This window comes from Bos indicus x Bos taurus, chromosome 15 (genome assembly GCF_003369695.1).
Source record: "Bos indicus x Bos taurus breed Angus x Brahman F1 hybrid chromosome 15, Bos_hybrid_MaternalHap_v2.0, whole genome shotgun sequence".
In the NCBI taxonomy this organism is placed as follows: Eukaryota; Metazoa; Chordata; class Mammalia; order Artiodactyla; family Bovidae; genus Bos; species Bos indicus x Bos taurus.
In genome coordinates, this window is record NC_040090.1 from 78,488,887 (window position 1) to 78,560,975 (window position 72,089).

Consider the following 72,089-nt stretch of genomic DNA (forward strand, 5'->3'; position numbering starts at 1 on the left):
AGCAATACAAGAGAAGACTCTACACATGGACATCAGCAGATGGTCAACATCGAAATCAGATTGATTACATTCTTTGCAGTCAAAGATGGAGAAGCTCTATACAGTCAGCAAAAACAAGACCAGGAGCTGACTATGGCTCAGATCATGAGCTCCTTATTACCAAATTCAGACTTAAATTGAAGAAAGTAGGGAAAACCACTAGACCATTCAGGTATGACCTAAATCAAATCCCTTATGATTATTCAGTGGAAGTGAGAAATAGATTTAAGGGCCTAGATGATAGATAGAGTGCCTGATGGGCTATGGAATGAGGTTCGTGACATTGTACGGGAGACAGGGATCAATAACATCCCCATGGAAAGGAAATGCAAAAAAGCAAAATGGCTGTCTGGGGAGGCCTTACAAATAGCTGTGAAAAGAAGAGAAGTGAAAAGCAAAGGAGTAAAGGAAAGATATAAGCATCTGAATGCAGAGTTCCAAAGAATAGCAAGAAGAGATAAGAAAGCCTTCCTCAGCGATCAATGCAAAGAAATAGAGGAAAACAACAGAAAGGGAAAGACTAGAGATCTCTTCAAGAAAATCAGAGATACCAAAGGAACACTTCATGCAAAGATGGGCTCGATAAAGGACAGAAATGGTATGGACCTAACAGAAGCAGAAGATATTAAGAAGAACTTACAAGTTCTTACAAGCAAGAATACACAGAAGAACTGTACAAAAAAGATCTTCATGACCCAGATAATCACGATGGTGTGATCACTGACCTAGAGCCAGACATCCTGGAATGTGAAGTCAAGTGGGCCTTAGAAACCATCACTATGAAGAAAGCTAGTGGAGGTAATGGAATTCCAGTTGAGCTATTTCAAATCCTGAAAGATGATGCTGTGAAAGTGCTGCACTCAATATGCCAGCAAATTTGGAAAACTCAGCAGTGGCCACAGGACTGGAAAAGGTCTGTTTTCATTCCAGTCCCAAAGAAAGGCAATGCCAAAGAATGCTCAAACTACTGCACAATTGCACTCATCTCACATGCTAGTAAAGTAATGCTCACAATTCTCCAAGTCAGGCTTCAGCAATACGTGAACCATGAACTTCCTGATGTTCAAGCTGGTTTTAGAAAAGGCAGAGGAACCAGAGATCAAATTGCCAACATCCGCTGGATCATGGAAAAAGCAAAAGAGTTCCAGAAAAGCATCTATTTCTGCTTTATTGACTATGCCAAAGCCTTTGACTGTGTGGATCACAATAAACTGTGGAAAATTCTCAAAGAGATGGGAATACCAGACCACCTGACCTGCCTCTTGAGAAATCTGTATGCATGTCAGGAAGCAACAGTTAGAACTGGACACGGAACAACAGAGTGGTTCCAAATAGGAAAAGGAGTACATCAAGGCTGTATATTGTCACCCTGCTTATTTAACTTATATGCAGAGTACATCATGAGAAACACTGGACTGGAAGAAGCACAAGCTGGAATCAAGATTGCCAGGAAAAATACCAATAACCTCAGATATGCAGATGATACCACCCTTATGGCAGAAAGTGAAGAGGAACTAAAAAGCCTCTTGATGAAAGTGAAAGAGGAGAGTGAAAAAGTTGGCTTAAAGCTCAACATTCAGAAAACGAAGATCATGGCATCTGGTCCCATCACTTCATGGGAAATGGATGGGGAAACAGTGGAAACAGTGTCAGACTTTATTTTTGGGGGCTCCAAAATCACTGCAGCCGGTGACTGCAGCCATGAAATTAAAAGATGCTTACTCCTTGAAAGGAAAGTTATGACCAACCTAGATAGCATATTCAAAAGCAGAGACATTACTTTGCCAACAAAGGTCCATCTAGTCAAGGCTATGGTTTTTTCCAGTGGTCAGGTATGGATGTGAGAGTTGGACTGTGAAGAAAGCAAAGCATGAAGAATTGATGCCTTTGAACTGTGGTGTTGGAGAAGACTCTTGAGAGTCCCTTGGACTGCAAGGAGATCCAACCAGTCCATTCTGAAGGAGATCAGCCCTGGGATTTCTCTGGAAGGAATGATGCTGAAGCTGAAGCTCCAGTACTTTGGCCACTTCATGCAAAGAGTTGACCCATTGGAAAAGACTGATGCTGGGAGGGATTGGGGGCAGGAGGAGAAGGGGACGACAGAGGATAAGATGGCTGGATAGCATCACTGACTCGATGGACGTGAGTCTGAGTGGACTCTGGGAGTTGGTGATGGACAGGGAGGCCTGGTGTGCTGCGATTCATGGGGTCACAAAGAGTTGGACACGACTGAGCGACTGAACTGAACTGAAGTTTTTGAGCCCAAGATAGTCACATATATTTATAGTCAAAATAATTTTTAACACTTCCTTACACCATTTTAGAATTTTTTCCAGGATTTCACACTGGGACATTAATATGACATCATACTGTTGCAATGGGACCTCTGCATAATGTTTAACTGTGTTTCTTTCATTTGGTACAGATTTGATGAAAATAGCTAGTCCATGGGGCAAAGTTTTCCCAGACTAATAGCTGATGACTTTCCTGGAGTTAAGCTGAAGATGGATGCTGTGTAACAGGCATTTGGTAAGAGGACACTCATTTCATTGCCAATGGGGACACTTCAGGGAATTTTATGGTGTCAAACTGAAGAGGAAACACAAAGCAATTTTCAAATAACTCAAGCTTACATCTTTTTATTCTAAACTCTTGAAAATTTTCACTTTCCAATTTATGCAAATTGGGGTTAAACTTTCTTCTTGAATAATTTCCAAGTCACTGTTTCATCCTGAGCCCTGCATGCGTGCTCAATCATGTCTGACTCTTTGTGACCTCATGACTATAGCCCACCAGTCTCCTCTGTCCATGGAATTTTCCAGGCAAGAATACTACAGTGGGTTACCATTTCCTCCTCCAGGGGATCTTTTCGACACAGTGATCAAACTGGCGTCGCCTGCATGTCCTGCACTGGCAAGCGCGTTCTTTACTGCTGTGCCACCTGGGAAGCCTCCACTGTTTCACACTTGCACATAAAATCAAAGGATACTTCCTCACATCATAGAATTTCAAGTCACTGTTTTGAATAAAAATGCAACGGAGTGTGAGCCAGGTCTGCCAGTGTCTGCTTGTCTGTCTCCTCCAGCGCCTCCTTGTTGTCCATGCTCTGCTATCCCAAGGAGAAGTGAGAAGAGTCTGCCTGGCTTTCTGCTGCAGGCTGCCATTGCCTATATTAAATATTATTTGTAAATAAATTACAGCCCTTCCCTACCCTCAAAAGAGACAAAAGTTGACTCCTGGTAATGAACAGATGAGAAAGCAAAAAGCATGCTTGCTTTTAAGGAATCTGGAGGGAGCTGCCAGGGCTTGACATCACAAGGCTCAGCCCATCGGGCTATTGGTCTTGTTACAGGATAACTTGGCCTTAACGTATGCAAAGCAATAAATGGACCTCTAGTGCATTTTATTGATGGCCTGTTTCTCTTGGGTCCAATTGCTTCCCAAATTGTGATTTAGTACCTCATGGGGGAAAATGGGATTGGATAGAAAGAGGAAAATGAGACAGGCAGTTCCTAAGCAGGTTGATAAGAAGTCTGGGGTCCCCGAGGAGGGGAAGGAGGAGGAGGAGGAGACTGTAGTCAAAGACAATTGAACAGACTTGGACTCCCACGGTAGGACAAGACCAACACTATGGTGAATTGAGATGGATGCTCAAAAAGAGGTGAGGAAGAGGTTTTAGTGATTCCTACCTCTGGTCAATATTGGTCCTGGAAATTAGAAGAGGTGTAACTGCACCTTCAGGAAGGCATCAAGTAGTTTTAGTGTTGGGAATTGAGGGAAGTTGGGGTTGTGAATAGATTGGCACTTGTCAATAGGATGGTGATAATGAGGCAGAAAAGAAAGGGAATACAACCTGAGTGAGCTCAGAAATGGCTAAGTGATGCCTTGAGATCCTATACAGGAAACCTAGATAAGTCCTTGAAGGTAAAAGGAGAAGAGGGCAGCAGAGGATGAGATGGTTAGATAGCATCACTCACTGCTCACAAGCATGACCAATGGTCGGGAATCTGAGCAAACTCTGAAAAATCGTGAAGGACAGGGAGGGAGGGAGGCCTGTGTGCTGTAGTCCACGGGGTCATAAAGAGTCAGACACAACTTAGCAACTGACCAACAACAGCAAAGACCCCCATCCCACAGAAACGGAAATAGTAAGGTGTGTTGTTTTAACCCAATAAGTTGGTAGTAACTTTAAAATCAGTAATACATATCTAATACAGTAAATGATCTTATGTACAGTCATAGATACATAACAATTATCCAGATAATTCAGGTCAAAAATCGTACTCAAGAAGCTCTGAAGGCAGCAATATCTCACCACTTTCTGGAGTTCCAAATCTGGCAATGATAGCCATGACATAGAGAGATGTGTGACTGTGTCAAGGGGGAGTTCAAAGGCAAAATTTTATAGTAGAAAAAATTGGCCGTTGATGCCCTCACTTTATTTGGGGAGTCTTTCTCTTTCTTTTTCTGCATCTTACCTTTTTATCCAGTCATAAAGTAGCATTATTACACAGCATTTGTAGCCATTAATGAAATAATAAATGATAACAATTCTGATGTGTTTGAATTATAAAATTTTTTTCTTGTTATTGGTAATTGTTAGGGTTCAAATGTTAAATACACTTGAAAGAGACAGAGTAGTTGTGGAATCAGAGCAAAAGACACACAGAGAAAAGAAAGCAGAGAGACAGAGGGACAGAGACAAAAGGGGAGACAGAGAGAAGGTAACAGGTGACATGGTGGCAGTAAGCGCAGGTGTGGGCAGGAAGGTGGGAACCACGCTGAAATGCAGGAAGATGACCTGGGTACGAACAGACCTAAGGCAGAGAAGGGTGTGCACTGATGAAGGGCAAAGGGAAGAAGGAAAAGGCCAAGGAGACATAATTAGGACTACATTAGGAAGTCACACTGGGGCAGGCCACACATGAAGCAACCTAGAAATCAGGGAGAGTAGCCTGGAAAGCAGTATTATCCCAAACCCTGACGTGAGATTGAGAACCTGTTGGGATCAACTTTGTGCCTCAAGGACCACAAGCAGAGAGTTCAAGTCGGTGACCTAAGAAGCAAGCCCTGACTGCTCTCTAAGCGTAAAAAGAGGCGCTTGCACAAAACAGTCTCCTGGAGACTGGCTGCACCGCCTCTGCTCCTTCGTTCACTGGCTAATCCACTCGTGTACAGGTGAGTGTGAGGGCTAAAGGGTAAAGCACACGGACATAGAGCTTTACAGACATGGCTCCACTCTTTCGGAGCTTACTTTCTCCAGAGGGAGGCGGAGACGTGAACAGTCTGTGTGATACGATCCCAAGTGCTTTGGCCATAGCAGGGAAGCACACGGGGCTGTCGGATCACCTAGAAGCTCCTTCCCAACCATAACACTGACAAGTCATGGGAAGCCACAAGTCATGAGAAGCCTTCTAGGGTTTTCGCCTAGGAGCAACCCCTAAGTGAAAAATCAAAGAGCAGGAATTTAGGAAGTGGGCAGGAGGTGGCCAAGGTAGGGAGAGAGGGCAGTATCAGAAGGTGTTTAGACCTTGTGGCCTAAGGCAGTGTTTCTCAAACCACCGATAGTGAAGGACCAGTTTCTTAAATTGCCAATAAATTATGGACTGGTACTTCATAAAATACAATAAAAAGGAATTACTAGCAAAATGGAATGACAGAGATTTTGAGTGCCCGATTTTTAGATCTGGCAGACATAAATCTCTCTGTCAAACTGCTAGAAAAGAGGCTCAAAGCACTTATTCCCTATACTTGTACTTATTTGGCATTCTTCAGATAAGTACATGGGGTCCATGGGATCTCAAAGAGTCAGACATGACTTAGCAATGGAACAAGAACAATAGTGTAGAATAGTAGCAAATCTTCCCTGGGCCAGCAGAGAGGACTCTCTGACTAGCACTGGCATGTAATATACTATACAAGCAAAGACTTGCATTAGAGAGAGGGGTAAACATCAAGGAACTCTGCTGCCTGAAGCACTTTCTGGGTGGTGCTGGCACTCAGACTACTGAAAGTCAGGTCTAAAATGCGCCTGACTGTACTGTAACAGTTGAATTCTCAACACTCCTAATTGTTAATGCCAAGGCTAATATTGTGGTGGAGATTCCAGCAACCAGAACGGGGTAATACGGAAAACCTGGGAGAGGAGATGGGGAAAGCTTCCCTTTCTGTCTGTTCTTCAAAGCAACTTATTTGCTGCCATGAAAGTCTTCCTATAATAAACTTTAGCTCAATTTGATTGACTTGGTTTAAAACACAAACAGGAAATGAAACAAACCACAAAACTCTTCCCACACTTTGCCCCCTCACTTCACAGCTACCTCCTTGCACTTTGGACTCAGCTCGGAGCTGCATCTCTGAGATGCTGCCTTTCTTCCCCCAGATGTGCTGTGTCATCCCGGCTGCTACAGAACACTTTCACTCTCTGTTACAAGTAATGCCTCAGATTTGTCCCGCAGCAGGCTACAACCTTGAATTATTTTCCACTCTAAATTGCTCAAGGGGTTTCCCAGGTAGCTAAGTAGTAAAGAATCCACCTGCCAATGCAAGAGACACAAGAGAAGCGGGTTCGATCCCCAAGTGGGGAAAATCCCCTGGAGTAGGAAATCCCAACAGAGGAGCCTGGCAGGCTCACAAAGAGCTGGGCGAACTCGCAAAGAGTTGAAGTGACCGAACACACACTCACGCTAAACTGTTCAAGGGCACAATTGTTGACATGAAGTAGGTGCTCAGTAAATGTTTGTTGAATGGATAAATAAATGGGTCACTAAGTCTTAGAAGGAAGTCGTGTTTGATGTTAGAATAAAGAAAGAGTAGGAGTTGTCAGGCCACCAGTTTGGAGACGAAGGGTGTTCTAAATGCAGAGAACCATATGGAGCAATGGTGTGGAGAGATTGGGTGACATGTCATGACCGGGGACTCCCAAAATGTTTGGTTAAAGTCAAGAAAATGTTAGGCACTTTTAATGTATATTTTGGAGAGAGGACTATGAAACATTCAACTTACAATTAGGATCATGAGATTTCAGTTAATATATATGACAGCTGAGTTAAATGCCTTCACAGAGTTCATGTCTAACTTTAACTTGTTTTCATGGTAAACTAATTAACCATGTTTTCATACTTCATTTACACATTTATTAGTTCAATAATCATTCAATCATGGCATCATTTCTAGTTTTGAAGCAAGCAAGATATAATTTTTTTTTTAAAGTACTCAGTCAGCTAAGAACACCAAATTATCCTGTACTACATGATGCATTTCTTCAGCAACTCAGCAGATGCTCACTATTTCAGTAAGTGAGCAGGGGATGGAATGACTTGGCCCCCTAAAGATTTAATCAAGGAAGATTTTCTGGTTATTTATTGCTACATAACAAAAAAAGGTCCAATGCTGTAAAGAGCAATATTGCATAGGAACCTGGAATGTCAGGTCCATGAATCAAGGCAAATTGGAAGTGGTCAAACAAAAGATGGCAAGAGTGAATGTCGACATTCTAGGAATCAGCGAACTGAAATGGACTGGAATGGGTGAATTTAACTCAGATGACCATTATATCTACTACTGCGGGCAGGAATCCCTCAGAAGAAATGGAGTAGCCATCATGGTCAACAAAAGAGTCCAAAATGCAGTACTTGGATGCAATCTCAAAAACGACAGAATGATCTCTGTTCGTTTCCAAGGCAAACCATTCAATATCACAGTAATCCAAGTCTATACGCCAACGAGTAACACTGAAGAAGCTGAAGCTGAACGGTTCTATGAAGACCTACAAGACCTTTTAGAACTAACACCCAAAAAAGATGTCCTTTTCATTATAGGGGACTGGAATGCAAAAGTAGGAAGTCAAGAAACACCTGGAGTAACAGGCAAATTTGGCCTTGGAATACAGAATGAAGCAGGGCAAAGACTAATAGAGTTTTGGCAATAAAATGCACTCATCATAGCAAACACCTTGTTCCAACAACACAAGAGAAGATTCTATACATGGACATCACCAGATGGTCAACACCGAAATCAGATTGATTATATTCTTTGCAGCCAAAGATGGGGAAGCTCTATACAGTCAGCAAAAACAAGACCAGGAGCTGACTGTGGCTCAGACCATGAACTCCTTGTTGCCAAATTCAGACTTAAATTGAAGAAAGTAGGGAAAACCACTAGACCATTCAGGTATGACCTAAATCAAATCCCTTATGATTATACAGTGGAAATGAGAAATAGATTTAAGGGCCTAGATGATAGATAGAGTGCCTGATGGGCTATGGAATGAGGTTCGTGACATTGTACGGGAGATAGGGATCAATAACATCCCCATGGAAAGGAAATGCAAAAAAGCAAAATGGCTGTCTGGGGAGGCCTTACAAATAGCTGTGAAAAGAAGAGAAGTGAAAAGCAAAGGAGAAAAGGAAAGATATAAACATCTGAATGCAGAGTTCCAAAGAATAGCAAGAAGAAATAAGAAAGCCTTCTTCAGCGATCAATGCAAAGAAATAGAGGAAAACAACAGAATGGGAAACACTAGAGATCTCTTCAAGAAAATCAGAGATACCAAAGGAACATTTCATGCAGAGATGGGCTCGATAAAGGACAGAAATGGTATGGACCTAACAGAAGCAGAAGACATTAAGAAGAGATGGCAAGAATACACAGAAGAACTGTAAAAAAAAGATCTTCACGACCCAGATAATCATGATGGTGTGATGACTGACCTAGAGCCAGACATCCTGGAATATGAACTCAAGTGGGCCTTAGAAAACATCACTATGAACAAAGCTAGTGGAGGTAATAGAATTCGAGTTGAGCTCTTCCAAATCCTGAAAGGTGATGCTGTGAAAGTGCTGCACTCAATATGCCAGCAAATTTGGAAAACTCAGCAGTGGCCACAGGACTGGAAAAGGTCTGTTTTCATTCCAGTCCCAAAGAAAGGCAATGCCAAAGAATGCTCAAACTACCACACAGTTGCACTCATCTCACACGCTAGTAAAGCAAAGCTCAAAATTCTCCAAGCCAGGCTTCAGCAATACGTGAACCGTGAACTTCCTGATGTTCAAGCTGGTTTTAGAAAAGGCAGATGAACCAGAGATCAAATTGCCAACATCTGCTGGATCATAGAAAAAGCAAGAGAGTTCCAGAAAAACATCTATTTCTGCTTTATTGACTATGCCAAAGCCTTTGACTGTGTGGATCACAATAAACTGTGGAAAATTCTCAAAGAGATGGGAATACCAGACCACCTGACCTGCCTCTTGAGAAACCTATATGCAGGTCAGGAAGCAACAGTTAGAACTGGACATGGAACAACAGACTGGAAAAAAAATAGGAAAAGGAGTACACAAGGCTGTATATTGTCACCCTGTTTATTTAACTTATATGCAGAATACATCATGAGAAATGCTGAACTGGAAGAAACACAAACTGGAATCAAGATTGCCGGGAGAAATATCAGTAACCTCAGATATGCAGATGACAACACCCTTATGGCAGAAAGTGAAGAGGAACTAAAGAGTCTCTTGATGAAGGTGGAAGAGGAGAGTGAAAAAGTTGGCTTAAGGCTCAACCTTCAGAAAACTAAGATAATGGCATCCGGTCCCATCACTTCATGGCAAATAGATGGGGAAACAATGGCTGACTTTATTTTTCTGGGTTCCAAAATCACTGCAGATGGTGATTGCAGCCATGAAATTGAAAGATGCTTACTCCTTGGAAGAAAGTTATGACCAACCTAGACAGCATATTAAAAAGCAGAGGCATTACTTTGTCAACAAAAGTCTGTCTAGCCAAGGCTATGGTTTTTCCAGTGGTCATGTATGGGTGTGAGAGTTGGACTATAAAGAAAGCTGAGCACCGAAGAATTGATGCTTTTGAACCGTGGTGTTGCAGAAGACTCTTGAAAGTCCCTTGGACTGCAAGGAGATCCAACCAGGCCATCCTAAAGGAAATCAGTCCTGGGTGTTCATTGGAAGGACTGATGTGAAGCTGAAACTCCAGTACTTTGGCCACCTCATGCAAAGAGCTGACTCATTTGAAAAGACCCTGATGCTGGGAAAGATTGTGGGCAGAAGGATAAGGGGATGAGAGAGGATGAGTTGGTTGGACATCATCGAGTCAATGCACATGGGCTTGGGTGGCCTCCGGGGGTTGGTGTTGGACCCAGAGGCCTGGGGTGCTGCAGCTCATGGGGTCGCTAAGAGTCAGACACCACTGAGTGACTAAACTGAACTGAACTGAGAACTTTCACTTCACTTTCCTTCAAAAGCAAAATACATATTCTTTTCAAGTGCACATGGAGTATTTTCCAGAATGGATCACATGCTAGGGCACACAACAAGTCTCAATAAGTTTACAAAGACTATAGTTTTGATAAAGCTTCTTTTCCACCCACAATGGTATGAAACTGGAAATCAACCCAAAGAGAAAAAACTGTAATTAAAAATAAAAAACATATGCATAAACAACCTGCTACTAAATAAGCAATGAGTTACTGAAAGAATCAAGAAATACTTAGAGACAAATGAAAATGGAGATGGAATGATTCAAAGTATATGAGCTGCAGATAAAGCAGATCTAACAGGGAAGTTTAGAATGATACCTGCCTAGAAAATTTCCCAGTGGTCCAGTGGTTAAGAGTCTGCCTTGAAATGCAGAGGATTTGATCCCTGGTTGGGAAACTAAGATCCTACATACGACAGTGCAACTAAGCCTACACACCACAACCACTGAGCCGCCTGCCCTGGAGCTTGTGTGCCACAGCCAGAGAGCCCATTTGCTGCCACTACTAATGCCCATGCACTCTGGAGCCTGTGCACTGCCACTTCTGAGCCTGCATGCCACAACTAGAGAGTCTATGCACCACAATGAAAAGATCCCAAAGATCCTGTGTGCTGCAAGTAAGACGTGAAGCAGCCAAATAAATAAATGCTTTTTTAAGTTAAAAAGTTAAAAAAAAGAATGATGCAAGCCTACATCAAGAAGCAAGAAAAATCTCACATAAACAATTTACTCTTACACTGACAGTAACTCCAAAAAGAAAAAACAAAATCCCAAGTTAGTAGGAGATAAAAAGAGCAGAGCATAAATAAATGAGAGATTAAAAAAAGAAGAAGAAGAAGAAGAAAGATCAATGAAACCAAGAGCTGGGTCTTTGAAAAGATAAAAGTGATAAAAAAGAAACTTTAGCCAGACTCATCAAAAAAAATTTTTGTTCAGTCACCAAGTTGTGTCTGACTCTTTGTGACCCCTTGGGACTCCAGGCTTCCCTGTCCCTCACCATCTCCCAGAGTTTGCCCAAGTCGGTGTCCATTGAATTGGTGATGCCATCCAACCATCTCATCCTCTGTCGGCTTCTTCTCCTTCTGCCTTCAATCTATCTCAGCATCAGGATCTTTTCCAATGAGTCAGCTGTTCACATCAGGTGGCCAAAGTGTTGGAGCTTCAGAATCAGTCCTTCCAAAGAGTACTCAGGGTTGATTTCTTTTAAGATTGATTGATTTGATCTTGCTCTCCAAGGGACTCTCCATCAAGAAAAATAGAGAGAGCTCAATAAGTAAAATCAGACATGAAAGAGGAGAATATGACACTACAGAAATACAAAGATTCATAAGAGATTAAAATGAATAATAATACACTGATGAAATGAATGACCTAAAAAAGTGAACAAATTAAAAAAACATACAATCTTCTAAGACTGAATCAGGAAGAAAAAGAAAATATGAAGAGACCAATTACCAGTAATGAAATCGAGTCAGTAGTACAAAGAAAATTCACAAAAAGCAAAAGTCCTGGACCAGATGGCTTCACAGGTGAACATTTAAAGTAATACCCATCCTTTTAAAACTCTGTGGGAGAGGGAGAGGGTGGGATGATTTGGGAGAATGGCATTGAAACATGTATAATATCATATATGAAATGAGTCGCCAGTCCAGGTTTGATGCACGATACTGGATGCTTGGGGCTGGTGCACTGGGATGACCCAGAGGGATGATACCAGGAGGGAGGAAGGAGGAGGGTTCAGGATGGGGAAAAAGTGTATACCTGTGGCGGATTCATGTTGGTATATGGCAAAACCAATACAATATTGTAAAGTTAAAAAATAAAAAAATAAAAAAAATAAAACTATTCCAAAAAATCAAAAAGGATGGAACACTTTCAAACTCATTCTACAGGGCCAGCATCATCCTGATACTGCTGCTGCTAAGTCGCTTCAGTCATGTCCGACTCTGTGCAACTCCATAGACGGCAGCCCACCAGGCTCCCTCGTCCCTGGGATTCTCCAAGCAAGAACACTGAAGTGGGTTGCCATTTCCTTCTCCAATGCATGAAAGTGAAAAGTGAAAGTGAAGTTGCTCAGTCATGTCCGACTCTTAGCGACCCCATGGACTGCAGCCTACCAGGCTCCTCCGCCCATGAGATTTTTCCAGGCAAGAGTACTGGAGTGGGGTGTCATTGACCATCCTGATACTAAAACCACGCAAAAAACCCACACAAAGACATTAGGGCCATATCACTAATGAACATAGAAGCAAAAATTCTCAAAAAAAAAAAAAATTAGCAAACCAAATTCAAAAGTACATTAAAAGGCTCATATACAGTGATCAAGTAGGATATATTCCAGGGATGCTAGGATGGCTTGTTATCCACAAATCCATCAATGTGTTGTGCTGGTAGCTTACAGTGAATGGTGTCAGATCATGGTCTCCAAAGGAGAAGAATTCTCTCTGGGACCAAAGATGCAGCCTCAGTCATTCAGAGCTGTGCATAGAAGAGATTTTATTCAAATGAAAGGATAGAGAAAAGCTTCCAGCAAAAGACACTTGGAGGGGGGTAGAAGAGTGCCCTCTCTCACTAATTTAGGAGGGGCATTGTGTACTTTTTCAGTTCAGTTCAGTTCAGTCACTCAGTCCTGTCCGACTCTTTGTGACCCCATGAATCGCAGCACACCAGGCCTCCCTGGCCACCATAAACTCCCAGAGTTCACTCAGACTCACGTCCATCAAGTCAGTGATGCTATCCAGCCATCTCATCCTCTGTCTTCCCCTTCTCCTCCTGCCCCCAATCCCTTCCAGCATCAGAGTCTTTTCTAATTAGTCATCTCTTGGCATGAGGTGGCCCAAGTACTGGAGTTTCAGCTTTAGCATCATTCTTTCTAAAGAACATCCAATAGCCTGGAAAAATGGAGACATACAATGCATAGAAGATGCAATTTAATTTTAGCCATGTAGTCATGCACAAAAAAGAAAAAAAAAAAAAAAAAAGAACATCCAAGACTGATCTTCAGAATGGACTGGTTGGATCTCCTTGCAGTCCAAGGGACTCTCAAGAGTCTTCTCCAACACCACAGTTCAAAAGCATCAATTCTTCGGTGCTCAGCTTTCTTCACAGTCCAATTCTCACATCCATACATGACCACAGGAAAAATCATAGCCTTGACTAGACAAACATTTGTTGGCAAAGTAATGTCTCTGCTTTTGAATATGCTATCTAGGTTGGTCATAACTTTCCTTCCAAGGAGTAAGCGTCTTTTAATTTCATGGCTGCTGTCACCGTCTGTAGTGATTTTGGAGCCCAGAAAAATAAAGTCTGACACTGTTTCCACTGTTTCCCCATCCCCATGAAGTGATGGGACCGGATGCCATGATCTTCGTTTTCTGAATGTTGAGCTTTAAGCCAACTTTTTCACTCTCCTCTTTCACTTTCATTAAGAAGCTTTTTAGTTCTTCTTCACATTCTGCCATAAGGGTGGTGTCATCTGCATATCTGAGGTTATTGATATTTCTCCCGGCAATCTTGATTCCAGCTTGTGCTTCTTCCATTCCAGCTTTTCTCATGATGTACACTGCATAGAAGTTAAATAAGCAGGGTGACAATATACAGCCTTGACGCCTTTTCCTATTTGGAACCAGTCTGTTGTTCCATGTCCAGATCTAACTGCTGCTTCCTGACCTGCATACAAATTTCTCAAGAGGCAGGTCAGGTGGTCTGGTATTCCCATCTCTTTCAGAATTTTCCACACACAGTCAAAGGCTTTGACATAGTCAATAAAGCAGAAATAGATGTTTTTCTGGAACTCTCTTGCTTTTTCGATGATCCAGCGGATGTTGGCAATTTGATCTCTGGTTCCTCTGCCCTTTCTAAAACCAGCTTGAACAACTGGAAGTTCACGGTTCATGTATTGCTGAAGCCTGGCTTGGAGAATTTTGAGCTTTGCTTTACTAGCGTGTGAGATGAGTGCAATTGTGCAATAGTTTGAGCATTCTTTGGCATTGCTTTTCTTTGTGATTGGAATAAAAACTGACCATTTCCAGTCCTGTGGCCACTGCTGAGTTTTCCAAATTTGCTGGCATATTGAGCGCAGCACTTTCACAGCATCATCTTTCAGGATTTGAAATAGCTCAACTGGAATTCCATCATCTCCACTAGCTTTGTTCGTAGTGATGGCTTCTAAGGCCCACTTGACTTCACATTCCAGGATGTCTGGCTCTAGGTCAGTGATCATACCATCATGATTACCTGGGTTGTGAAGATTTTTTTTGTACAGTTCTTCTGTGTATTCTTGCCATCTCTTCTTAATATCTTCTGCTTCTGTTAGGTCCATACCATTTCTGTCCTTTATCGAGCCCATCTTTGCATGAAATATTCCCTTGGTATCTCTAATGTTCTTGAAGAGATCTCTAGTCTTTCCCATTCTGTTGTTTTCCTCTATTTCTTTGCATTGATCGCTGAGGAAGGCTTTCTTATCTCTTCTTGCTATTCTTTGGAACTCTGCATTCATTGCTTATATCTTTCCTTTTCTCCTTTGCTTTTCGCTTCTCTTCTTTTCACAGCTGTTGTAAGGCCTCCCCAGACAGCCTTTTTCCTTTTTGCATTTCTTTTCCATGGGGATGGTCTTGATCCCTGTCTTCTGTACAATGTCATGAACCTCAGTCCATAGTTCATCAGGCACTCTATCTATCAGATCTAATACCTTAAATCTATTTCTCACCGTATAATCATAAGGGATTTGATTTAGGTCATACCTGAATGGTCTAGTGGTTTTCCCTACTTTCTTCAATTTAAGTCTGAATTTGGCAATAAGGAGTTCATGGTCTGAGCCACAGTCAGCTCCTTGTCTTGTTTTTGTTGACTGTATAGAGCTTCTCCATCTTTCATTGCAAAGAATATAATCAATCTGATTTCGGTGTTGACCCTCTGGTGTTGTCCATGTGTAGAGTCTTCTCTTGTGTTGTTGGAAGAGGGTGTTTGCTATGACCAGTGCATTTTCTTGGCAAAACTCTATTAGTCTTTGCCCTCCTTCATTCTGTATTCCAAGGCCAAATTTGCCTGTTCCTCCAGGTGTTTCTTGACTTCCTACTTTTGCATTCCAGTCCCCTATAATGAAAAGGACATCTTTTTTGAGAGTTAGTTCTAAAAGGTCTTGTAGGTCTTCATAGACCCATTCAACTTCAGCTTCTTCAGCATTACTGGTTTTGGCATAGACTTGGATTACTGTGATATTGAATGGTTTGCCTTGGAAATGAACAGAGATCATTCTGTCATTTTTGAGATTGCATCCAAGTACTGCATTTTGAACTCTTTTGTTGACCATGATGGCTACTCCATTTCTTCTAAGGGATTCCTGCCCACAGTAGTAGATATAATGGTCATCTGAGTTAAATTCACCCATTCCAGTCCATTTTAGTTTGCTGATTCCTAGAATGTTGACATTCACTCTTGCCATCTCTAGTTTGACCATTTCCAATTTGCCTTGATTCATGGACCTGACATTCCAGGTTCCTATGCAATATTACTCTTTACAGCATCGGACCTTGCTTCTATCACCAGTCATATCCACAGCTGGGTATTGTTTTTGCTTTGGCTCCATCCCTTCATTCTTTCTGGAGTTATTTCTCCACTGATCATCAGTAGCATTTTGACACCTACTGACCTGGGGAGTTCATCTTTCAGTATCCTATCATTTTGCCTTTTCATACTGTTCATGGGGTTCTCAAGGCAAGAATACTGAAGTGGTTTGCCATTCCCTTCTCCAGTGGACCACTTTCTGTCAGACCTGTCCACCATGACCCGCCCTTCTTGGGTGGCCCCACAGGCATGGCTTAGTTTCATTGAGTTAGACAAGGCTGTGGTCCTAGTGTGATGAGATTGACTAGTTTCTGTGAGTATGGGTGACTGCGACCGGTGCATTCAGCATGGGTGGCTGTGACTGGAGCATTTAGTGTGGGCAGCTACCCTACATCCAAGGTCAGGAGCAGAATCCAGGAGGACCCCATGCCGGAGAGGAGACGGCCAAGAGGAGTTTCCCCACATCTGAGGTCAGGGGCAGCAGCCGAGACAGCCAGGCTGTGATGGTGCAGAAACAGCTGAGAGGAGCTATCCCACGTCCGAGGTCCGGGCCGGCGGCTGGGAGGAGCTACCCCATGCCCGAGGTCAGGGACAGCAGCCTGGAGGAGCAACCCCACCTCCAAGAGGCAGTGGGTATGCGGGCACAGGAGAGCCTAGAGGAGCTATTCCACGTTTAAGGTCAGAAGGGGTGGCAGTGAGAAGATATCCCTTGTCCAAGGTAAGGAGCAGTGGCTGTGCTTTTGCTGGAGCAGCTCTGAAGAGATACCCCACGTCCAAGGTAAGAGAAACCCAAGTAAGACAGTAGGTGTTGCAAGTGGGCATCAGAGGGCAGACACACTGAAACCATACTCACAGAAAATTAGTCAATGCAATCACACTAGGACCACAGCCTTGTCTAACTCATGTACTTTTTAGTGGACTGCTAATCATAGATAAAAGAAACACCGCAAGGCTGTGAAAGTTATACCAGTCTCTTCTCCCACAATGTACATCTTGAGACAACATCAAAATAAGATTAACCAAGGAGAATGGTCTCTGAACAAGATGTCTCTAGGCAGGATATATTATATCCATATAATTAAGAGCGTAGACTTTTGAAGAAAAACAGGTTCCCACATAAGATATATTGTTTTGTCATGTAATCATTAGCTCTGGGCTTAAAGAAAGTGAGTGTTAGGCGAAAGATTGTTGACATAGAAACTCAGAGCTTAGGGAAAAAAGTCCTACATGACTAAGGTGAAGGAATGTAAAAAAACGTTTGCCTCTTTCTCCTCCTTGAAAGCCCAGGACTCCCTATCAACCTACCTAAGAATAACTCTCAATACCATATTGGGGCTTCCCTGATAGCTCAGTTGGTAAAGAATCTGCCTGCAATGCAGGAGACCCTGGTTTGATTCCTGGGTCAGGAAGATCCGCTGGAGAAGGATTACCCTACCCACTCCAGTATTCTTGGGCTTCCCTTGTGGTTCAGCTGGTTGGGAATCTGCGTGCAATGCAGGAGACCTGGGTTTGATCCCTGGGTTGGGAAGATCCCCTGGAGAAGGGAAAGGCTACCCACTCCAGTATTCTGGCCTGGTGAATTCCATGGACTGTATAGTCCATGGGGTTGCAAAGAGTCAGACATGACTGAGGGACTTTCACTTTCACCATATTAACAATCGAAGAATAAAAACAGACTGATAGATACAGGGTCCAAACAGGTGGTTGTCAGAGGGGAGGGGGGTGGGAAGGGGTGAAATACGTTAAGGAGATTAAGCGGTACAAATTTTCAGGTGTAAAATAAATAAGGTACAGGGATGTACTATGCAGCAGAAGGAATAGGGTCAGTAATATTGTAATAACTTTACAAGGAGACAGACGGCTAGACTTATGATGACCATTTCAAAATGAATGTAAATGTGAAATCACTGTATAGCACATTTGAAACTAACATAATATTGTACATCAACTATACTTAGTAAAAAAAAACAAAAACATTTTTCAGTGTATCTGAGTGAGTGAGTGAACTCACTCAGCCGTGTCCGACTCTTTGTGACCCCATGGACTGTAGCCCACCACACTCCTCCATCCATGGAATTTTCTAGATAAGAGTACTGGAGTGGGTTGCCATTTCCTTTTTCAGGGGATCTTCCCAACCCAGGGATTGAACCCAGATCTCCCGCATCACGGGCAGATGCTTTACTGTCTGAGCCACCAGGGAATCTATAGAAAGCGAGGGACATCTCCAAACTCTCAATCACTCCCACACAAGTCTGATGTGTAAGTAAATTCCTGCTTTAGCTAGAATTTGAGCTACACTGAGACCTGACTTTAGTCCTTTGCCTGAAAACAATGAGGGGTGAAGGAGACAATTTGGGAGGAGGACAGGAATTATCCTGTGAGATAGTGAGTCAGATACAGTCTTCGTGTATTCTCTATGCAAGGGTAGATTGTCCTCCTCTGTAAGGAGGGAGATTCTACTTCTACACATGTGGACTTACAGAGAAATTTAGGTGTTCAAGGTTTTCAGGTTTGTCTGCCCATTATTTCCAGCTAGAAAATGTCCAATTTTGCGATTAGGTCTGGGACTTATTTTCAGCATGGTCTACAATAGATGAGGAGTTTTTAAAATGTTGCCATTAATATCTGTGAGCTTTCACAAAGTGTCTTGAGATATTTGGCTTTTCTGAGCCTATTGCTTTCTTTAATAAATTCCTAGGGTAGTTAATCAACCCACTCTACATTTCTTACCTTCCTTCTCATACTGTTGAAATGTCATAGGCGCCTGATAATCCAGCACTGCACCATTCATCTTCATCTTTCCATAATCAGCCCCAGATGAAAGTCTTAGTAACTCTAATGCCACTACATACCATACACAAGTATCTTAATTTAGTATTCCTAGAAAGCAGAGCCCGGGACAAAAGTTTAAGGGTAACCCAGTGGGGCTGGATTGAGAGGCAAGGAGACCCAACCAGGGAAACCAGGAGAGACAATACACAGATGATCTCAACTGGACAAAGATAAGTGTTGCTTAATATGAGACTGTCTGAGGGGCTATGGGAAATATTTCTTAGAAGCATCCTTCTGAAGAAAGAAAGGGAGGTGTGTTTATTCATCCATTCCTCTCACACTGGTAAAATATTTGCCCCACAAACGATTAATCTTGTCAATTCTAGGTTGTATGTACATGAATTCCAAGTGAGTTCCATAGCAGAGATGGATGGAATAGCAACAGAAAAGGGCAAAAACCCTAGAGAAGGAAGCTAGAAACACCCTGCACAGGCCCAGCAAGAACCGCTGTTAGAAGCTGGTTTAGCACCTGAACAGAGCCAGCCACCACGGTTGTGGTGGAATAACAGAGATGAAGCCAGGGAAGAATCTGAAGAGTTTCTGACAATCTCTGTGACTCAGCAATTGTACTGTTTGGTGTCCAGTCAGCAGAAAAGCCTACATGTGTGCCACATTAGTTATAAAAGCCCGCAAATGGTAACAGGGCTTTCCTGGTGGTTTAGCGGTAACGAATCCACCTGCCAATGCAGGAGACACGGGTTGGGCAGATCCCCTGGAGAAGGAATGACAACACACTCCGGTATTTTCGCCTGGGAAATCTCACGGACAGAGGAGCCTGGTGAGCTACAGTCCACAGGGTCCCAAAGAGTCAGACACGACTTAGTGACTGAACAACAACAACAACAAATGGTAACAACCCAAAGTCAGTGGGTAAAGTGCAGAGTGATAATGTTCAACACAATAAGGCAGATGGAAAATATATACGCTTGAATCAATTTAGTTAAAAATGAGTGAGTTTAATCTAGGGTCTTAGCAGGTGGGGGCATGGTGGTTTCTTTGGGGGACAGAGAGTGTATAGAGAGTGCTCTTGGCACTGCCCGCGCTCCCCGTCGGCGCCCTGGTGGATACCGCAAGGGTCAGCTGCTACAGCTCCCAGTTGTCCCGGTTACTTTGCCGAGTGAGAGCGTCCTTCCTGGGAGCTACACCTGTCTCCCCAAACCAGGCCTCAACTGATAACGGTTGACACAACCGTTGTGTGTCAACGGGATGCAAAAGGCTAGTTCCTTTGCCTCAAGGTAGGACTAACGGTAATTCAGTTTTTGCTCCAGAGTTCCTTGCCCATGAGACCAAAGCAAGCTCTGTCTGAGATCGCGTTCTTCACCATTCTTTCGCTTTTTCCTGCTCTAAAGTGTTTTTTCCCCTCCTCCTGAGAGCACTCCTCCCCCACTGAAGGCACCAGAATCCCTGTTTCAGGCTCTTATTCCGGGGAACGAGCTAAGAGCGAGCTGAGCCGTGACAGGATTGTGTGCGGGATACACACTGTCTTGTGAGATGCCTCCTGCATCTTTGGTTAAGACATAAAACACTTGTTGGTTTGACTCACCATTTGAAATTAATATAGGATCCTACTCATCAATGGCCAAATGATGAATCCTTTAAACTGGCACTATTTGAAAGGGAGATTATTTTGAGAGTCCTCATATAAACAGCTGTCGTACCAGCACTTAGGGAGGATCAAATTGAAAGCAGGTGGCACCCCTGCAGCTGCAGATGGAGAGACATCCTTATCACCAGACACAGTACTCTCAGGGCTTAGAAGCCTGTATACTCAAACTCGCAACTTCGGTTCACTGCTCCGAACCAAACTCTCCTTAGATTCTTCACTAAATTTCTTTGTCTTCTCAATTCCTCACAAATTTATTGTTTCTTTATCTTAAAAAGCTGCCTGTTTGAGGTCTCATTTCTATGACACCTCCTTGTGCATGCATTAAGTTAAATGTCTTTTTCTTCTGTTAATCTGTCTAATGTCAACTTAATTATTAGTGCTGCCACAAGGGCTAAAGAAAGGTAAGGGAGACATTTCCCCTTACTTGACACTGGTCATGTTTTGTTTCTTGAGCTGGGTGAGGGTTCCATGGAGTTATTAACTTTGTGATAACACATCGATGGGAATATTTACATGTGCACTTTTCTGCAATTACGCTGTATTTCAATATGAGAGGGACCTAGCCAAAGGTAAGGTTATACTGCTCTCCAAATTGTTGACTTAGCTGCCTGCCTCAGAATCGTGAACACCTCAAAATATTCCCAAGACTCTCTGCGTACTTGGAAGTCTGTAAATATTCTGGAATTCTCCTATGTCTCAGTACTAAAGAATCCACCTGCAGTGCAGAGATGCAGGAGGCATGGGTTCAATCCTTGGGTTGGGAAGATCCCCTGAAGGAGAAAATGACAACCCACTCCAGAATTTTTGTCTGGAAAATCCCCTGGACAGAGAAGTCTGGTGGATTACAGTCCCCAGGGTTGCAAAGGGTGGGACACGACTGAGGAAGTGAGTATGCAAACACTGAGCACCCTCCGAGGTGTGCCTGCAGCTCACAGGGCTCAGAGGCTACCTACAGGACTCCTGTCTCCATTAACACCCTCCCAACTCAGGCATGAGAAACTGGACAGTGTTCCTCTGGGAGAGCTAGTTGTATGCTGGTGCTAAGTCCTAAGTCACTTCAGTCATATCCAACTCTGTGCGACCCCATAGACAGCAGCCCGCCAGGCTCCCCCGTCCCTGGGATTCTCCAGGCAAGAACACTGGAGTGGGTTGCCATTTCCTTCTCCAATGCATGAAAGTGAAAACTGAAAGTGAAGTCGCTCAGTCGTGTCCAACTCTTAGAGACCCAATGGACTGCAGCCTTCCAGGCTCCTCCATCCATGGGATTTTCCAGGCAAGAGTTCTGAAGTGGGGGGCCATTGCCTTCTCCGAGTTGTATAGCTTTAACAAAATCTAAAATCTTGGTAGCTTAGCACAATGAACGTTTATTTCTTAAGCAAAATCTACTGAGGTTTTGGGTGACTGTTCAGAGTGCTGGCCCAAGAATTCAGGCTTCTTCAACCTTGTGGAAATTCTCTCAAACTGTGCTTCTACAATGGCTTCCCCAGTGGCTTGGCAATAAAGAATCCTCCTGCAATGCAGGAGATGCAGGAGACACTGGCTTGATGTCTGGGTTGGGAAGATCCCTGGAGGAGGGAATGGCAACCCGCTCCAGTACTCTTGCCTGGAGAATCCCATGGACAGAGGAGCCTGGAGGGCTGCAGTCCATGGGGTCACAAAGAGTCGGACACTGACGACTGAGCACGCATCCCACAGCGCTGGAGAAGTTTCCACCGGCATCCGGGGTTTCCATCCGGAAGTGACAGTGGTCACGTCTGGGCACACTCTGCTGGCCAGGACTATCCAGGTGCCACTTCCCACTCCTCCCTTCCACAACTGAGGGGAACTGAACTGTGGAAAACATAACCCTTCCGTGTACTCAGAAGGAGAGAAGAGGACAGGCCTTGGAAAGCACTGCCATGCTGTCACTGAGCTTACCTAAAACCAAGTTTGGAACCCTTACGAGGGCATGGAAAATAGATCTCCCCCCTTCTGTATGATGTAAATTCCATGAGAAGGGAGAATATCTGAACTTTTCATCTACTCTCATTTCACACATGAATATATTGCATAGTTGTCTAATTCTTATTTCAAATTTGAAAATCTCTGAGTGACTTTAAAATCAGAAATAATAACATAACAAACATAATAGAAAGTTTTAGAAACAGTAGAGACAGGGATGGCTTTATTTCAAACGTAAAACACTTTATAACAAAGTTGTCCCTTGCGTATCAGGATGGTAGTGGTGGTTGCTGATACGTTCCTGAATTGTTTTCTATGGTGAAGGCTCACATCTCGTCTCTTTCTCTCTTGAGAGAAGACATCACGGAGAGTGTTTTCCACTGTCAATGTCAGAGTCTCATATTTTGCAGAAGAGTTTCTCTCGTTGTAAAACTGGCCCATATGAATCCATAAGCTATAAACCTGACCTCAGTTAGGCCTCATCTGTGGAACTAAATTACAGTAGTATATAGTATATAAAAATTACATTCTAAATCATAAAAAAATGCTGAATGAGGTATAAATAAGATTATACTTTAAAATAAGATTATACTTAATAACTTTATTTTATTTAAATATATGGCTCTTCATGGAGAAAGAGATGGCAACCCACTCCAGTATTCTTGGCTGGAGAATCCATGGACAAAGGAGCCTGGTGGGCGACAGTCCGTGGGGTCGCAAAGAGTCGGACACGACTGAGCGACTAACACGACACATGGCTCTTCAGGAAACACCTTCCACAGACTTGTACAACATACTTTTCTGTTTAACCTTGTAAACACTGGTCAATTTTTTCTGCAGTTGAACCAGCTATTAGCTTTTAGAAGAGTCAAAATTTTCTTAGTTTTGGGATCAAATTTGTATTGCCTTCTTCCATGGAAGAAATAGAAAAATCCTAGAAGTAAAACAAAGGAGACATTATATTACACAAATGATTGCTAGGTTTAACCTGAATTATTAAAAAATCCAAGTCATTTGTAAGAATAAATATTTTTGGTATTTTCTGTTCTAAATAACAATACTGATGATATTCTGTGGCAACAAAAGAGAGGAGTATATAAACTCACTTACCACCTTTCTGGAAAACAGCATCAACTTTGTTGCCAATTCCGGGAAAGTCTTCTGCTATCATTTTGGGATAACCTGCATCCATGGACTGTTTATATTCATCATACCTGGTCAAAAAAATGATTGGAATGTCAGAACTATTTGTTAAAGATATAGGAATTCATCAGCAAGAACGTAATAAAAGCTTTTTCACAGATTATGTATAAAATAGGAGGTGAGATGAGGTGAGTAGGATTCTGGGTGGACTAGAAAATTTAAAAGGTCCCTCTGAATTATAACATCTAGTTCTAATTTCTCCAGTGGGTGCCATTAATGTCGAATGCAGTGAAAGATAAGTTCCTGGTGGCTGCAGCAGTTCTATGAAGATGAATGCCCTTCTCTTCACATTATCTTTCTCAATTCAGGCTCACGTTCCTCCTGGATTTCTAGGACAGACATGATCATTACTGATCAATAGACTTTGCAACTAGACAAGCTACTGCCGTTCACAGCAAAGGCAGCCAGCCCAGGCAAGATGAGACCCGTGTCTTAAATGAGTCAGTCTAGCAACTTCCACGTAGAAAGGACAGGTGTCCTCCCGCGTTCTGCACCCAGCCTTTACCTCCAGCATTTGTTGGCAACAAAGAAATACGTTTTCCCAGTATCTTCCTCAGAAACAGCGGCATCGATGCTCTTCACCGTTCTCGGAAAGCCAAAGGATCTGTAGATGTCCCTGGGGTATCCGCGGAGCACATCCTGCCCCTTAACAGCCCAGTACTTGTTACCTGCCAATGAAGAATCTGGGATGAAAACCCTTGCCAAGGGCACCAGTAGACAGGAAGCAGATCTCCAGCTAAATGCTTACTCTCACGTGCGAGGGCAGTGTCCCCACTTCACATCAGAATCATTTACGGAGATTTTGTGTTTTTTTCTGAATACTGATGCTGGTATCCTACCCTAGACCAATTAAATTAGTATATTTAAGTTTTTTTTCCTGGATGATTCTAATCTGTAGCGAGCTTTGGGAATAACTGGTTTATGGAGCTGGGGACCTCCTTCCAAAGTTCAAACGACTAAAGAGTTCATCATGCCACCACAGAGATAGAAATCTTTGCTTCTCCAGGTTGCCCACAGGCTGCAGAAGTTCACCCCAAGGTATCCTAAAGGCCAGAGGGTTGTAATGACTCACAGTTTGTAATGACTTGCGACCCTGGGTAGAAATCATTACATCTAACTAGAAGACGGTTCCAAATCCTTAAATGTAGGCTGTGTCCAGATGCTGCATGTTTCACTCAGTAAGTGAAGTGAAAGCTGCTCAGTCGTGTCTGACTTTTTGTGACCCCATGGACTATAGTCCATGGAATTCTCCATGTCAGAATACTGGAGTGGGTAGCCTTTTCCTTCTCCAATACTTAGTAAACCCCAAGTCAAATAAAACTGGTCTTACATCTTGAAGCCAGCATTGTTCTTATTGCACAAATATTTTTATTGATCCCTCGGGGCGGGGGGGGCACTTTGAAACTTTGTGTATCTAAAATCCTATTTATTTTCATTATAAAAGAGCTAGAAAGCTCATTTCAAAGTTTATTGCCCATCTGAATTGTTTTCAGTTCTTTGCCTTGAGAGTATTACTGGGTCGGGTGTCTTCATGTTTGTCTATAACTATGCCAATCATATATTTGCAGAAAAACTGTCCCTTGGCATAGTGTTGTCAAAGTAAGGAGCTGATCGTTGGATTGGGGTTTTATTCTGATAGAATCAAAAAGTTTGCCTCATTCAATTCGTGGTAATTAGGACTTTTCACACTTTAAGTTCATACGAATTGCCTGGGAATCTTGGTAACATTCAAGACGGTCTGGAGTAGGATCTGACGACACCGGTAGACTTTGTGGGCCTTATGCTAAGTGAGATTCTGTGATTCTCACAGACCGGGGACAGCGTCAACGCCGCTGGTCTGCAAGGCATACTCTGATGGCAAGGTTGCAGAGCCCCCATCTGGCTGTCGTGAGGCAGCTTCTCCTTTCAGGAAAGCAACTGGCGGAAAACAGGCTCTAGGAAACCAAGCGACTCCAATGTTCCTCTCAGTTTTATTCCTGGACACCCCAGGGAGGTGGAGAGGATTTAAAATACATAGTTTGCACAGAACAGATCCTTTCATAAGTCCAGATTCACAAACAAGCCAGGAAATCTGTGTCTCAAATTTTTTCCCTTAGAAATGCACTCTGCAATTCTTAGCTAAGGGGACGGACTCCCGCTGACATGGTATGACTGCTCAGTTTGTCAAAGTCCATGGAAAGAAAGTCAGTAGTAATCTCATACATGAACCCCAAAGCAGAAGAAAACTTAATTGGTAAAAAGTGAAAGTGAAGTCGCTCAGTCATGTCTGACTCTGTGACCAAGTGGACTGTAGCCCACCAGGCTCCTCTGTCCATGGGATTTTCCAGGCAAGAATACTGGAGTGGGCTGCCATTCGCTTCTCCAGGGGATCTTCCCACCCAGGGATGGAACCTGGGTCTTCTGCATTGCAGGCAAATGCTTTACCCTCTGAGCCACCAGGGAAGCCCCAACTGGTAAAAACTGAGAGCTAATTGGACAGAGGAGCCCGGCAGACTACATTCCATGGGGTTGCAAGAGTCAGGCGTGACTTAGTGACTAAAGAACAACAAAAATTGAAAGTATTACCTTTGAAAAACCGGACCTCATCCCTGTCGGCAACCTCATAAGCGGCTTGAAGTCCATTTGGGAGTTGTGGCCAGAAAACAGAGATGAAATTGAGCTCCACTTCTGGGTACAAGGGATTTGTGCGCATGTAGAACCTAATTTGAAAAAAAAAGGTTTTGATCAAATACATAGCAAGTTCTGGTGTCATCCAGGCCCTTCTACGGCTGGCATTGGTGGCTTGTGGGTTAGTGTTTAACACGTGGCTCTCCAAAGTGGAGGTGGAGAGGAGTTCTGATCTGTAGCCTTTGCTTACTTGCTTGGTGGAAATACTCCAACCACTGCAGATTTCAAGAGATTTGAAGTGGTACCTCACTGTATAGTATTTCCCCCATACAGGCATAAGCCATCTCAGGAATATAAATAAATAGAAAAATATAGCAAAATAAATTGCAAAGGGATACAAAGGTACGGGGCCTTCCCTGGTGGCTCAGACGGTTGGCTCAGACAGTAAAGAATCTATCTGTAACGGCGGAGACCTGAGTTTGATCCCTAGGCTGGAAAGATCCCCTGGAGAAAGGAATGGCTCCCCACTCCAGTATTCTTGCCTGGAGAATTCCATGGACAGAGGAGCCTGGTAGGCTAAGGCTACAGTCCATGGGGTCACAGAGCTGGACACGACTGAGTATCTAACACACACGCACACACATACACACACACACACACACACACACATAAAAGGATGAGTTATAATTATTTTTAGTACCTTTGGTTTAAATATAATTTTAAATTGATATAATTAAACTTTTAATAATGCTGTTTAACAACCAGCTTGCAAAATTCTCCAATGGCACTGGCTAGAACACAACACTAGCATTCTGCATTTCGTACAAACTCTACCTACTTCATGTCCTACCTCACAGAAATCCTGTAAGAGATTACTTCCATCTCACGGATTAGAAACTGAGGTCAGGGGGGCAGAGGGAGGTGTCCAAGGCCATGCGACTGATAAGAGGCAAAGGGTAGTTTAAACCCTAGCCACTCCCTGTGTGCTCCTGTGACCCGCAGTTCCAAAGTTGGTTCTGCAGTCCCACGTGTGCCAAGTCACTTCCGTCGTGTCCGGCTCTGCCTATTATTTGTTAATGACAAAGTTGACTCCACGGTCCACAGGGACTGGGGTGAAGACAAAGCATGAACTGTTGTGTGGATCCGCAGGACAGACTCTGGACTTCCGATCCAGTGGCCTCTGCCTGCCTGTGAGACCTGGGGCAGGCCAGTCGCCGTCAGTTTCCTGCCGTCCGTGTCTCCACGACTTGGTGACATCTAGATGACCTCAGTGTCCTCTCAGGTCTTGTGGACCTTAGACTCGGCCCTGTTCTTCGGGGTCATCCCTCAAGTACTTGCTTTGATGAGCTGTCCTGAGGTACTGAGAGCTTTCCTTGAAAGCCGTATCTTTCCTAGCACTCCCCAGCACTGAGCCACCCCCTGCATGTATCCGTCCTTGTCTCTTAAACTCCAGATAGTAAAGCACAGGCTGGGAAGCAGGAGGAGCTGACTCTCCTGCCTTCTGGGGCAGCTATGACTGTGACCCAGGAGAACAGCACTCCAAGAGGAAAGCGGGGAGAAGCCAGCCTTCTAAAGCACCCCTACTTTCTATGCATGCTGGGCTGTGCCGTTCAGAAGACTGTTACTATTTTCCTGGTCCTTTAGGAGTCAGAACTGTATGCAGAGCAGCCCTACTCCTTGCACACAAGGGGACCCTAGACTTCTCGAGGTCTCATGCTGCCTAGGGAGCTCTGGGACCCTCCTCTGAGGACGGAAACTCACTGTGACCATCCATTCCCCACCCCCTGCCGGGATCTCATGAGCTTCTGGGGGTTCTCCCTGCGCCTACATGTCTTTGCCTCCTCCCAGGGTTGGGGGCACAGAGACTTGTTATGACCACAGGCTTTGGAAAGGCTGTCTTTTCCAAGATGACACTTCAAAGGGGTCTACACAACCCTCATCATCATGATAGTGCTGTGAAAAGGACCAATTTCTCCTAAAAAATTTCTGATGTACTTAACCATCCCAAAGAGTGACAAAAACGGGAAGAGGCCTGAAGCAGAGTTCAGAAGACCGATTACTGCTCTGCTGCCAGTGAACCTGGTACCCTGAGGATCTCTTTCCTTTTCTCTGCTTTGCTAAGTCATTTCAGTCATGTCTGACTCTGTGCGACCCCATAGACGGCAGCCCACCAGGCTCCCCTGTCCCTGGGATTCTCCAGGCAAGAACACTGGAGTGGGTTGCCATTTCCTTCTCCAATGCATGAAAGTCAAAAGTGAAAGGGAAGTCGCTCAGTCGTGTCCGACCCTCAGCGACCCCATGGACTGCAGCCTTCCAGGCTCCTCCATCCATAGGATTTTCCAGGCAAGAATACTGGAGTGGGGTGCCATTGCCTTCTCTGCTTTACCGATCCTTAAAATGGAATTATATTTACTGATTTGCTACGTCAGTGGTAAGTTTTCTGAGAATCAAGACACAGAATACATGCTGGGAAAAAAGTTGTTAAAAATTCATTATGTTGTGCAAGAGCAAGCTATTGTTTACGCTTAATTATAACTACAATTATGTATATAAACAAATGTAATAAATAATATGTGAAGCATAGTAGTAGCCCATATAGCCCCATAGTAGTGAGTCCTATTATTATTACAAATACAAAATGCAAAAAAGAACTGTTGTCCTACCGGTCTTTGAAGAACATCACTTCTCCCCGAATTGTAGTTATGGCATCAAAAGTTAGCTTGCTATCACACACTTCTGGGGTTTGTGGGCCGACTGGCTGAGTGGGATTTTGGGAAGGTCCTAAAGGAACAAGAGATCTGAAGTTAGTTCTGCCTGGCTTTGGAAAACTACATAACCAATGAAGGCTTCTTAAAAGATAGACAACGGATGTTTTAAGGACCACCTGTCTATGCTGTGTTTCTTTATACCCACCGTAGATGGCCTGGATCCCATCAATGTCATCCTGAGAAAGCTGAACATCACCACTGAAGGTGTAACTGGGGTACATCAGAGCCCCAATGTCAGTAGAATGAGCAAGTCCAAGGGAATGGCCAAATTCATGCGCTGCCACCCGGTACAAGTTATAATCTAAAAGGGACAAGAAACCCATTTGCAATTATTTGAAATGTTTTCAGTTTTGAGACATTTAAGTAAGAAGTAATCTACAACTGTACATGGATTAATGTTCTTATTTTATCAGTAGCTTTTTGAAGTATATAATTTTTTTTCTGAAAGGTGAGAAGGATGCATTCATTAATAGTGAAGAGATTACATGCCCAGGCATGTCTGACTCTTTGTGTCCCCATGGACTGCAGCTTGCTAGGCTCCCCTGTCCATGTGATTTCCCAGGCAAGAATACTGGAGTGGGTTCCCATTTCCTTCTCCAGGGATCTCCGTGACCCAAGGATCAAACCCAAGTCTCCTGTATTTGGCAGGCGGGTTCTTTACCACTGAGCTATCTGGGAGCCAGTGAAGAGATTGGTGAAAACTTGAATTCTATGATTACAATTAAAGAGCAAATTCAGCCAACCAAGGCTCTAGCACAGATTAGTCAATCTTGTCAGTGGTTATATGGCATATATTATTTCACGGAGAAGCAATATTCTTCTATAAACACAATTTTTTTTCCTATTTATAGACTGATAGATGCCTAATGCTGGAAATTTTAGAAAAAATATATAGTATCTTCTCCCTTAATTTCTAGATATCTTAATAACATTGTTACACTTTGGTGTATTTCCAGGAAAAAAAGATTCTGTGTAGATGCCCACAAGGAAAACATTAATATTTTCAACACTTTCTCAATAGAAATTTCAGAGTAGCCCAATTGTAACCAGTAAGATGGTCTTACTAACAGAAATAATTCTCTTATATTTTCTAAACGTGTTATCAATTTTCTAAGTGGTAGCAGCAAAGTACCTATTTCTATTAACACATTCTTTCAGTTAAATGTGTTGTTAATTTTCTAAGTGGTAGCAGCAAAGTACCTATTTCTATTAACGCATTCTCTCAGTTAAATCAACCAATATCACAATGAACTGAGAAGGTGGGAGGAGGGGGAGGGTGAGAGAGGCAGGACAAGCTGCCTAACCTTGGAAATTGCTGGTCCACCATTCATCATCATCAAAATGAGCGTCTCCTCCGATCCCTGCACCTGGTTGAAAAGCATGAGCAAGGTTTCCACCAGGTCCATCAAAGGGAGAATTGTCACGATGATCTGCAAGACACAGAATTCATCAGATGTTTCTCTAGAGTCTTATTTAGTTTAACCCAGGAGAGTAAGCATTAACTTTGCTAAGAGGCCAGCAGATTTTCAGCAAATGACATCTTGTTTCCTTCTTAAGTCTGTAAAATCAACACTCTTTTTTAAACAAGGAAATCTATCTGCAAAGCTGAAGAGATTCAAGGGCAAGGAGAAGTTAAGGTAAGAATACTTTCATGCTACAAAAAGAGCTTACCTCCCCTGACAAAGGATATCATTATGTCCGCTTGACCCTCAGAGACCTTGGTGAAGGTCAAGGGTGTGACATTGCTCCAGAGTTGAAAGGCTTTCTCAATGGCTTGGTCCACATCTGCTCTTGACAGGTCTGGGGTGTAATTTTCAATCCTTCAAGTGGAATAAAACACAGACACATCAGATTTCATTTCTCATGGCTCTGATGGGAAAGAGGGTTCCCACTCTGGTGCTCAATCTGATTACCTGTAGGTCAGGTTTGTGTTCTCCCAACGAGGATTTCCTGGAGTAAGAACAAACGGAGCCACGTCGGGCACCCCACATCTGGGCTGCTTCATCACATTCAGGGTTTCAGCATCTGGTTTCCCGGTCACTCTCAGCCCAAAGAATTTTTGCATTTGCTTTAGCTTTTCAGTTATGAGGCCACCGTTTCTCTGCCTTTCAACTTTCTTCCCATTACTGTTCAGGTTGTAGTAGTTTTCCAGGTATTTCTGATGAAAGATAAAATTATCAAAACACTGAATGGGAAATCCTCCAATTTTACTAAATACTGATGGTTTATACTCTCATACCTGAAACAAAAAACTACTTTTAAAGGTTCCACTTAGGCTGCATGGTCCTTATTATCCTTATTGTTGGTGGAAGCTCATTTTGGAGTAGAACTCTTCCTACCACTATTTACTATGAAGTCAGAATTACAATTTTATAGGGACATATTTGTATATTATTCCTTTAGTTCCCTATCACTTTTAACTGGAAATGAGAGTCTATGCACAGCTAGATACATTTTGGGGGAGAATACCCTTTCTGGAAAAAATCTCTCTTTGTAGGAAATGCATCCTTAAATAAACTCTATTATACTATTACTGGGGGCTTCCCTCATAGCTCAGACAGTAAAGAATCCACCTCAATGCAGGAATCTGCCCACTATGCAGGAGTCCACCTGCAATGCAGGAGACCTGGGTTCAATTCCTGGGTCAGGAATATCCCCTGGGGAAGAGAATGGCAACCCATGTCAGTATGCTCACTGGGGGAAGCCCATGGACAGAGGAGCCTGGTGGGCTCCAGTCCATGGGGTCACAAAGAGTTGGACATGACTTAGTTACTAAATCACCACCAGAAGTGCATACTGATACTATTCTGTTATATTGTGGAAAAACACAAATAAGGCTTTTGCATCTTAGGCATGTGAAGTTGAGCATTTACCTTCACCGTCTCCACATCTTGTTCTTGTGTTTCTGAAGTTGCTGCTGGGAAGCCGTGGGACCCCGTGCCCCAGAGTAGCAGCAGCAGCAGAGGCAGTCTGGGCATGTTGGTCTCTGTCTTCCTTCTCAGCTTAAGGAATCTGGTAGCTCCTACCTCTCTGCTGCTCCAGTGTCTCAACTAGGAAGCTCCCTCTTTATATACAGGTTCTGGAACTTCCAGGAAGCCGGCGGCTGTCTGACTCACATTTCATAACATCCTTTGATTAGCTATGAGCAATCATCACGAATGGTGACTCCAAGCAGAATATCTGGGGTCGTTTGGTGTTGCAATCTTCATTACTATCAAACAGGACGTGGGCAAAGGAGACATATCCACCACGTAAACAAGTGTTTTCTCCAATTCATTTCTATCCTGTTTGAGAGAGACCTTCTTTTTCTTATTATTATTACTATTTTTTTAATAATTTTATTTTATTTTTAAACTTTACAATATTGTATTAGTTTTGCCAAATATCAAAATGAATCCGCCACAGGTATACATGTGTTCCCCATCCTGAACCCTCCTCCCTCCTCCCTCCCCATACCATCCCTCTGGGTCGTCCCAGTGCACCAGCCCCAAGCATCCAGTATCGTGCATCGAACCTGGACTGGCGACTTGTTTCATACATGATATTATACATGTTTCAATGCCATTCTCCCAAATCTTCCCACCCTCTCCCTCTCCCACAGAGTCCATAAGGCTGTTCTATACCTCACCTTCTTATATACACAAATCACAGAGTACGCCACGGACTTTAAAAAAAAAATAGCAGGCTTTGCTACTTGATTCTGCTGGTCATAAAGTGCTCTGGGTACACACACACCTTGCTTTCCAAGCAAAGGGCAAAACTGCTGACATGTATGCCCTATGGCTGCTCAGTACCCACACAGACAGGCACTCATTTGTGGGTGGCTCTCCTGGGTTCCCTAGTGGCCCAGATGGTAAAGAATCTGCCTGTGATGCAGGAGACCCAGATTCCATCTCTGGGTCAGGAAGATTCCTTGGAGAAGAGAATGGCTACCTACTCCAGTATTCTTGCTTGGAGAATCTCATGTACAAAGGAGCCTGGCAGGCTACAGTCCATGGGGTCACAAAGAATCGGACATGAATTAACACTCACTTTTTCCTCTGGGTTCAGCGGGGTTTCTTTCCACCTTTGCTAAACTGCCTTGTACACTACTTCATAGCACCATAGTTTCCCTTAATCTTCATTCAGGCCCAGAATTTGAGAATCTGGGCTGAGAAGACCCCCATCCACGGGTGGGGTATGTGGTAACTCCCTACAGGGTGTAGACACTGCCCAGCAGAATCACGGGACAAGTGGAATCCTTCTCTGAAAACTGTCAGCCCATTAGGTGAGCCAGAGGCTAGCAGACGATCAAGTGTGAGTCTGAGATCTTATTTTAATTATCCTCTTTCTCCTCAGTGTGAGCACATGTCTGCTCCTTGGGGATAGGAAGCAATTATTTCTTCTTTCTGCATGCACTCATTCAAGTATTTATGTATTTATCCACTTCAAAGACCTTATTTAGCATCTTCTGTGCACCAATTATGGTGGGATGGGGGTAATTAATAAACAAAGAGGGCCTTCCCTAGTGGCCCAGTGGTTAGGAATCTGCCTTACAATGAGGGACATAGGCTCAGTCCTTGGTTGGGGGGGGGTGGGGCAAGATCCCACAGGCCTTGGAACAACTAAGCCCACATGCCACGCTAGAGTCCCTAAGTGAAAGGATTCGTCATTCGGTCATGGCTGACGCTGTGGGACCATGTGCTGTAGCCCACCAGCCTCCTCTGTCCTTGGGATTCTCCAGGCAAGAATACTGGAGTGGGTTGCCATGCCCTTCTCCAGGGGACCTTCCCAAACGGCAACAAAAGACTCACCTGCACGCCACAGCTAAGACCTGATGCAACAAAATAAAAAAGTGAATAAACATTTTTAAAAGAAACACGTTTCAAAAAATAAAAACAAACAAGCAAACATGGGACACCTTAACATGACTTTAGGAGAAGTCTGTACACAGTTTCACAGACTAGCTTTACCAGAAATAGGATAGGAGAGTATCTGTACCCGGTCTAGCCCTAAGTTTTCTGATCTCCATTAATCCTTCTACTTCCGTCATGAGTTTTGCCAAATATTAGTGACACCTCTTATATTATTTTTGTACTTTTCTTTAAATTTCCTCTAAAAGTTTTGTCTCAGTATAGTCTGTTATATCCATAAAATCATAGCTTAATGGGGTGTTATTTCTGTGTGCAAATTAAAATAAATAACTGGCTATATAATGAAAAACGTCTGCTCATTACTCATGTTCCACAGAAGTGTCTTGAGGCCATAGTGCTATCCGTTACACGCTTGGTGAGGCAAGCTGGCCTGAATCTGCAGCTTCCTTTCCTCAGCGCCCCACCCCTCTTCCTTGAAACAGGTTAAGTACCGTGTAAAGTTGAGAAACACTGACGTGTGTTCCGCGTGAGTGCCTGATGGGGTCGTCCGCCTTCCCCACCATGTCAGCTTTGCTTTCTCAGGACTTTTCTCACTGAACCAGTTTGCTTTCCTTGTCATGCTAAGAAACACATCTCACATGTAAATCTTGCTTCAGTATTTGTTGAATTGTTTTGAAAGAGCTTGTTTCCTCTGTAATCATTTAACCACAAGTCCCTCAGCCTTGAAGGAACGTGTGAGTTTTAGCGGCGGTGAGAGGGATTGGAAGGCGCCCTCACGGAGATGAACTCCTCTCCTCCTCACCGCACGACACGGAGGGAGAGGACAGCTTCAGCGGAGGCGCTGCAGCGCAGGCAAGGAACGTGCCGGAAGGGGCCCTTCCTGTGAGAGGCTGGGCACAGGCTGCGTGTCCGGGCAGCAGGCGGCAGGCACTCACCTTGGCGTTAGCAAGTCTGGTCAGTGTGACATTGTCCCCAACTCTGCCAGGGCCTGGGGAACAGGGGTCACTAGGCTGACTCAAGAGAACAGCGTTGTAACCATCTGGGACGGGGCAAGGAATTATAGAAGCAGCACGCTGGAAGAGCCTCATAAGCTGTTCAATCCGGCAACAGTCTCCATCCTATGATCTAGAAGCTGTCCAACTTGGTAAACCACTTTAAACAAAATCAGGCTTCCCTGACCGCTCAGCTGATACAGACTCCGCCTGCAATGCGGGAGGGTTCAATCCCTGGGTTGGGAAGATCCCCTGGAGAAGGGAAAGGCTGCCCACTCCAGTATTCTGGCCTGGAGAATTCCATGGACTGTGCAGTCTATGGGGTCACAGAGTCGGACACGACTGAGTGACTTTCACCTCACTTAAGCAAAATCTCTTTCTTTTTAAAATGGATTCGTTTGGCTGTGTCGGGTCTTCATTGAGGCACGTGGGTTTCTCTCTAGTGTGGTGTGTGGGTTTAGTTGCCCGTGGCATCTGAGATCTTAGATCCCTGAAAGGAATCGAATCAGCGTCCCTTGAGTTGCAAGGCACATTCTTAACCACTGGACCTCCAGAGAAGTCCCAAAGGAAATATTTTTGGGAAGACTAATTTGTGAACTGGATGTTAACAGAAGTGCTCTAATGAAAGACAAAAGGGGCCGGAAGTCCCGCCTACCTCACTTCCACTTTGCCCCCATGCCGCCTTTCTTTAGCAAAGCCCCCGGTTTCTAGGAAACAATGAGTATCCAGTGCAGTGCAGTGAAGCTCAAAAACCATCGATCTAGTCCAGGACCCTGGTTTTTCAATTGCAAACTAAAGGGCTGAGAGTTGCCTACAGGCCTGAGGTCACACCTCTGCAGGAGGACACAAGGGGAAAGAAAAGACAGATCCTGCATTTACACCTTTTTCTCCTGGTCTGAGTCCAGAGGTCATGACTTAAAAGCTCTAAGTGTTTTGTTATAACTTCAGGCATGTTGAAGTGGATTGGAAACTGGATACCTAAGACAGCTTTTTGTTACATTTCTTGTTAGATTAGCAAAGAATTTTATGTAAGTTTTGCTTAAGCAACAAACCTCCAAGATTAACGTGGTCTTGAATCTTGAAATTTCCAGTTAGATATTTGTACCAGAACATGTAACTTCCGGGCTCATGCTAGTGAGTTATCTATTTGTGAATGAAAAATAGGACACAAAAATCTAGAACAAAGATCTGGTGATTAAATCCTACCAAAACACTAGCAATAGTTTCTAAGAAACTCAAAACGTGTTAAAATTGTATTGCTCGTCACATCCAAGTGTTTTTTTGTTTTTTTTTTTTTTTCTGGGAGCTTCTTCTTCCCCCATAATCCCTTTTTGGGTGTAAAAATTTGTGAAAATTATCCTGCTATCCTTTTTACCCTGGGAGAATGACAGCCACAAGAAGGCTTGTAGAGGTGTGGCTGTGTCAAACTGGAGTTTTGAAACTCCAGTTTCAAAACAGGCCAATTATGTCCACTCTGGCTGCTCTGTGGAAAGACTCAAATGTGTTTCTATTTTTCCATAGTAAAGTCAGTCTTGGAATTTCAATTGTGCTTCACATTACTTATGCTTGGAAATTCAGCCTTTTTAATTTCATAATTCAAATTGAGTGTCAGTTGTTTTTTTCTTTTCTCTTTTTGGTCCTGCAAGTCTTGAAATGGCCTTTAGCCTGAAACCTTAAATATGTAATGCTGTTATGTTTTGGGAGTAACATGAGGGAAAGATTTCTCCCACCCTATATATTCTCCCTTCAAGCGCTTATAGTGGCTTTATGGATGACCGCTGTGTGCCAGACACTCAGACACTTTGCATCTCTGGTCCTTCAGGCCTCATGGTTACCCTCCAGGTAGAAACAATTGACACAACAGCCCTAAGTCACTTACTGACATGTGTCTGTGGAACTCCAGTCCACTTCCTAGCAGTCTACATGGTGCTCTTGTCAACCTACATGATACACACCCTCTGGATGGAGAAACTTTGCCTCCCTAAAGAGAGATAATCTTCTGACATGCTGGGCTGTCTAATGTAATGTCACGTCTGCAATAATGCCTCCATGCCACCATTGTCCCTCAGGGCTGAAACAATATTCCCCTTAAAGCTGCCACTCAATAACCCTTATTCCCTTTAAGAAAATTAATAAAATTGCAGCTTATATTTACTACCTCAACTCAGTTCAGTTCAGTTCAGTCACTCAGTCGTGTCCAACTCTTTGCGACCCCATGCACTGCAGCACGCCAGGCCTCCCTGTCCATCACCAACTCCCGGAGTTCACCCAAACTCATGTCCATTGAGTCAGTGATGCCATCCAACCATCTCATCCTCTGTTGTCCCCTTCTCCTCCTGCCTTCAATCTTTCCCAGCATCAGGGTCTCTTCAAATGAGTCAGTTCTTTGCATCAGGTGGCCAAAGTATTGGAGTTTCAGCTTTAACATCAGTCCTTCCAATGAATATTCAGGACTGATTTCCTTTAGGATGGACCGGTTGGATCTTCTTGCAGTCCAAGGGGCTCTCAAGAGTCTTCTCCAACACCACAGTTCAAAAGCATCAATTCTTCGGTGCTCAGCTTTCTTTATAGTCCAACTCTCACATCCATACCTCTGGAAAAACCATAGCCTTGACTAGACGGACTTTTGTTGACAAAATAATGTCTCTGCTTTTTAATATGCTGTCTGCTACTGCTGCTACTGCTGCTAAGTCGCTTCAGTCGTGTCCGACTCTTCGCGACCCCATGGTCTACAGCCTACCAGGCTCCTCCATCCATGGGATTTTCCAGGCAAGAGTACTGGAGTGGGGAGCAATTGCCTTCTCCAATATGCTGTCTACGTTGGTCATAACTTTTCTACCAAGGAGCAAGCATCTTTTAATTTCATGGCTGCAGTCACCATCTGCAGTGATTTTGGAGCCCCAAAAAACAAAGTCTGTCACTGTCTCCATTGTTTCCCCATCTATTTGCCATGAAGTGATGGGACGAGATGCCATGATCTTAGTTTTCTAAATGTTGAGTTTTAAGCCAACATTTTCACTCTCTTCTTTCACTTTCATCAAGAGGCTTTTTGGCTCTTCGTTTTCTGCCATAAGTGTGGTGTCATCTGCATATCTGAGGTTATTGGTATTTCTCCCAGCAATTGACTCCAGCTGTGCTTCATCCAGCCCAGTGTTTCTCATCATGTACTCTTCATATAAGTTAAATAAGCAGAGTGACAATATACAGCCTTGACATACTCCTTTTCCTATTTGAAACCAGTCTGTTGTTCCATGTCCAGTTCTAACTGTTGCTTCCTGACCTGGGTATAGGTTTCTCAAGAGGCAGGTCAGGAGGTCTGGCATTACCGTCTCTTTAAGAATTTTCCACAGTTTGTTGTGATCCACACAGTCAAAGGCTTTGGCATAGTGAGTAAAGCAGAAGTAGAATTCTCTTCTTTTTCGATGATCCAACGGATGTTGGCAATTTGATCTCTCCTTCCTCTGCCTTTTCTAAATCCAGCTTGAATATCTGGAAGTTCATGGTCACATACTGTTGAAGCCTGGCTTGGAGAATTTGGAGCATTACTTTGCTAGTGTGTGAGGAGTGCAATTGTGCAGTAGTTTGAGCATTCTTTGGCATTGCCTTTCTTTGGGATTGGAATGAAAACTGACCTTTTCCTGTGGCCACTGCTGAGTTTTCCAAATTTGCTGGCATATTGAATACAGCAATTTAGCAGCATCTTTTTTTCAGGATTTGAAATAGCTTAACTGGAATTCCATCACCTACGCTAGCTTTGTTTGTATTGATACTACGTAGTTCGTAGTTTGTTTGTAGTTTGTACCTCAACTCAGTAGGTGTTTAAAAATGATTATTGAATGAACTAGTAAGTGAATAAAAGAGTGAATAAATACTATGTGTGTGTTCAGTTGCTCAGTTGTGTCTGACTCTCTCACCTCATGGACTGTAGCCCCATCAGGCTCCTCTGTCCCTGGGATTTCCCAGGTAAGAATACTGGAGTGGGTTGCCTATTTCTTCTCCAGGGTATCTTTGTGATCCAATATCGGACCCGGGTCTCTTGCATCTCCAGCATTGTTAGGCGAATTCTTTACCACTATGCCACCGGGGAAGCCCAAATAAATACTAAATGTCACAAATAAAAGGGCTTGTTTTGTGTTAGGTTTTTTTGGCTCAATTGTCTGCTAAAAGTCTCATACCCATGGCTAGATTTTTATTTATTTCACTCTCCTAAGATTAAAATTATTTAAGACATCATAGGCAAAATCTGGACATATCCATTGAATGGAGATTTTGAATAAACCACTGCACATTTAGTTTTGGTGACTTGCATGTCAGGCTATAATCATTGATTCACTGATTATTTTGAGCATTTTAATTTGTTTGCCAGTAATACTTCTCTATCTAAATATTTTGTTAGGAACTCTGGAAGAGTAGCCTACAGATTTTTGCAGCTGTAGTTCTCTTCTAAGGAAGTTCAAACCAAGGGCCCTGCAGGGAATAAGTGCTGCTTGTACCATGGCTCAGCCCAGACGCGTTGGCACCATTCTCTCCCAGCCCTCTGGTCTGTGCTATCTGGAACATGTGAGGGAGATCAGGACACCCCCAGGAGATTGTGATGAAGAGGCAATGCCCAGACTGTGACTTGCTTGCTAGTTTGGGAGTCTCTGAGGACTGTATTCTGCTGCCTTCAGAACTTTTTTCCTTTTTTTTTTTTTTAAAGCACAGTGTTCACTAAACCCACTAGCTTTTATCCAGTTCTTTTTCATTTCTCTAAACTACTCAGGCCCCCACTATAATTCATTCCAATGACAGCTGGTTTTCAGAGTCAGTCAACAGTTATAAGCGCTGAGCAAAAGAAACAGCATTTAATGTTCAGTGAGCTCTCAGTAGCTATAACATACAAGACTATTTTATCTTCACAATAATCCTGTGGAATAATTAGGACAGATATGATTATTTCTACCTCATAGATTAAGAAACTATGGCAACTTTCGTGACTAAGTCTCTAGCTCAGGTTGTCCCATTAGCAAGTGGTAGAGACAGAATCTTTGTGATTTTTTTTTTTTCAATTGAAGTATAGCTAATTTACAATGAGTTAGTTTCTGGCGTACAACACAGTGGTTCAGTCACACATATATATGTGTGGATTCTTTTTCACAGTCTTTCCTAAGTTATTATAATGCACTGAATACAGTTCCCTGTGCTGTACTGTTGGTCCTTGTCGTTCATCTATTTTACATATAACAGTTTCTACCTGCTAATTCCAAGCTCCTGATTTATCCTCCCTGACTCTTTCCCCTCTCATAACCATAAGTTTGTTCTCTATGCCTGTGGGTTTGTTTCTGTTTTTTAAAAAAGTTTATTTGTACCATATTTTAAATTCCACATATAAATGATATCACACGGTATGTGTCTTTCTGTTTCAGACGCACTTCACTCAGTATGATAATCCCTGGTCCATCCGTGTCGCAAAGAGCGTTTTGTTCTTTTTGTAGCTGAGTGACACTCCACTGTGTGTGTGCCGTGTCTATGCATTCATCTGCTGATGAACATTTAAGCCGCTTCCATGTCTTGGCCTTTGTAAATAATGTTGCTATGAACATCTAGGTGCATGCATCTTTTGAATTTAGTGTCTTCTCTGAGTTTATGCCCAGGAGCAGGGTTGCTAGATCATATGGCAATTCTATTTCTAGTTTTTTAAGGAACCTCCATAGTGTTTTCCACAGAGGCTGCACTAGTTTACATTCCCACCAACAGTGTAAGAAAGTTCCCTTTTCTCCACACCCTGTCCAGTGATGTTTTAATGATGGCTATTCTGACCAGCGTGAGGTGATGCCTCATTGTAGTTTTAATTTGCATTTCTCTAATAATCAGCACATTGAACATCTTTTCATGTGTCTATTGGCCATTTGTTTGTCTTCTTTGGGAAATGTCTATTTAGAGCTGCACGTTTTTTTATTGGGTTGTTTGGTTTTTTGTTATTGCGTTGTATGGGCTGTTTGTATAACTTGGAAATGCAGTCCTTGTCAACTGTGTCATTTTCAAATACTTCTCCCAGTCCGTACGTTGTCTTTTCATCTTGTTTTATGCTCTCTTTTGCTGTGCAAAGGCCTGTACGTTTGATTAGGTCTCACTTGTTTACTTTTGCTTTTATCAATTTTTCTACTGTCTTGGGAGACTCACATAAGAAAACATTGCTATGATTTTATCAGCGAATGTTTCACCTATGTTTTCTTCTAGGAATTTTAAGCTGTCTTGTCTTAAAGATTAACATTATTTTGAGTTCAATTTTGAGTATAATGTGAAGGAGTGTTTTAACTTCATTGATTTACATGTGGCTGTCTAACTTTCCTAACACCACTTGCTGAAGAGACTGTCTTTTCTCCGTTTTTGGTTCCTTTGTTCAAGATGAATTGACCGTAGGTATGTGGGTTTATTTCTAGGCTCTCTATTCTGTTCCATTGATCCATATGTCTGTTTTTGTGTCAGTACCACGCTTTTTTTTTTTACTATAGCTTTGTAATAATTGTCCGAAGTCTGGGAGGGTATGTCTCCAGCTTTGCTCTTTTTCCTCAGGATTTCCTTGGCAGTTCTGGAGATAGAGTCTTGATATTAGCTTTGGTTACAAAACAAGGTGATGTATTTCTTTAGCCACATAGACGTCTTTCTATACTTGACTTTGGGATGCATTTTTCAGTTCTACAATTCTTTTTGAAGCACCGTGGGACACCACAGTCCATTTTTGCTTAAGCTGACATCTCCCCTTGTGAGTTCAGTCCTTCTCTCTTCCACGTGTGTGTCTCCTTTGGCACAGATCATTTTGCTCATCCTGTGAACAAGTCTGTCCTGAAATGGATCGATGAGCATGGTGATACTATTATCTCAGTGCATTACGCCTCTCTTTACCATCAGTCTCATCACTAAGATTAACCTTGACTTTAATGTCTGGCACTGCACTCTCAATGGTTGCTAACTCCCACCACCAAGTCAGATGATGTTTTCTCAGTTCACATTCCCACTGATCCTTTTTGATATCTGATGCTCAGTTTTGGAAGTCCTTCTTTCTCTGGCTTGGGAGCTTCTGCATTTTGCTTTTTCTCCTTGTATTAATACTTTTCCAATTACTTCCTCTCCTTCATTGGCTTCTCTTCCTTTTCCCTCCTCTTGAGTCTAGTCATTCATCAAGATCCTACTCTGAGTTCTTATCTTTAATCTCTGGCCACTTTTTGCCCAACACCGTCTCATCTACTTCTATAACTTCACCCAACATCTTCACCCACCCTAAACTCTGGCCTTACTGTTTTTCTTGAACTTCTATCTCAAGTTTCAACCATCACCAAGGCCTGTCCATTTGAACATATCTGGTGTTATTTTCTATTAACCAGGACTCCTAATCCTCACTTTCTTACATCTTATATAGCATAGAACTTCCTAAACCGCAGACTCAGGTTCAAATACCTGCTCCACCAACTAATAGCTAAATGATCTATTACTCAATCTTTTTATATGTTGATTTTTTCATCTTAAGAATAGAAATAATAACAGCACGTCCTTAGATAGTATTTCCGAGACTGAAATAAGGTAATCCATGTACAAAAACTAGATTGTTATGGTAAAATAACTGGAACATAGTGAGCATGCAAACAGTATATAATTAATCTTATGAATAAAGCCTTCAGTGACTGACATAATCTACCAAAGCAAATACAAACCAACTGTAGTACTGAAGACCTCCCATGTTTAAAAATGACTTCCAAGCTTCACTTCCCACTCTTCCGAACAAATTACATTATTTCCCAAATGTACCTTGCACTTTGTTCCCCTACCTCGTCATACTTTTTATTCCCCTCTATTTCTACTTAATATCATTCTCTCTATTCTTCAAAGTCCAGTCTAAATGTTATTTTATTCACAAAGTTTTCTCTTTCCTTCCTCTGTGAGATAGGTCCACTCTGAAGTTCCATAGAACATTACACTTGCTTAAATCACTTTTCACGTTTTCTTCACCTTGACTTCACTTGGTGAAGGGCTGGTGTTTTACCTGTGTTTATGTCCCTGATTGTTTTCTAGGAATATTGGATTTGTATAAATTTGCTTGATATAGAAAATCTTAGGTTAAATTCTTAAGATCAGAAAATGTTGCATGTTAACACTTTTTAAACTGTTTCTTCTTTCAGAAGGAATTCTTACAATTGGCAAGCCTAAAAGGAAGCAGAGTCACTAAGAGAATTGAATTACTTAAGTCCAAGGAATCATAGTGAACTCCCCAAAATTATCAATATAATTATCTTGTTGCTGTTGTATATGTGGACAAATCCACGTTAGTTAACTATATCCCTGAACTTTGTATAAAAAATTGAATGCATATGGAAAACATACTCCATTTACTTAATAGGTATGATATACAAGGCATGATTTTAGTTTTTTGAATTATGAGCTTTAACCCAGAGTTTTCATTCTCCTCTTTCACTTTCTTTAAGAGGCTCCACAGTTCCTCTTTGCTTTCTGCATTAAGGGTGGTGTCATCTGCATATCTGAAGTTATTGCTATTTCTCCTGGCAATCTTGATTCCAGCTTGTGCTTCATCCAGCCAGGAATTTTGCATGGTATACTCTGCGTATAAGTTAGATAAGCAGGGTGATAATATACAGCCTTGACGTACTCCTTTCCCAGTTGGAACCAGTCTGTTGTTCCATGTCCAATTCTGTTACTTCTAGACCGGCATATAGATTTCTCAGGAGGTAGGTAAGATGGTCTGGTATTCCCAGCTGTTTAAGAATTTCCCACAGTTTGTTGTGATCTACACAGACAAAGGCTTTGGCATAGTCAGTAAAGCAAAAGTAGATGTTTTTTTGGAACTCTCTTGCTTTCTCGATGATCCAACGGATGTTGGCAATTTGATCTCTGCTTTTCCTAAATCCAGCTTGAGCATCTGGAAGTCTTTGGTTCATGTACTGTTGATGCCTCACTTGGAGAATTTTGAGCATTACTTTGCTAGCATGTGAGATACGTGCAGTTTTGTGGTAGTTTGAGCATTCTTTGGCATTGCCTTTCTTTGGGATTGGAATGAAAACTGACCTTTTCCAGTCCTGTGGCCACTGCTGAGTTTTCCAAATTTGCTGGCATATTGAATGCAGCACATTCACAGCATCATCTTCCATGATTTGAAATAGCTCAACTGGAATTCCATCACTTCCATTAGCTTTGTTCATAGTGATGCCCACTTGACTAAGGCCCACTTGACTTTGCACTTCAGGATATCTGGCTCTAGGTGACTAATCTCACCTTCGTGATTATCTGGGTCATTAAGATCTTTTTTGTATAGCTCTTCTGTGTATTCTTGCCACCTTTTCTTAGTATCTTCTGCTTCTGTTAGGTCCATACCATTTCTGTCCTTTATTGAGCCCATCTTTGCATGAAATGTTCCCTTGGTACCTCTAATTTTCCTGAAGAGATCTCTAGTCTCTCCCATTCTATTGTTTTCCGCTATTTCTTTGTATTAATCTCTGAGGAAGACTTTCTTATCTCTCCCTGCTGTTCTTTAGAACTCTGCATTCAAATGCGTATGTCTTTCTTTTTCTCCTTTGCCTTCAGCTTCTCTTCTTTTCTCAGCTATTTGTAACACCCCTTCAGGCAACCATTTTGCCTTGTTGCATTTCTTTTTCCTGGGGATGGTCTTGATCCCTGTCTCCTGTACAATGTCATGAAGCTCCGTCCATAGTTCATCAGGCACTCTATTTATCAAATCTAGTCCCTTAAATCTATTTCTCACTTCCACTGTATAATCATAAGGGATTTGATTTAGGTCATACCTGAATGGTCTAGTGGTTTTCCCTGCTTTCTTCAATTTAAGTCTGAATGTGGCAAAAAGGAGTTCATGATTTGAGCCACAGTCAGCTCCTGGTTTGTTTTTGCTGACTGTATAGAGCTTCTCCATCTTTCATTGCAAAGAATATAATCAATCTGATTTTGGTATTGACCCTCTGGTGATGTCCATATGTAGAGTCATTTCTTGTGTTGTTGGAAGAAAGTGTTTGCTATGGCCAGTGCATTCTCTTGGCAAAACTCTGTTAGCCTTTGCCCTGCTTCATTTTGTACTCCAAGGCCAAATTTTCCTGTTACCCCAGGTATCTCTTGACTTCTTACTTTTGCATTCTAGTCCCCTGTGATGAAAAGCTCATGTTTTTGGGGGTGTTCTAGAAGGTCTTGGAGGTCATCACAGAAAAAAAAAAACTAAAATCATGGCATACAGTCCCATCACTTCATGGCAGATAGATGGAGAAACAATGGAAACAGTGACAGAGTCTATTTTGGGGGCTCCAAAATCACTGCAGATGGTGACTGCAGCCATGAAATTAGAAAACTCTTACTCCTTGGAAGAAAAGCTATGACCAACCTAAACAGCATATTAAAAAGCATAGACATTACTTTGCCAATAAAGGTCCATATAGTCAAAGCTGCGGTTTTTCTAGTAGGTATGTATGGATGTGAGAGTGGAACCATAAAGAAAGCTGAGTGCCAAAGAATTGATGCTTTTGAATTGTGGTGTTGGAGAAGACTCTTGAGAATCCCTTGGATTGCAAGGAGATCCAACCAGTCCATCTTAAAGGTAATCAGTCCTGAATAGTCCTTGGAAGGACTGATGCTGAAGCTGAAACTCCAATACTTTGGCCACCTGGTGTGAAGAAGTGATTCATTTGAAAAGACCCTGAAGCTGGGAAAAATTGAAGGGAGGAACAGAAGTGGACAAGAGAGGATGAGACAGTTTGATGGTATCATCTGCTAGATGTACATGAGTTTTTCAAGCTCTGGAGTTGGTGATGGACAGGGAAGACTGGTGTGCTGCAGTTCATGGGGTCACAAAAAGTCGGATACGACTGGGGCAACTGAACTGACCTGATACAAGGCATTGGGTTACATGCTCAGAATTGCAAAAAGCAATTAGACATCAATTTTGCTCTGGGGGTTAATTCTCTCATGAATGAAATGCAATGTGATATTGTATACATTACTATTTTTTTCAAGTAGCTGTTAAAATCTTATGTGTAATTTATAGTATACCAATGAGTTGACTCATTGGAAAAGACTGTGATGCTGGGAGGGATTAGGGGCAGGAGGAGAAGGGGACGACAGAGGATGAGATGGCTGGATGGCATCACTGACTCGATGGACCTGAGTCTGAGTGAACTCCGGGTTTGGTGATGGACAGGGAGGCCTGGTGTGCTGCAATTCATGGGGTCACAAAGAGTCAAACATGACTGAGCGACTGAACTGAACTGAATGAACATTTATGTAGGCACATGTCTTCAAATTTTTTATGGAAGACAACAGAAAAAATAAGATTCAAAATACAAGTGTGTACTTTCCAGTCAGTTTATCCAGAAATCTATTAATGGCTGAAACAAATTAAATCAAAGTCTCCTTTTGCTTCTCATATAAGTGTGCCTCTTTTAGCTTCAGTACTTTTTAGTACTGGCAACAGATATTGTCATGTTGGCATTAGGAACTTCTGTTGGCCTTGTTGGAGAGGTAAGTGGAGAAGGAAATAAGGGAGCTGTGTGGTTGGATAGTTGGCTGGAGTATCTTTCAATAAGCCCTACTTGGAAGGTCTTCTGCTGGGCCCTGGGAGCTGATGGAAGTGAGGGGCTCTCAAGCCATTTATACACCAAAATTCACATATGTATTAGTTATTATTCTTTTTCTTTCTTTCTCCCTTTCTTTCTTCCTTCCCTTTTTTCTTTCTCTCTTCCTTCATCTACTAAATAAATCACACACAACTAGAATATTTTCTGGCCAGAAAGTGCTGAGGAAGAGTTAGCTTTATTGCTTTTATTATTATTTGTCTTCTACCAATTAAATTCAACATAAAGCATTTGTGTTTCTCTTTCTGAATTACTTGTATAATAGGCTCCAGTTTCATCCACCTTTTTGGAACTGATTCAAATGCATCCCTTTTTCTAGCTGAGTAGTATTCCATTGTGTATATGTTCCGTAACCTCCTTATCCATTCATCTGTCGATGGACATCTAGGTTGCTTCCATGTCTTAGCTATTGTAAATAGCGCTGCAATGAACATTGGGCTACATGGGTAAAGTACAGAGATAGGCACAGCCATAGCCTGCCAATTCCAATCAGGCTCTGTGGGAGGCCTCGGCCTGGCACAGCCTACTGGAGTGGGTTGCCATTTCCTCCTCCAGAGGATCTTCCTGACCCAGGGATTGAACCCTCATCTGTTACATCACCTGCATTGGCAGGCAGGATCTTTACCACTAGCACCACCTGGGAAGCTCCTATAGTACAATACATACATAAACAAATATACTTAACAGAGTCCTTACAAAACAATATGGACATATATTTCTATAGACAGTATATGTCATGAGATAGTATATTGAGATGTAAAATTGCATTTTCTGTTCTGTAGTTTCCCCTGATGTTGCCAAGGATTCTGCGTTCCCTGATCTTAGATGTGCCTTCATGACTACAATCAAACACTAGTTGATTGAAGGCAGTACCTCTTTCTAAACTTGGGAAAACCTAAGATCATTTGAGAAGGCTATGTCCGTTGTCTTCAACTAAGAGGGAGAGGGAAAAGGCTTGAGGGAAGCATAAGAGAAAGGAGCAATTTCTTTAAACTGGAAAATGGGACATTTGGGCAGTTCTCATCAGGAATAAAGATCCACACTCCATTTCCCACTACTTGGAAGCTGCTGGGGTGGCCAGGACGTGGACCTCTGGAGTCTGGATCCTTTAGAGCTGGAGATTTCCATGGTGTAGGGGAGCAAAAATTGAAACTCAGACATTATCTTCTCCAAGGCACCAGGAGGTGGCAGAGTGGAGATTTAAGCCCAGAGCTGTCTAGAAGCCAATGCACGTTCTGTTAGAAATATCTGAGTTATGCACAAAGCAGTGGTTTTCTAACTGTAGTGAGTGAGGATAGGTACCTTACATGTGGGGAGGGCATTTTCTTTCAAGTACCTTGCAAAGGGTGTGGCAGGAAAAGCTCAGAATTTTGAATCAAATGACATAGGTTTGAATCACAGCTGAGCAATCTTCGATGTTGTCAACTGCAAAAAGGAAATAACAATGCCTAGCCCATTTGTTTACAGTATAATGGAACTGATATGTACCTTTTAAATGGAAGGATTACATATTAAAATTTTCACTTCCTGCCTTTGAAGACTGTCCCTGTGATCGGGTATTACATAACAATACAAGATAAATACTAGGGGCCCATGGACATGAAAGTCATTTTCTGGATTCAGAAACAAATCCAGATTCATTTTCTAGATAAGTATTTTCTTGAAATAAAAAGGCAAACTTATCCCTAGAATATTAACCAAAATTATATACGTATATAAAAATTTGATGTACTTTTACTGCTTGATACTCTAGAAAGCTTGATTGCAAATATAGAGTTACTACATGTACCCAGAAACAATATAGAACCAAAACAGCATTCAGATTTTTGTGTAAGGAAGATTTGGATTCAAAACTCAATTAGAGTTTTGCAACAATTTAGACCACTAAGCTTAGGCATGTTAACCTCTATGGTATTTCATTTTCTCACATATAAAATGAAAATAGTGATATTAAGATATGCTACGGCAATGTGTAGGATAGTGAGTTCCTCAAACACAGGATGTATCTTGCTGTCATAATAGCTGCTCAATGAGTATTAATTCCTCTTAGACTAGAAAGACACTCCAAATCACTTACCTTAACCCTCTTACATTGAGATGAGGAAATCATGCCCCCAAATTTTATTTGCTTTAATTCACTGGAAGCAAAGATATCAGAACTGTTAGAACTATGAGTCCTGACAAGAATGTATCTATAGCTAAATATTGATAGTAAATAATTACCTGTAACATAAATTAAATACAAGTACTGAAGAAAGTCTTATTATGCAATGAGGGAATTTAACTTTTGGTTAAATGCACCATGTAAGCCAGCACAGTGAGTTACCTCCTTTATTACTTTTGGAAACTTGCTCAGGAAGCAGCGTGTTATAACGGGTCGCATCATCATCATCACCTTCAGCGCCATAAGCTAATTGTGATTCGAAGAGTAAATGTCAAGGTGGAAAATCTCTTAGTGGTTTAAATCATGACCAGGAAGTCAGGTATCATAAATACTCACCTTTAGTTTTGTCTTAGGAAACTGAAACAGCTTCCTCTTAATCGTGCTGAGGAGTTCTTGCTGATAGAGGTGGTTATACTAAGAATCAGCTGTTACTCTGCAGCCTGACCCTTACCAGGACCAAACCCCAGAGTGGAATTTTCCCCCAAAGCATCTTTTTTTTTCCTAACGACCATCGGATTAAGGGCCTCCCTGATGGCTCAGACAGTAAAGAAGCTGCCTGCCATACAGGAGAGCCAGGTTTGATCCCTGGGTTGGGAAGATCCCCTGGAGAAGGACATGGCAACTCACCCCAGTATTCTTGTCTGGAGAAGTCCATGGGCTGAGGAGCTTAGCAGGCTACAGTCCATGGGGTCGCAAAGAGTCGGACACAACTAGGCAACTATCACTTTTACTTTCAAGGATTAAATGACTTAAGTGGATCTTCAAGTACCTCTCTTTCAGTAAAAGCTGGGAAGGCCAGGTTTTTTTTTTTTTTTTTTTTAATCTCTCTATATTCTTTGCTTCTTTGCATCAGGTGGCCAAAATATTGGAGCTTCAGCTTCAGTCCTTCCATGAATATTCAGGCCTGATCTCCTTTAGGATTGACTGGTTGGATCTCCTTGCAGTCCAGGGGACTCTCAAGAGTCTTCTCCAGCACCAGAGTTGGAATACTTTGGCCACCTGATGAGAAGAGACAACTCACTGGAAGAGACCTTCATGCTGGAAAGGATTGAGGGTAAAAGGAAAAGAGGGAAGCAGAGGATGTCATGGTTAAATAGCATCACTGACTCAATGGACATGAATTTAAGCAAACTCCAGGAAACAGTGGAGAAGAGAGGAGCCAGGCATGCTACAGTCCATGGGGTTGCAAAGAGTCAGACATGACTTAGCAACTCAACAGCAACAACCTTCTTTGCTTTTCTCTGAAGCACTTTTAATCAACTTCAGATAAGTTTAAGAAATTCTCTGTGTGTGCAGAGGTAAGGCTCATTAGCTGAGTAAGTTAGTAGTTTAATTTATTGTTTATAGCCTGACTATTTCCGAAATAGATTTATTGCTGAATTATTCACTGACTGAGTTAATTCATATGCTTTGGGGAGCACTTTCTCAGTTGTCACATTTATTAAATAACAGTAATGGATTTTTTTTTTAATTTAATGTTCTTAATTATATAACTGGGCTTCCCTGGTGGCTCAGCTGTTGAATACTTAATATTCATCTCTCTATAATTTAGTTCAGAAAAAAAAAATCGTCTTCTCTTTAGTCCCCAGCTATGACATGTCCCCTCATATCATCACCCTTCCACGTGGTTCTGATCCCGACCCTTTCTCTTCACACTTGACCTGACAGGCTCCTGCTGGCTCTTCACATCCAGAAGTAAGCACTGCTTTTCAAGAGCAAGTCAGCTGAGAGAACATTATGTGTGTTTTCCTGGGGAACCATCTGATTGAAACTGAATTCAAATGAAGTTAATTTTAAAGACTCAGAGGAATCATATAGAACCCAATAGCAAGAAATGGTGTGAAGGGATGTGTTGGGCAGGGAGTTGGATCCCTCCAGCTCCTCCACCGGATTTCTCAACAGTCTCCAGCCCATTTCCCATCACTCAGAGCCCTGCCATTACTGTTAGCACTAAGTGGGGCAGAGCAAGGAACGGATACAGTTCAGCCAAGTGGATGATTAATTTTCAGACACATTTTCATAATCTGAATATGAATTCAGACTAAAAGGGCTTCCGACAACAGCTATTTACTTTCCTTTTTAATTTTCAGTAAGGAAACCTGGACTGTAATATATCCATCTCCTTGTAGAATTTGGATGACAAGGAGTAACTGACAGCTTCAGACACCTTACTTTTCATCCCAAGCCCCTAAAACTTTGCTGTCAGGGAGGCCCTGGCTTGAGTTTTCAGGAGACAGTTCAATACAGATAGCAGATGAACCGGCTGCCCTTTCTCCACTTTTCATAAACTGCTGGCTGTGCCTCGACATGGCATTTTCCTCTGCCCTGCTGGGACCCCACAGCAAATCTCACATACACTTTGAAAGCTTGTGGGTCACCAATCCACTCCCAACTTATGTCTAAGCCAGGAATCATTTCATTGGAGGATGATTACAGTCGACTTATTCTAAGGAAATGGAAGAATCTCATGGAATCCAATCTCAGGACGGCCTTCCTGAGAAATGGGACAATTACAGGCTCTGTCTCCATCTCCCCCTCTCAGTCTCTCTCTCTCCCTTGTGTTCTCAGCTTTAGCCTGCAGGTTCGCTGTTCTTTTCTCTTTCTGTAGATCAGTTTTGCTTCAGGGAGGATGCTTCCCCATGAGAATATTCTGTGCAGGACTTTGACACACCATGGTCCTGATTTGGGTTCCAACCCTAGGGGATCTTATAGATTCTGTCCACGGTATGGTCTGACTGTGTATTATGGGTTGCTTCTAATTCTGGGAGAGAGCACCTCATAGGCTCTATCTTATTCCTGTGCCTTTCTGTAATCCAATCAGATTTTTGCAAGACTGTGGGACTGCAGGTACAAGCATGACTGCTTAGCCCAACCTCACCTACGGGGACCTTAGGAGGATATGTCCAGAGAAGGGAAATGAACTGGGAAGATATCCACAATATGCCAGACAGTGGGTAAAGCAAACATGAGACCTGAACATAAGGATGGGAGGGGACAGAGAGCTTGGCATGGAGAGGAAACCTCAAGTGGTTCAGCGGCTGGAGTGTAGCATTAGGGTGGGCCATAATGGGAGCTGTCATACAGACACAAACACATGAGGCACTTTGATGCCACGCTAAGGGGTTGAAGGAGTAAAAAGCCAAGGTCCCTCCCCTTCAGATCTTGACACATCTTATGCCTTCTGTCTGGTGGGGATATCATCCTTCCTTCCCTTCATTCACTAAGTGCTTGCCCTGTGGGTTTCAGCTTAAGTGTATCTCCTCTGAAATTCTTCCCTGATGTCCCCAGACTGGGTTAGTTGCTGTGTGTGTCTCCAGCTCTTTGGGCTTGGCCTGAGCAGCGCTTATATTCCAATCTGTTTCCTGATTGCCCTTTCTGTCTCTTCCACGAGAATATGAACAGGAATCTTATCTCAGTGTATCTTCATTCCTAGCACAGGGCCTGGCAATCTCAGACACGCAGTCTGTTTAAGGAATGAATTCATCAGGGCACGAATGGGATAGAGATAAGTCAGATCATAGCAGCACCCATTTCCTGCTTAAAGGGTAAGCTTGGGTTTGCTTCTCAGGTAGACTAACTGGCCCTTCCTTGGTCCCTAGACTAGGAAGAATGAAGGCTCTCCTACAGGTTCTCTGGGCTCAGCCCTGGGACTCTGGATGAAAATTCTCTCCAGACCCCCCCTTGTTCACTATCCACTTCCTATGTGACCAATCTATATTCCTTTCCTTGTGTGATTCCGTATTTCATCACCTTAATCCTTTGCCCTCTCCACTCGCTCCTCCTTGATTTCCTCCCTTGACCTGCTGAAACACCCCTCCTCACTCATCATCTGCTCATCCTTGGATCACCCAGGAGGATTCACACATTCTTGCCCCAGACTGTCCATGCCAAGAGCATATCCTACCCTCCTCTCTCTGTCAGACACACTTATATAAAAATAACTATTCACACCTGGACTCTCACAAGTAGCAAAAAAGAGGCAATCTGTAACAGTAGATTATGATAAACTTTCTAACCTGCTTTGTTTCATAAATGACTCTGATGCTTCAAGTCAGCACCATCGAAGAGTGGTGGAATATAAATTCATTGTTCATGTGTTCTTTAACTCAATATTGGGGTGCCCCAGGGATGTTTTTCTTTCTTTTCTTTTTTTTTGAGGCCACTTCTCTTCTATATTCTTACTCCACTGTTAAGCTCATCGAATTACAAGACTTTAAAACCATCGATGTGGGACTTCCCTGGTGGTCCAGTGGTTAGGAATCTGCCTGCCAGTGCAGGGGTGGAAGCTCAGTCACTGGCCTGGGAAGATTCCATGAGCTGCAGGGCATCTAAGCCCCTGTGCTACAACAACTGAAGCCCACACACTTGAGAGTCCACGCACCATCACAAGAGGCGCCTCCACAAGGAGAAGCCCACACACCACGACTGGGGAGTAGCCCTCACCCGCCTCAACTAGAGAAAGCCCATGTGCAGCACCAAAGGCCCAGCACCACAAAAATATTAACTGATTTTTTAAATTAAAATTTTTAATTTAAAAACAAGTAAATAAAACAAAGAAATTTTAATAAAAAAAATGAAGCCATCTATGTGCTGATGACTCCCAAATTTACATTTCCAATCCAGAGCTTTTCCTTAAACTCCAGACTCATAAATCCAGCATCACTGTATGGATGTAAGATAGACATAGCAAATACACAACAAGCCCCAAACTAAACTTATGGTCTTCCTACCACAGCCTGCTCACGCCTCAAGTGAGGGCCGCTCAACAGCTTTGTCCTAAAAGACTTGAGGTCCTCCAAACTCTTCTCTTTTTCCTACACTTTACAGCCTCACACTTTCACACCCTAAATCCTGTTGATTCTATTTGCAAATACATCTCAAATAACTTCTCCCCACGACTACGGTTCCCACCTAGCTGGAGTCACCATCCTTGCTGGATTAAAATAGTACAGTTGCCTCCTAACTGGTCTCTGTGCTTCTACCTATGTTCCCATTTGCTCTATTAATGATCTAACAGGGTATCCAGAGCCTCTTCTGACCTATTCTCTCCTATGGTTCTTCCATTTCACCCAAAAACCAAAGTTTTAAGCCGACCCGTATCACCTCGCGGACTTGCTCCCGCCTCAGCCCGCATCTCTCTGCCTTTTTCTTCTAGGGCTCCCACCCGCTCCCTCTGACTTCATTGCCATCAGCAGCCCCCTTGCTGTTCCTTGAACACTGGGCACGGCGGACTCGGGCCTGTATCTCCTTCCAGCATATGATGTAGTGTATTTATAGTTCTTAATTGTAGTTTCTTGTCTGCCTCTCTCATGCATGGAAGTTTTAAGACGACAAAATCTTCATCTGTTTTGTTCACTGATTTATCCAAATGTATCCAAGCTTTTAGCACTGTGCTTAGCATACAGTGAGTACTTAGTAACTATTGCCCAAAGAGTGAATGAATAAGGAAAGGAAGAAATGGATGTCTCCTATCCTGTCTGCCCTTTATGTTTATTTCCATATCAGTGGTATCATCCCCAAATTGTGACCTCCAAAAGTGTTAGAAGCACTTCTGTCCTTTCTTAGCAGAATTTTGACCTAGATTTCTGCCAACTGTAGTCTTGCGGTTGTGACTCTCCTCTCAAGTTTTTACTTGCTCATGAGGATGTAATTTGAATCTGATTAATCACAAAACTGACATGGACTGAAAGCACTGAGAAAAAGACTTTTTCATTTGCTACAGAGTCAGATAGTAACATGTTAGGACTTCACGGAAAATGAAATTCAAAGCAGGTTAATGTGCAGAGACATTTAAAATTAAATTGTCGTTTTCAGAATGTGTCAGGGAAAGCAATTTGATGTTCTGTAACAGATCTATATAAAAGATTTTCACGCCTTTGAAAATGTATCTGTGGTCTCATGTGTCACACGTGTTGTCCCAGGAGTGTGGGAGTCCTCTACAATGCTCTCTTATGAATCACCCATGCCCTTTCCTTTAGTATCGGATTTTGCAGTGGTTTTTTAAAACCACTAATCTATAACTAAGATTAATCTATGACTCTCTTAAGGTAGCCAAATGCCTCCTCATCTAATTAGTGATGTGCATGAATGGATGAGTGAGATTCCCACTGTCCCTTTCTACTATCCAGCAGAATCCTAATTGACAAGTCATTAAATACTCTTGAATTATGAATGAACTATTTATTTTAAAAAGCCATATTCCTGTACACTTAGATGCGTGTAAAGTATTCTATCACCTGAGTTAATATTCCTTATTTAAGTGGAAAAATACATAAAGCAGCACTTGTAGAAATTACTCGAGTTACAAACCTTTGACTTTTGAAAGTCTGTATTACAGACCATGCCTAGGCCACTCCAACCTCCCCTTTTGATTCAGCTAGCTATAAAGAGCCAGTTCCTTTATCTCTTTTCCAGCTCTTGACTTATTACCTCTGTCAGTCTTTCCTTTGCTTCATCTCTTTTGTTTTTCGTCACACGTATAGTCAGTTCATGTCGATACAAAGAGTAGGGAGCAGCAGAGTGGATCATACATAAGTTTGGTGTCAGCCAAGATGGATTACATCTCTGGTTCAGCCATTTATTATCAGCATGACCTTGAGGATATGGCCTATCATCTCTGAGCAGCAATCCTTAGATTTGTAAAACTGAGGTAATAATCTCTACCTCCCAAAGAAGAGTTAAGTGAGGTGATGTATGTAAACTACTTGTTTCTGCATTAAAACAGGACAAATAATATATGTCAGACCTTCAGTTGGACTAGTTAATGTCTGAGAGCAGCTTTTTTTTTTGCATGCCAATCAAATAATAGAAATAATAGTGAAATATTTAAAATCACCTACTGATACACTGAATACTGAAAATAGTATACTGATGCCTACAATTTTATTTGATTTATTTACTATTTTTCCCAATGCTACAATGAATATCCTTGAATACACTTGCATGTCTGATGAAAAGCTTAACCTTCAAAGTCTGAGCAGAGATGGAGGGGTAGGGAAACTATTGTTTAAATTCTCCACCACGTGGGCCATTTGGATACTCATGACAACCACAAATTACACATTACTGAATAATCATTTAATGTAATAGTTTTATTTACTTTAAATGTATTTTTATTTTTTATTATTTTATATTTTAAATTTTATTTCTTTGATGTATGCATTTATTTAATCACTAATTTAGTGACCAATAGGAAACTGAATAAATAAATCACATATTTATCTCACAGAATGTAGTCATGAAAAGTGAAGCAAATTCTGCATGTACTGATGTAGAATGGTTGCCAGGCTATAGTAAGTGGCAAACGGCAGAGCAGTGTGAGTTTATATGCTACCATTTTAACTTAGGGCTTCTCTGGTGGCTCAGACGGTAAAGAATCTGCCTGCAACACAGGAGACCTGGGTTGGGACGATCCCCTGGAGAAGGGAATTGCTACCCAATACAGTATTCTTGCCTGGAGAAGCCCATGGGCAGAGGAGCCTGGCAGACTATGGTCCATGGGTTAGTAAAGAGTCGAATACAACTGGGCGGCTAACACACACACGCACTTTAACCTATAAAGATAATATTATTGCTTGTATATGTATAAAATAGTTCTGAAAGGATTCCTAAAATTCTAGTTTGTTTCCTCTGAATAAAGGAACTAGATAGTGATGATACACATGCAAGGAAAATTAATTTCTCTTTGCATGTTTTTACCTTTCAAATTCATGCTGTAGCTGCATAGTGTCTATCAAAAAATAAACCAAATGAATTTAGTTAATTTTTAAAATAAAGACATGTTCAATCCTTGGCAAAATACCGTTGTTTATTAAGATTACATCATAAAAACCTTTCATTTGATATGTCTTGCACAAATTCCACATATTCATATCTTCTCTCTTTTTTAAAGAGAAAATTTAGGTATAATTGACATACAGCATTGTATTAGTTTTAGGTGTACATCATGATGATTTGGTATGTGAATACAATGCGAAATGTTTACCACAGTAAGTTTAGTTAACATTTATCACCAAACATCATCACTATATCTTCTTTTTTGAGTTCTAAGCTCATTTATTTCATGGTATTACTTGGGCATCTCTCAGACATTTCAAAAATTAGCAAACTGAGCAATTCTTCCGAACTATTGCCCTTTCCTCACAAAACTGCTTCTTTCCAGTTCTTCCCCCATCAATCCGTAAGCTCAACGAAGCTATCTGGGAGTTATTCTGGCCACTTCTGTCTGTTAAATAAACTCCATGTCTAAGCCATCATAGAGTTCTGCTGCCAATCATATGCACATTCATATGCCCATCTGATTCTCCCCTGTGACCGCTTTAGTCCAAACCATCTTCTCAGCTAGTTTTCATGTCTTCCTTCAAAACATTCTCCAATGCCATTCTTCCAAAACTTCTAAAACCACCCAGCTCAAAGGAGTTCCTCCTGTTAGTCTCTCAAAGAAGCCGAATTTTTCCTTTATGACTCTTCCTAAAACCACAGTTGCGTATCCATGTTTGTCACTCTTTGCATACAGTCTTTCTTGCTGGATTATAATCTCAGTGAGGCAGGGACAGTGTCCATTTCCTCAGGCTCCCATGCCCACAACCCAGCACAATACCTGAGACATGGAGTACTAGTAATAAATTATTCTCAAATGAATTAATAAGTGATAGCATGAATGAGCTCTTACTGTGTAGCCAGTACTGTGCTACATATTACTTAGGAGTGGCAACCTGGTTTAAGATAACCATTTGTCCATGGGGGCTTATGGGGACATGGACAGATACAAAATGAGTATAGGAGGGCATTTTCATGTGTGGATAGAGGCGATCTAAGCACAGTTATTTACCTGTGCAGGGAAAGGAACTCCATTGATGGAATATATAAGTAAAAGGAGAAGATAAAGAACGGGTTTATTTCCCCACCAGAAAAAATGAGGTGTGTGAACTAGGTGATTTGCTTTGATTATAGGATTCTGCCTCACAACTTTTTTCAGAGCCTGCCCTGTGTGGTGACAGCTCCCTTGATCTTTCTCCTTAGGTGTGTCGGGAACACATATGAAGCCTTGTTGGTGGAAATAGCATCCCTTTGGTAGGGCACCTGGGGAGGGGAAATGGCAGATTGTTTCCAGTTCTGGTTGAGCTCATTTTGAGGTCCCAAACGTGGAGACCCTGATCCTGTACCTCCACTGTTGACTGATCAGTCCACAACACACCCAAGATTGTGAGGAAAGTGCATTCATTGAAACAAACAACATGATAAAGTTAACTGACAGATTCTCTTTATTAAATAATAAGCAAATAGTCTATATACAGTCGCTTGCCTGTTGCAGAGTGCTAACCCTGTTCCCGTGGGAGGCTGAGGTACGTGACCAGAGTACAAACACACAGCCCATTTGAATGCCCTGTGATATGTGAGGCTAGTGGGCAAGACACACAGCTCACACTCTTGGTCTCCATCACTGCACACACAGGAGAACACGAACCATTTCAGTTCACAGAGACTTAGGTGAAGAGTTATCGGCTTAACGTAAAATGCCCAGTTATGCCTTCTAAACATCTCTCCTAACAATTCAACCAGCTGTTACTCTTCAACACATGTGTCACTTTCTTTGCATTTGGGTCAAATTCAAACTGCGAAGATCCACTGAAGAAATAATAAAACCCTGCAAATGCAGACAGGGGAAATAATGAGATATTTTTCTTCAAGTAAATAAATTTGGCAACACACAGAACTCAGAATAACAGATACCTAAAAGTAGAAAGTGTTTGTAGAGATTTACTATGTGCCAGGACCAATGGTAAGCATTTTGCATGACTTTTATTTTCATTTCTTTCTGTAAAAGTCCTATGAGGCACATATATCTAACTCCATTTTACAGATAGGAAGTTGAGATTCAGACAAATTTAAATGCCTGCCCAAGGTCACTCAACAAGGAAAGGATGGAAACAGCACCCCACTCCAGCTCTGTCTGACAGCAGAACCAGGCTCTGGATTATTAGGTTATTCTGCTTAAAATCAGATAAAATTCTCTGCATCTTCAGAAACTGTGTATCTTTACACTTTTCCTCCCGAATACTCCTCCTCCCCTTTGCTGACAAAGAAGCCTGATTCTCTGGCCTCAGAGAATCTCAGGAACTCTTTCAGAACCAGACGATCCTTTCTGACTCTGCCATCCTGGTGCTCAGGTTACCTTTCAATAAAGATCATCTATCCCTCCACCCATCTATCCCTGAGGTGGGAGAAAATCCTTTTTTTTTTTTTTTTTTTAACTTTGGGCTCATGGAAAGTTAAATATTGGCAGCTGACTGACTACTCAGGAAAGACAGAGAAACTCTCCGTGGGAATTAGTGGTGGGATGGAGAAGCCAGCTGGCCACTGTTGAACTTGGCCACACCACTTGAGGGGGTTTTTATACAGCTTATTATACGAAGTAGTCATACAATTGATATGAAATTTGTAAGCTGAAATTTAGGGTTGGGAGGAGGAACCTGGTTAATGAAAACTTTATTAAATACTTCAGCTTTCCTCTTTCTTCTGGTACTACAGAATGTTTCAAGTGCCCCACTGCCAACAAAAGGAGTGTCCTCTTACCAAATACTTCAAAAACAGCATCCACCTCTGGTTCAACCCCTGGAAAATCTTCCACTATTTGCTTGGGAAAACCTGGCTCCATGGATTGTGTCTTCTCATCAAATCTGCACCAAGTAAAAGAAACAAAGCTCAGCATTGCACAGAGGCCGTGTTATCAAAATTGGCAAAAAATGTGGAATTCTAATCAACTTTCCGAGATTTGCAAATAAATGTCAGGCGTGTTTAGTGCTACAGAAATGTGTGACTTTAATGGTACCGCAAACTTGGCTCTTAAAATTGTATCTCTACCAGAAAGAGAGGCAGCATCTTGATCTAGCAGATGCTGTTTGCTACCATATTTCTTAGGTCTGGAGAGAAAGAATCTTAATCATCCTTCTATCACAAAGATGTGAACACAAAGTGAATCCAATCATTCATTTCAGATACAAATTTCAAGTTTTCTATCATATTTGGTTCATATATGTTGTCACTGGGGCTTCCCAGATGGCTCAGCAGTGAAGAATCCTCCTGCCAATGTAGGAGACACGGGTTCGATCCCTGGGTCAGGAAGATCCCTTGGAGGAGGAAATGGCAACCCACTCCATATTCTTGCCTGGGAAATCATGGACAGGGGGCCTGGAGGGTTACAGTCCATGGGGTCGCAAAGGGTTGAGCATGACTGGGGTCTGACCACACACACAGGGACTCCCCCACAGCTGTCTAGAGCCCCACCGTTCCTCCTGTGGGGGACGAAGGTCTAAGAGGAAGGCAGGCGACTTCCTTAGAGAAAGAAGATAATTTCCCTAACTAGGATCATACACGGAGAAGGCAATGGCACCCCACTCCAGTATTCTTGCCTGGAAAATCCCATGGACGGAGGAGCCTGGAAGGCTGCAGTCCATGGGGTCGCTGAGGGTCAGACACGACTGAGCGACTTCACTTTCACGCACTGGAGAAGGAAATGGCAACCTACTCTGGTGTTCTTGCCTGGAGAATCCCAGGGACGGGGGAGCCTGGCGGGCTGCCGTCTATGGGGTCGCACAGAGTCGGATGCCACTGAAGTGACTTAGCAGCAGCAGGATCATACAAAGTTATTACAAACAAATATTACCTCCAGTATTTGTCCTCTGCAAAGAAGTACGTTTTCTTCTTTTCCTTGTCAGAAAAGGCTGCGTCTATTTTCCGTACTGTTGAAGGAAAGCCCAGGGTATGGATGCCTCTTGGGTAACCTGCTTGCATCTCATTTCCTCTGATGGCCCAGAACTGATTTCCTGTTTTTATGAGAAAAAAACACAATCACACTGAATCTATAACAATTGAGTCTTCGGTTTTGGAAATACTTCTTAGCACCTTTGACTTTCATAGTAGAAAAAGAAGCCAGAATTTTAGATTTAGCAGCCCCAAATAGACATTAAACAAAAACTTGTAGGTTGAATGAATGAACACAGACGGAATGAACACAGTTGTAAATTCCAAATGAGGGAATTTACAACTGGGCTATTTCTATTCTTGTGTTCATTTCATCATCTATAAAATATAAATAAAATAATGCCAGTCTCAATTACAGCTTTGTTACCTTTAAGAAATAAACCAGACAAAATTTGTTGTAGAAAAAAATTAAAGTCTTAATCAATTTTTAGGTGAGAGGCTTTATTTCAGCAAATTAAAGAAATTATTACATAATAATTACCTTTAAAAATGAAAACCGTGTCTTTGCTAGTAACTTCATATGCGGCATCTATGCCTGAAGGAAGAGATGGCCAGAATGAAGAGATCAAATGAAATTCAGGTTCGAATGTCCTGAAAGATTTCCGCCAAAAATGTCTGAAATATATGCAAAAAGAAATGAAAATTGAAAAAAGTCTTCCACCTTTTAGCATATTTTCCTCACTCTCCTTCCTCACCCATTTCCCTCCATTTCCACATCCTCTAGGATCAATGACAGACAGAAATCAGGTATGTTGCCATTAAGGAAAAATCTTTCTTTTTTTCCCCCCAGAAGACTGCACTGGACCTGTTGGCATAGGATTCCAGAATAATGTCTCTGTGAAAGGGAAGTTATCCTATAATGCAAATTAATCAACTGACTATAAGTTTTAAACACCTACAATTCATACAATACAGTATATATATTACACCATGATGTATATTTTCAAAAATAAAGGCAGATGTGTATACGTACATGTAAGTATATTTTTATACATACACGGAATAATTCTGGAAGGATATTTAAGCATTCATCACTATGGATGGAGATAGGGAGAACTGAGAAGCTGAATCAGTGATGTGATGATGACTTCTTTTAACTTTCTTTCCACTTGTGTGGTTTAATCATGTGCATATTTATCCAGCAGTGAGTAAATTAATTGATTAAATGTAATAGTGTCCTGGTATCATTTTTAAAGGAAGCAAAGGTAAAATTCAGATTCTAAAGTTTTACTTGTGACTTTTCAAAAGTAACCATGACTCAATAATATTTGGAAGTGATAGTTACAGGATAAAAATCAAATCATCCTAAGTCTTTGAAAATGAACTTGACAGTTTTAGGAAAATGTGGAAAGTGGAGCGTCAGAATAATTTCAAGTCTCAGAGCCAAATTGTTTTGTTTTAAATACTTAAAAATCTCTATCAAGTTTCTATTTGTTTTCCTCTCTAAGCATTGCATTGATACATCAAAAGAATAGATAGGAATATAACGTTTTCTGGACTGACCTGCCTTTAAAGAACAGGATTTCTCCCCTCAGTGTGCTGATTGCATCGAAGGACAAGGCAGGGTCACACGCAGCTGGGGTCCCGGGTTCGGGAGGCACAGATTCCGTGGGCACCACAGGGTCATTAGGGGAAACTGGGGGAGACCCTAAAGGGGACAGAGGTGAGGATGCAAACATCAGCAGGAAATGATGCTTCTGTCACTGTATATGCTTCCCACATGTTTTCAAAGTGCCTCAAGTGCCTCAAGTGCCTCAAGCATTTGGAAGCTTTCCTGAAGACCATCATTGCAAAGCTACCACGTCTAATTTTTCCGGCATCACTCACCGTACAGGAACTGAATGCCGTCGACATCATCCTGAGAAAGGCGGAACCGAGTGAGGTCTGTGCGAGGGTCGTAGACTGGGTACATCAAAGCTTCACGTTCGGTTGAGTGCTGGAGACCCAGGGAATGGCCAAGTTCATGGGCAGCAACAAGGAATAAATTGATTCCTATTTAAGAAATCATAGATAACAGTTACTTATTCCTTAAATACACATCCAGTATACAGGTCAGCTGTGTATTATGTTCATTTGGTCAGCTATTATAGTCGCTTATTTCCTGGAAGAACACAGTACCTTTCTTGCCCCCCTCTCCACCTTTTTTTTGGTTAATTGATCAATTGACTGATTACACTTAATGGAAAGTCAAGTGTTTTTCAAGACTCATTCTTGAAATCAGTCTTTGAGACAAAGTATCCAGCCATATCCAATTACTCCCATCTCTAGTCTGCCTCTGCTGATTCTTGTCCCACTGGGAAATCTGTTACACTCCATTTCTCCAATATTCTTAGTTATTGAGACTTCTCCAAGTTAAAACAAAAATCAACACCAAAATCATTCTGAGAGATGTGTCGCTAACCTGATGTATCCTTTGTCCATTGTTCATCATCATCAAAGTGAGCATCTCCATAAAACCCTGATCCAGGTGGGTAGGCATGAGCCAAAACTTTTCCAGGTCCATCAAAAGGCAAAAAGTCCCCATGTTCTAAGAGAGAGAGAGAAAAAATTATTGGATGATCAATAATTAGGATCTCTTTGCAATCTTTTTCTAATGAAACAACACCAGATAAAATTTTGTGTGGGTTTTTTCCCCCTTGTTTCTGTTTTTTTTACCTCTAACTGCAAATATGATCATTATGTCAGCTTCTCCTTCATAGATCCTGGAGAAGGTAAGTGGAGTCACCTCCTCCCAGACCGTCAGAGCTTTTTCAATGGCAGAATCAACAGCATCTCTGGGTAAATCCTTTGTGTAATTCACAATTCTGTATGAAAAAAAGTAATAATAAAGATACTATTTTCTCCTGTAATAGTAATTTATAAAATCTCATAGTATGTAAAAATCTCTTTGGACCCATTACCTGTACGTGAGGTGAGTTTTCCTCCACTTGGGCGACCCAGGAAAGGTGCTGAAGAAACCAACGTCAGGAATCCCACATCGGGGCTTGCGTATCACCTCCAGAGTGTCAGAGTCCAGCTTTCCTGTCACCTCCAACCCCAGAAACTTCTGCATCTCTTGAATCTTTTGGACTACTGGACTACTGTCCTTTCTTCTAACAAACTGTTTCGTATCCTTTGCAAGGTTGTAGTAGTTTTCTAGATATTGCTAATGGAAAATAAGTATAGTTTTAGGTTATTCTTATGATTTTTAGTGGTTTACAGAAAATTTGTGCAGTTGCTCACTTTATCTATTTGAAATAGTCTTCTAGCTTACTGAAATAAAAGTCAATGTCATGTTTAATTCTTCAGTTACAGACTCTTCTTCACTTTTGCTTTATCTTTGTAACAGAATAATCTGTGCAGCTTATTTTACTACCAGAGCAATGAAAATTGCCATGAACTGGAAAATCAAGGTAAATATCTAGGGAACTTAAAGGAGATAAACAAACAATCAAACTTCCTTGTGTGTATTTGTCTATTTCAGCTACATTTATTCAATTTTCCACTTTATACTTCTCATAAGGAGCTGGCTTAAGAAAAAAACTTAAAAAAAATCTCTATGTCTAAACATGACAGCAGCAATAAAAATATCCAGCTAACATTATATTGGATTAAAATACCTACAGAAGTTTCAAAACAAGACACATTTCATATACTCTCTGCTTGTTATTCACGTACCTTAAACAATGCTGCTACTAAGGTGGTTTTGATCTTAGTACCTAATATCTCTGGCTTTTGTTCCTTCCAGTATAAAAAGAGAAGCCCAGGTGAGTGATACTGAGACCCTTTCCATGTGCAACACATATAACTCTGCCTTTGCACTTCATACATGGTCAGTTCCAACAATTCTGTGTGAGCTTTATAAATAGAAAGCAGAGCTAGTTTCCCCACCGGGCCATCAGGGATGTGAGGACCGCCCCCTTAGTTACCTGAACAAGCTCCATGGTGTCTTCCTTGTCCCTTGCAGCCCTGTCCAGTGGATAGGCTGAGCACACCGCCACACATAGCAACAGCAGAATCGGAAGGTTTCTCATTTCCACTGACTTTTCTCAGCTTGATGTGGTCTTAATGGCTTGCTCTCTGTCTATCTTCTACTAGGTCCACGGTCTAGAGTCCGATTTTTATAAGGTGACAGTGTTTGTTTAGATCACCCGCAGTTTGACTCATGATTGCTTTCTTCCAAATGGCAACAGGACCATTTCCAAAACATCTGAATCCAAAGTAGGATGATACAACCTACTTTACTAATTTCTCCCAACGTTTCCAATTTTGCAAGTCAAAAGAGTGATTAATCTCCAGGAAATGCTTCCTGTCTTGGTAAGAAGAAAACTGGGGCATTTTTTTTTTTTTAATTCTGGAAAAAATGACTGGAATTTACTAGACAGTTTACATTTGTGGGATTGAGAAAAGAAGTAAGTTAACCTGGTAAAAAGTCAGAATTCGGTAGAACTTTTAAATGCAGTTTTAAGAAAAATGTATTTAAAATCAAATGTGATAAGAGATAAGTAAATGCAAAGCTGAATATATATAGCCACAGTCTATATTGTTAAATTCTGTAAAAACAGAAGAAATACACTCTAGAATAAAATTGAAAGGGAAATTCACTTTTTGAGCCTTTGATCTGAAATACCTAAATCTGATTCAAACTTTGATTTAAAAGCAGGCAGTTAGTCCAGGTAAGACTCTATCTGATAACTTTCCACTTTTGTCTTCCTATTTAGCATGCTTCTCCATGACTAATCAGACAGGATAGCACAAGATCCTTGCTACCTCCAACCAATACAATCATTCTTCTAGCTATTCACTTGTTTCTCAAGTGTCACAGTTTTAAATGTTTCAGAATAAACAAATTAAGACTGTAGATTTGAAGATAACATTTAAAGGAGAAATATAGAAAAAAGTGACCAAATTAGCTGGGAAGGATGAAAGAAGGAAAAAAAGAGTATAATCTACTAGAGGAGATGATCGCTGCATAACTAATTTTATAAGAAGTAAATAAATTGTACAGGAATTATGAAGAAGGAAAGATATTTTCTTGAGAGAAAGCCTAGGGTAAAGCCACAAATGAGTGAAGGCTGAAGTAGTTTGGATGCAGAGGAAAATCCAGGAACAGGATAAACAACCAACAAACTCAAGAAAGTTTAGTGTCTCTGAAAAAATGGCAAAGGGCTGACTTTTTATTGAAGTAAAAAGTGTGTGAACATGAGTAGTGAAAAACGAAAAATGAAGTTGTGGAAAGATATGTTGGAGCCTCTTTGTGGAGTGGCATTAGTGACTCAGATGTTTGTTTATTTAGTTTATTTCAGATGTTTACTTGATTTTGTTGTTGATGGAAATCCATGTTTCTATGAAATATTTTCAATTAAAGTTTTTATATTTCAATAAAATTTTGTATTTTTACTATAGAAAATTTTAAATACATAAAAATGTAGAGGAAATTAAATTATTTATGGTCAAGCTACTAGGAGAAAAAATACTATTAGCACTTTACAGTACTTTTTTCTGATTTTTAATAATTGTGTATTCTGTTTTATATCATGCTCATTCGTGGACAATTTATAAAATTTTATCTATTTTTTCTATGAATTTGAATGTCATCAGCCAAAAGGAAGTACTAATAAGGGGAAGTATTTCTTCTTCACCGTGTAAAAATAAAACATGTTGCTTACAGATTTTTTAAAATATACATTTTCCATAGTTGAAATCAGATCATATATATTATTTTTCATGTCTAATTTCCATAGAAACATTCAAACATATTGGTTGAAAGGTGAACTAGAGCAAAAAAGGAAGTTGGGAACAGATATTATCTGCAAGTGGGGTGACTATCTTTTTCATTTATAAAAGCCTAATGACTCAGATCACTCAACAACAGTAGTAAATGTGTTGAAATCCGACATTCAAATTCCTTGGTAATGACAATGACTTTTATGTGGCTCCAGGCAACTTGATTTTAGAAAAGGAAGGAGAGCATTTTGTAATATGTTTGGTGTAACAATTTAACTGAGCACACACACACACAAAATTTGGGGGGTTCTCCAATAGGACGTGTATTTAATCTGATTATAGGATACAAAATATTGCTTGTGAAGCACTTTTTCTCGTATGATGATTAGAGTAGAAGCAGAAGGGAGACAGGTGTGAAAAGGTGCACGGTCCAAGCATAACCCCATACTGCCAAATCTACCTGACAAGTCACCTTTCAGCTAGAAAACTGAAAACAAACTGAGAAACAAGAACTCTGTTAAACATTTTAAAGCTGGACCTATGCATTCTGAAATTGCCCGTTTGGGGTCAGTTGGCAGTTGTATGTCTTTATGTAATTTTCCAAGGTGGTTCAGGAGAAATTTAGTAACTCTAGCAAGTCTGAGCATCTCTTTTGGTAACTTGTCCTATGGAAGGTTATCTTGGATGGGTATGAAAAATCTAAGATCACAATTTCTTTTCTCTCATCCAAAATCAACATGCCTCTGATAGAGATGTAGTTTCAGTGTTTTCTAGCTCATTGAAAAATAAATGTTCTAGTCCCTGATCAGACATTTGAGGGGAAAAAAAAAATCTTTGTAGTTCTTTAAAATGACTGCAAGTTCCTGAAGTTTTATAAGATAAACATAGATAAGCCTCCAAATCTTTTTTTCTAATATAGCTTCTCTGACCCTATAAATAGTGAAAAAGTATATTATAAAACAATTTTGTATATTCTAAAGCAATTTTGTTTTCAATGTTATAACTTTTCCTTTTATGTGCCATGTATAGTACATGCTCATTGCAGCACTATTTACAGTAGCCGTGACATGGAAACAACCTAATTGTCCGATGACAGATGAACGGATAAAGCTGTGGCACACACGTACAATGGAATATTACTTAGCCATAAAAAGGAATGAAATTGAGTCATTCGTAGAGATATGGATGGACCTAGTCTGTCATACGGAGTGATGTAAATCAGAAAGAGAAAAGTAAATATTATGTATTAATGTATATGTATGAAGTCTAGAAAGACGGCACAGATGAACCTATGTCCAGGGCAGGAATAGAGACATAAACATAGAAAATGGACATGTGGGAGTGGGGGGTGGGGAGGGTGGGGCAAATTTGGAGATTAGGATTGACGTATATACACTACCATGTGTGAAATAGATAGCTAGTGGGAACCTGCTGTAAAACACAGGAAGCTCAGCCCAGTACTCTGTGACGTGATAGGGTGGTAGTTGGGAGGTCTCAGAGGGAGGGAATATATGTAAATATATAGTTGATTCACTTCACTGTACAGCAGAAAGTAACACAACATTGTAAAGCAATTATGAAGTGAAGTGAAGTGATAGTTGCTGAGTCATGTCTGACTCTTTGAGAACCCCCTGCCAGGCTCCTCCATCCGTGGAATTCTCCAGGCCAGAATACTGGAGTGGGTAGCCTTTCCTTTCTCCAGGGGATCTTCCCACCCAGGGATCAAATATGGGTCTCCTGCATTGCAGGTGGATTCTTTACCAACTGAGCTATCAGGGAAGCCCTTAGTTTGTTGAGATCCACAAAGCACCTTGCTGGTATTTTGACTGAGGCCAGTTGTCTTTAGACTGAAAGTTTTCCCACGTAATGTTTCTGCCAGATAAGCGAGAACACTGCTTCTAGGAGATTTATCTGGTAGTAGTGATGAGCTGGACTACCAGGAGGAGAAGGTAAAGCTGACTGGCTTACAGGGGCTATTATAATCTAAGTGAGCCGTAAGGAGAACCAGAGGACTGCAGATGTAAGTCCTATATAAGGAAAGAGATGATACAGACAGAAAAGGGACAGGAAGGATAAAAAAAATAAGAAGAAGAAGAAGAAGGAGGCATTAGTTCCATTCAGTCACTCAGTCGTGTTCGACTCTTTGCGACCCCATGGACTGCAGCACGCCAGGCCTCCCTGTCCATCACCAACTCCTGGAGTCTACTCAAACTAATGTCCATCAAGTCATGGATGCCATCCAACCATCTCATCCTCTGTCGTCCCCTTCTCCTCCCACCTTCAATCTTTCCCAACATCAGGGTCTTTTCAAATCAGATGGCCAAAGTATTGGAGTTTCAGTTTCAGAATCAGTCTTTCCAATGAACATTCAGGACTGATTTCCTTTAGGATGGACTGGTTGAATCTCCTTGCAGTCCAAGGGACTCTCAAGAGTCTTCTCCAACACTACAGTTCAAAAGCATCAATTCTTTGGTTCTCAGCTTTCTTTATAGTCCAACTCTCACATTCATACATGACTACTGGAAGAACCATAGCTTTGACTAGATGGACCTTTTTTGGCAAAGTAATATCTCTGCTTTTTAATATGCTGTCTAGATTGGTCATAACTTTTCTTCCAAGGAGCAAGCGTCTTTTAATTTCAAGGCTGCAATCACCATCTGCAGTGATTTTGGAGCCCAAGAAAATAAAATCTCTCACTGTTTCTATTGTTTCCCCATCTATTTGCCATGAAGTGATGGGACCAGATGCCATGATCTTAGTTTTTTGAATGTTGAGTTTTAAGCCAACTTTTTCACTCTCCTTTTTCACTTTCATTAAGAGGCTCTTTAGTTCTTCTTCATTTTCTGCCATAAGGGTGGTGTCATCTGCGTATCTGAGATTATTGATATTTCTCTCAAAAATCTTGATTCCAGCTTGTGCTTCATCCAGCCCGGCATTTTGCATGATGTACTCTGACTATAAGTTAAATAAGCAGGGTGACAATATACAGCCTTGACGTACTCCTTTCTTTCCCAATTTGGAACCAGTCTATTGTTCCATGTCCAGTTCTAACTGTTGTTTCTTGACCTGCATACAGAATTCTCAGGAGGCAGGTAAGGTGGTCTGGTATCCCCATCTCTTGAAGAATTTTCCATCTCTTGAAGAAGGTATGGCATGCCATTAATCTTGTAAAATGGGAAGAACTGAGATTAACTAGTCTATAGTTAAAGGCTTCCCTGGTGGCTCAGATGGTAAAGAATCTGCTTGCAATGCGGGAGACTCGGGTTTGATCCCTGGATTGAGAAGATTCCCCTGGAGAGGAAAATGGCAACTCACTCCAGTACTCTTGCTTGGAGAATTCCATGGATGGAGGAGTCTGGCAGGCTACAGTCCATGGGGTTGCAAAGAGTCGGACAGAATTGAATGACTATCACTTTCACTTTTCACAGTTAAGATTGATTCACAGTTCCTTTCTTTGTGACTTGACAGGTCTGTGCCTAGTATGGAAAAAAGCAAAGATTAAATGAGATCAAGCAATGTTATTTATTCAGCGCTTGCTATAGAGGAAATTCAGCCACTGAAATTCATGTTTTGGCAGACAAACTCAAAGCAGACAGACACATGGAAAATGTTATGGTCGGGGAAAGGGAAGTTTCCACATGTATCCTGATTGGAAACTGTTGACATGGGGACACTGTAGCTGGGCTAACTAGAAGTGGGCATCCTGTGCTATTGGTTAGGAGGTACATATTTGAATTTTTCTGACTGATCCAAGTTGGAAACAAGACAAAAACAAGAGAGGCTGTCAGTTTCTCAGCAAATGTTGGACATTTGGGATTGTCACAAAAGCTACCTTTTAGCCTCCTAGATTGTCACTGGAGATATCAATCTAGCTTCCTGCACTTACACGCTGCTTTCCTGGGTTGTTTATTGCATATAAAGGGATTGGTTTCCTGGGCAGACTGCTACAGATAATGGGTCAAAGTTCTGTTTTCATGTATAGTTTAATCATTGTCTGTTCTTCTGTTCAGTCTCTCACTGAAAAAGTTGTCTCTACTCTGTGCCATAAAAGAAGAAGGTTTGGAGTATTTGCACTCGACTGAATTACTTCTTCTTTAGTTCTCCATATATTATTTACTTAAATTCTGGAATTCGTAAGTATTATATTCCGGGGCTTAAGTCAGATATCTGTAACCAGTAATACTCATTGCCCTGACAAAGCCATGTAATGGTCCTGGGCAATGCTTTGCCATGGTTAAGACAACTCATCTTCTTATGAGTCATGATTTGTAAATGCTGACACATTTTTGGACAGGTCACATTATGTAAGGAAGACAGAATGAAACTGTATTGCGGTAATAGCTAAAGTAGAGTTGGCTATGTACCAAAGCATGGCTAACTCACATAAACCTACAGAGCTAGTGGTAGGGTGCCAGCTTACTCCCCATTAAAATTATACCATTAGAAGAAAGAAATAAAGATTCTGAACTTTCATTATTTTATATGCTTTTAGGTAATTAAAGCCCATTACTTTTCTTGGAGTGTGTAATACAGTCTTCACTTTTAAAAAAGATATGGTCTTGTTCCTTTGATTGGAAGATTTTCCTCTGCCCTCTCATTTTGCCTAATTTTTTGTGTTGTATTTGTATCAGCTATGTCAGTTGCATTTCTAGATCTTGGAAAAGTGGCATCATGGGGCTCAGCAACATGCTCCCCTCTGGTTACCAAAGCTATGTGCTGTAGGAGTGCCCCTTTCTCTTGTGGTTGTGCCGGCTACTGTGGGCACACTGGAAGGCAGGGCTGGCACAGACGGCTGCGGGGTATTGCCTCGTGCAGTGACTGTGGGCCTGCGGGAAGGTGGGGTCATGTTCCTTTGGGGCTAGCTGCACAGGCTGGGTCTGCGGGCCCTCTGGGCTGGTGTCAGCTCACTGGTAGGGAGGGGTAGAATAGACATTTTTATTTCTATTTTAAGAATGAAGGAAAAAGGGCAGAGAGAAAGTAAACAATCTGTTTGGTGTCACAGAGCCAGTAACTGTATATTACAGTTCTGAGAATTGTTTCACCCAAACTTAAGCTCTTTCTGCTTTGCCACTTTGATTCTGTTGACTGATAATCTTTCAGCTAAGAAGGAGCATGATCTGATACTATTTGGCTCAATAATTAGGGGCAAGATAAAATAGTTAATAAATTATTAACAGCAACAAGAATCTTACTCCCAGGTTCTGTACTTTTTTTGGAGCAGTCAAGTTGACAAGAAAATATCTTGAGGGAGATGTGAGCATAAATGAAGTTTGAGGTTTGAGAAGTTTTTCCACTTTTTCTCTAAATTCATGACCTAGAACAAAATGTTCCCATTTTATAAACGCATAAAATATTGTTTTCAAAGAAAGGAAAGATTGTGAAATGTGTTTTGAGCCACAAAGGTACTGAATTGTATGTTTATGGTCAGAACTTTAGAGATGGTTTTTTTGATGAGCACTTACGAATTCATGGCCAGCAAGATTTTCAATGGTAATTTTCTGGAATTGGAATATTGACCAGCCTTGGTGAATAAGAAGACTTAGGATTTTGGAATCTCAGTAAAATATATTCACTGCTCACAGACATTTGTCTTAAGTGGGCAGCACAAGTGGAAGATAATTGACAGGAAAGACTGGACTTAGAAAGAGGAGAGGGAAGTCAGAAATTCATGAAAGGCACCTCCAAATTGAAGACCACCAGACATATGCTGGGACAAGAGACATATCCAGGTTTCAGTTTTCAAGAATATGAACATTTGAGAAAGAAAAATTTTGGAAAGGGTTAAGTCCAGGCTAAGATGATGTTAAAAACAAATGAAATGCAGAGATTGAATTTAATTTGAAGGCACTACAAACTCTTGTCTCTATTTGTTTTATAGGTTTGAATAAACAACAGTTGCATCATTTCTGCTACCTAATGTGTATGTGAATTTGAACAAATGTTTTAACTTTCCTGAACTTCATTTTTAAACTTGTGAGATCAGGATACTGATACATAGCTTGTAATGTGGGTATAAAGATTCAATTCAGTTCAGTTGCTCAGTTGTGACCAACTCTTTCCAACGCCATGGACTGTAGCACACCAGGCTTCCCTGTTCTTCACCAACTCCTAGAGTTCACTCAAACTCATGTCCATCAAGTCAGTGATGCCATCCAAC

At 41.7% G+C, this 72,089-nt stretch overlaps 2 protein-coding genes across 2 annotated transcripts; both read right to left on the bottom strand.

The window, feature by feature from the left end:
• Positions 1–22,477: 22,477 nt before the first annotated feature.
• LOC113905147 (interstitial collagenase) lies at positions 22,478–31,860 on the bottom strand. Its single transcript, XM_027562130.1, has 10 exons — positions 31,707–31,860; positions 30,747–30,991; positions 30,505–30,653; positions 30,138–30,263; positions 28,979–29,134; positions 28,729–28,846; positions 26,024–26,157; positions 23,964–24,126; positions 23,366–23,469; positions 22,478–23,189 (listed from the first exon to the last, which is right to left on the bottom strand). The coding sequence occupies exons 1-10, from the start codon at positions 31,809–31,811 to the stop codon at positions 23,080–23,082; spliced, it is 1,410 nt and encodes a 469-aa protein (XP_027417931.1). The 5' UTR covers positions 31,812–31,860; the 3' UTR covers positions 22,478–23,079.
• Positions 31,861–57,704: 25,844 nt separating this feature from the next.
• Positions 57,705–64,370, bottom strand: LOC113905148 (stromelysin-1-like). The gene is made up of 10 exons (XM_027562132.1): positions 64,135–64,370; positions 63,127–63,371; positions 62,882–63,030; positions 62,628–62,753; positions 62,054–62,218; positions 61,730–61,874; positions 60,708–60,841; positions 60,129–60,288; positions 59,039–59,142; positions 57,705–58,109 (listed from the first exon to the last, which is right to left on the bottom strand). Exons 1-10 carry the CDS (start codon positions 64,237–64,239, stop codon positions 58,009–58,011), a joined length of 1,434 nt encoding a protein of 477 aa, XP_027417933.1. The 5' UTR covers positions 64,240–64,370; the 3' UTR covers positions 57,705–58,008.
• Between the last annotated feature and the right edge of the window lie 7,719 nt (positions 64,371–72,089).

Bases quoted from the DNA above. Each gene is read 5' to 3' on its own strand.
- LOC113905148 (XM_027562132.1), bottom strand. From the start codon at position 64,239: ATGAGAAACCTTCCGATTCTGCTGTTGCTATGTGTGGCGGTGTGCTCA. The intron at 63,031-63,126 runs GTAATGGGTCCA...TTTTTCATACAG, and splicing joins AAAACTCACCTCACGTACAG to AATTGTGAATTACACAAAGG. The intron at 61,875-62,053 runs GTGAGTGATGCC...TGTCCCCTTTAG, and splicing joins CGGCATTCAGTTCCTGTACG to GGTCTCCCCCAGTTTCCCCT.
- LOC113905147 (XM_027562130.1), bottom strand. From the start codon at position 31,811: ATGCCCAGACTGCCTCTGCTGCTGCTGCTACTCTGGGGCACGGGGTCC. The intron at 30,654-30,746 runs GTAATCAGATTG...TTCCACTTGAAG, and splicing joins AACACAAACCTGACCTACAG to GATTGAAAATTACACCCCAG. The intron at 29,135-30,137 runs GTTAGGCAGCTT...TGTCCCTTTTAG, and splicing joins GTGGACCAGCAATTTCCAAG to ATTATAACTTGTACCGGGTG.